We start from the raw sequence: 72089 nt of genomic DNA, 5'->3' as shown, positions 1-72089 counted from the left end.
ATGCCTATATGAGTTGGTTATGGTAAAAGTACTAAAGTATAGTAGAATCCCCCATTTAAAATTTTTCAGGGAACCAGGAAAAAAAATCCGGGAAAACAGGAATTTTTGGGAACATCATGACAAAATTTTTATCTAAAATGCAGGAAAACGTTACTTAAACTCAGGGAAATGCACCCATTGAAATGCATTATAAATTGGTGGGACCACAAATAAAAAATGTAATATGCGGGAAAACTTAAAATCAGGGTACTTAAAGTTAAATTAAATTACTGGTGTACACCCATATATTTGCATGTTTGTGATTATTCATACGCTCCAGGCCAGACCCCCACTTCCGATATTGGGGTTAAAAAAAATTGTTTTTTGTGGTGCCGTGCAGCGCATCTACGTATGCGCGCCGACTGCCACCATTTGCATTGCAGTAGGGGAGCGGGGGGAGGAGGAGCCCCCCCTATTGATTGTATTTGTCAAAATCCCTGGCTTGAGTGACCAATAACTTATGTATGTAAATACTCAATTTCTCTATTTGATGTTGCTTCAAATGGCATCTCCAGACCATTTGCAGAATGAGCTGCTTTTCAAACAGAATGTGTGGGAACAGGTAAGGACAGCCAATTCTAAACTAGGAGTCTCCAACCTTTTTGTTACCCCTGAGCAAAATTCAGATATAAAAGGAGTTGGGGAGCAACACAAGCATGAAAAATGTTTTTGGGTGCCAAATAAGTTCTGTGATTGGCTATTTGATAGCCCCTATTTGGACTGGAAGCCCACAGGCGGTTCAGTTTGGCAGTACATCTATGTTTTATACAGCCAAAACTTGCCTCCGAGCCAGGAATTCAAAATTAAGGACCTACTTTGGGGCCACTGCGAAAAACATCAAAGGGGTTTGGTGAGCAATGTTGCTTGTGAGACACTGGTTGTAGATCAAGGTTCTGAAACATGGGACTGGCATCATTAGGAGGTTCGAAAGCAGTGGATGGAGGTGAAGCCTGAATGTAATTAGGAGGAGATTTGGGAATTACATAGTCCCTTGGATACACTAGATATGCTGTCATATCATTTTCAAACCCTAACAAAAACTCGTTATGGCACTATAGCCCCCCCCCAATCAGTTGCCACTTCATAGCTCCCAGTAGGAGTGATGACTTAAATAACATCTTTGTGCTTTTATCTCAGGCGATTATTTTTTGTAGCAAAACAGGGTAACCACAAAAAATTCCAGTTATCCTCTATCACACTAGTTTGTTTAATGAATGCAGTACCCATCCCAGACAGATAATAACATCTAAATATTGACATAAAAGTACCAGAAGAAAAAACACACAGCGATTATTCAGAGCCCTAAAATATATATATAGAAATGGGAACCTGCTGTGCTCTTATCCACAATTCTTTAAAGTGTAAATTCCGGTCTCTACAAAGAAGGTTATCTCTGCACTGCAGATCGTGATTCCGTAGGGCTGTATCTCAAAGGGAACCGTATCAGGATGCAAATAGAAATTTCCTTATTTTGCTGGAGAAAATGAAGGCTTTGAAAACCCAGCGTAACCCACTTAACAGTGTTTTACAAGCATCATCCTACAGTGAGGCCTTGGGATTAGACTATAAACCGCATTCTTCATCTTTCTAATGAAGAATAAACTGCATACAGAGCATGAACAACTACAAAATGAGGCTCTCATTGCATAGACTAAAATAGTATACTATATGTGCACAGTATTAGCTGTTATATACTTCATTCTGCTCATACAGTGTATATAGGGAAAGTCAGTACCCTATAGTGTGCCATTCATGTATCCCAGTAGTTACACAGGCAATTAATGTGCACATTCAAATAAAAACATACAACACTCTGGGGAGAAATAATGTTATACTGAAGGGGAAAAGTTTAAAGGGATACTGTCATGGGAAAAAAATTTTTTTCAAAATGAATCAGTTAATAGTGCTGCTCCAGCAGAATTCTGCACTGAAATCCATTTCTCAAAAGACCAAACAGATTTTTTTATATTCAATTTTGAAATCTGACATGGGGCTAGACATATTGTCAATTTCCCAGCTGCCCCAAGTCATGTGACTTGTGCTCTGCTAAACTTCAATCAATCTTTACTGCTGTACTGCAAGTTGGAGTGATATCACCCCCCTCCCTTTTCCCCACTAGTAGCCTAACAACAGAAAAATGGGAAGGTAACGAGATAGCAACTCCCTAACACAAGATAACATCTGCCTGGTAGATCTAAGAACAGCACTCAATAGTAAAAACCCATGTCCCACTGAGACACATTCAGTTACATTGAGAAGGAAAAACAGCAGCCTGCCAGAAAGCATTTCTCTCCTAAAGTGCAGGCACAAGTCACATGACCAGGGGCAGCTGGGAAATTTACAAAATGTCTAGCCCCATGCCAGATTTCAAAATTGAATATAAAAAAATCAGTTTGCACTTTTGAGAAATGGATTTCAGTGCAGAATTCTGCTGGAGTAGCACTATTAACTGATGCGTTTTGAAAAAAACATGTTTTCCGATGACGGGATCCCTTTAATATAAAGTTTTATAGATAAGCAGTTTATCTCTTTTGCATAGTACATGGTTTTGCAATATGTTCATAATGATGCTCCCATGCTGAAGCGATTATAAATTTCTGTTACTGTATCTGTAGCACCAAACCACTTTTATCTAAAGTATCCGTACAATGCAGGAGTCCCTCAAATGTCCATATACTTTATTCCACTGTACCAGTAAAGACTTGCTACTTGTCAGATTACTCTTGTGTATTGAACTGGCAAGAGGTCACTGTTTTTAGTGTCAGAACTACTGCACTAAGCTTGTTGAAATCAGGCAAACAGACAAAAGGCTGTAGGCAGATCTACAACTAGAAGGTGGATGTTTGGACATACCTGTTCTCAGTATTTGACTCCTTATCTTGCCAGGATTTGTCCAGGTGCTCCCAGGTCTTCTTGGGACCTTTGTCCTTTCTGAATCACAGAGCATTAAACTCTTCTACCTTTTCCAGGTCCTACTTGTGTTTTAAGTTATTCCCAGAAGTGAGAAAGAAAAGAAGGGGTCGGGAAAAGGCAGATGCCACATTTATTGCTACAAATAAGCAGGAGAAACCAGGGAAACTATTATACAGGGCTGGCAGGGAGAGTTTCTCAGAAGTAATTTGCTCAGAGTACAGGCAATTGTGAGATAGTATAACTAATACAAGCAAATAACCAGGGCTGTAAGAAGCACAGGAAAAAGAGGTTCGGCCTGCACTGCTTGTGTTAGCCTCTGCAGTCTGTCTGTATCCACTGCATTGCTGTGTTCTCTCAAGTGGCATGTTACTAAAATTCTAGCAACAAACAAAATAAACAGCTGCCCACAAAGTATTATTCCTCCGTTTGTCTTTCTGAAAGCTGCCACATTGGTTGCTGTGATATCTATGTGAATAGAAGTTTTCCATAGACCAGGTCTGGACTGGGAGTCAAAATATGCTCTTGTATTCCAAGTACACAGAGGCCCAAACAACCCCCACCAGCCCATTAAATATTGACTTTCTATGGGAACTTACAGCAGCCTCTTTAGTGTTTGCCACAAACCTCAGATTGCCAGTGCAGGCCTGCCATAGACTTTACTGAACTGGGATCTATCAGGCAAATGGGTTTGAAAAACTGAGCCTCCTCAGCGATATTAAAGTGATTGTTCACCTTTAAATTTTAGTATGATGTAGACACAGATATTCTGAGACAATTTGCAATTGTTTTTCTTTCTTTTTTTTTATTATTTACGGTTCTTGAGGATTTGTGGTTTTTAAGCTTTTTATTCAGCAGCACTCCTGTTTGCAATTTCAGCAATCTGGTCGCTAGGGTCCCAATTTACCATAACAACCATGCATTGATTTAAATAAAATAATGGAATTTGAATAGGAGAGAACCTGAATAAAAAGATGAGTAAAACAAAGTAGCAATAACAATAAATCTGTAGCCTTATAAAGCATATTTTTTTTAGATGGGGTCAGTAACCCCCAATTGAAAGCTGGAAAGAGTCAGAAGAAGGAGGCAAATAATTAAAAAACTATAACCCAGGGGTGTCCAAATGTTTTGCAACGAGGGCCAGATTTGGTGAGGTGAAAATGTGTGGAGGCCGACCGTTCAGCCTGACATTTTTTGAACCATTAACATAATTTAAATAAGGAATCACGTAGCCGTAATAGTTGGGCACATTAGTTAAATGATCTGTCATTTGGTCTATTGACATCTTCAGCCCTAAAGAAGTATGCGAGATCGGTGCATCACTACGTGCCAGTATGTGTCTATTGGTAACACCTTCAGCACACAGGCAGCAGTATAGACCAAGTGGCAGATCATTTCACTAATGTGCCAAAATATTACTGCTACAGCTACGTGATTCCTGATCACACTATGCTGGCAGCTGTATTATTATTAGTTTTATGATGGAGGCTGAGGGCGGGTGTAAATTTGAAAATGGGCCTCAATTGGCCCCCGAGCCTGACTTTGGACATGCCTGCTATAAACTGAAGCCCAATTGAATAGTTGCTTAGAATTAGCCATGTTATAACATACTTAACAAAAAATTTAATGTGAACCACCCTTTTAATCAGTTACATTTGAACAACGAATCTTTCAAACTTGGGCATATCGTTGTTTCCCTGAAAAGGAAGAAATGTTTTAAGGTTCCAGCAAGTGGGCGCTTGTAATCCGGTTCTCTAATGGGCCCCCAGTTCCACACTACCGGTTCTACTAGCAGAGGGAATGCAAGTATATTCATAAAGCTTATACTTTCACCATTTATGTTACTGTAAAATAAATATGATGCTGACAAGCAAGCACTTCCTTTAAGCACATACTCATTCTTCCAATCACCTACCCCCTCATCATTTCAGTGGCAGAGCACAGCGCGGTAACTGGAAGCACATACTCTTAAATGGCAGTAAGCGTTTGCCTGGGATGGGAAAGTATGTTGTAGCACGAAGCAAATTCACAGGGAACCCTTTCGGCTCTGGTGCTAATGAACGGATAGCAGAAGCATGCAAAGCATACACAATGAGGCTGAAGGAATTGGTTAATTAAAAAGCTCTCATACTAGAGGTGTTTATTTTTATTTGTGGCATTTGAGGTTGATGATGAAAAATAATAAAACAGTTCTGCAAATCGCTAGATTTCCTACAACATAAAAATAAGCCACTGAAATGCATGAAGTACCGTAAGTAGCCGAAATGAAGCATTTAGATGCTTTTGAGTGTAACATTAGCCATAAAAGGGGTCACTATTGCTTGTCAACCCAGTCGGCAGTTTATTAGCTTGTGTATGGTGCCAAAAACATAGCCGTTCCACTAGATAGCTGGTTGGAGCCTGGACAGATAGTGATTGGGTTGGCAGGATAATCTCACTGGGCATAGGTTGTGGATGAGGTTCTTTTTGCTAGAGTTGCCATGAGGATAGTAAAGATTATGCTTGATGTCAATGTTATTAATAGGGAACAATTCTAAAAATCTATAGTAAGGCCAGTATTTTTCTGCACAGACCCCTAGGGCCACATAGGGTACTCCAGTCAGGGACCTGTTGAAAAAATGCAGTTTGCAGACAAAAAAGTTTGCCGGGAGTGGGTTGGGGGGTGTAACAGTGTATGGTTGGCATTTATTTCTAATCAGGACCCACAAGACTGGCTGGCTAATAAATGTTGGCACTTGGGGGGGGGGCATGCTTAGTAATGTGGGATCCCATGATTACTGATGGTGGCCCTGCAGATATGTGACGTAGTTAATGGTCCCGGGGCCAAATTACTGTATCACACCAATTTTAACTACAGAGGTGGCAAAATCATGCACATATTGTTGCTTGGTGAGTTCCCAAACTAGCAGACCACAGCAAGCATTTTTCCTGATGTGACCATGCAGGTAGCTGGCTCATTCAGACACTTGGTCCACAGGCCAACAGATAACATGAGAGGGGGGGGCTATAGAGGAACAGAAGGACAATCACTCAATGTGGTCATTGCTGAATGGGATTTTCCAAGCAATTGCCAATAAGCTGCTGGCTCAGGATTGGCCATGTAATGGAGGCATTATCAATCTATCTATGAACAGCTTTATGAAGTGATTTCTGTAAAGGAACACGGAAGGGAAAAATTACCAATCAGACATGCTATTAAGCAATTATCTGCTTTTAACCAGTTGGCCTTGAGCAGTGTTGAACTTTACTAGGAAAGTGTGGGGTATGAAGAATAAGTAAGTACATTACCTGAGCAACGATGACTTTTTACTAGGAAGATAGGGGTCTTGGCATGCACCACAGAGAACACATTAAATATAATATACATTAAATATATATCCATACACTGCCATATCCATATACATACATATCAGCTACATATAAATTCAGACCCAGTATTGGGGATGGCACTCGTGTCTGGGGCATGGCACGAGTGCTAACATTTGCTAAGTGCTAAAATTTCACAAGTGCTTAGAAATGACAGTTAAACAAGGCAGTTGGACAAAGCAAAAGGAACCGGATTCCCCTGCAATCAACAGTGAACCATCTGGGATAAGAAGAAAACAGATCTGCTTGTACCTGCTAGTTTGTAACTTCTTACTCCGAACATGCTTTATCCTGCATTTCTCCTCCTTTCACTCTCATGCTTCATAAAACATTTTTCACTACCTCCTCCATCAATTCCCAGTTCTATACAAATCTCAGCCTCTCTTCTCTCCTCTCCTTCCCTCTCCACACATGAAGTTTATAAAGTACTCTGTTCAGCTATTCCACAAAACTCCTCTTTTTCATACAAACCAAGGACTTATAAATCCCACTCTCACTTAGTCTTTCTTTCCTTTCTATTGCTGGCAGCTGGGGACATTTCCCCAAACCCTGGCCCTTACCCCATCCCAGTTATATCACGGCCACGAGCTCCTTCTCTCCGGAGCAAATTCAAACAGTACAGAACACTTACTCCTATACCCAAAAACCCAGTTAATCTTTCATGTGCTCTCTGGAATGCCAGATCTGTCTGCAACAAACTCACCGCTATACACGACCATTTCATTGCAAATTCCTTTAACCTACTTGCGCTTACTGAAACCTCGCTCTCTCCGACTGACACTGCCTCACCTGCTGCCCTGTCCTATGGGGGCCTACACCTTACTCATACTCCCAGACCTGGAGGTGGGGTGGGTTTGCTTCTCTCTCCCCGCTGTACTTTTAAAGTTCTTCCACCTGTTCCCTCTTTATCATTCTCCTCATTTGAGGCTCACTGCATTAGGCTCTTTTCTCCTGTTTCACTCTGCATTGCTGTTATATATCGACCACCAGCACAATTTCTGGACAACTTTGCTGCTTGGCTTCCTTACTTTCTTTCATCTAACATCCCATCCATCATATTAGGTGACTTTAATATACCCGTTAACAACATTAACAACTCTTCTGTCTCAACTTCTTTCACTAACCTCCTCCCTAGGCTTATCTTTGTGCTCAGGCTCCCCCTCTCACTCCAATGGTAATGCTCTGGATCTCATATTTACCAGACTCTGTTCAACCTCCAATTTTACTAACTCCCCATTTCCCCTCTCTGATCACAATATGCTCACATTTCAACTCTCACTAACTCCCTCCTCACCCCCTGCTATTCCCCAAACACGTACTTACCGTGACTTGCAAGCTGTAGACGTGTCACATCTCTCTTCTTCCTTTGACTCTCTTCACTCTAATATCTCAGCCATCTCATGTCCTAATGTGGCTACCTCTGTCTACTATAGTACTCTCACCACTGCCCTAAATGAGCTTGCTCCTATAAAAACTAAACGTTCTCGACCCAAACCACTTCAACCTTGGCATACTGCTCATACAAAAGCGCTCCAAAGACACTCACGTGCACTTGAGCGTCGCTGGCGCAAATCCCGTTCAGAATCAGACTTTTGGAGCTACAAATCTGCCCTGCGCTCCTTTAACATCAGCCTCTTCCAAGCCAAACAAACTTTACTTCACTCATTAACTCCCTTTCTAAAAAACCAGCACAACTTTTCTCCACCTTTAACACTCTCCTTTCCCCTTCTCCACCCCCTCCATGCACATCTGTCTCTGCTCAAGATATTGCTGAGCACTTCAAAAACAAAATTGACACTATCAGAAGGGACATTACACTACTCAACCCCCCTAGACTTCCACCACCCTCCCTCCACACTCCCCAGTCTCTCCTGTGCTCCTTCACCCCTGTCACTGATGAGGAAGTCTCAAAGCTTCTGGCCTCTTCTCACCTTACCACCTGCCCGCTTGATCCAATTCCCTCAAAACTTCTCCGCAATACCAATCCTTGTCTAATCAAAGCCTTAACTCACCTATTTAATCTTTCGCTCTCAACTGGACTGTTTCCTTCTCAACTAAAACATGCTCTTGTCATCCCCATTCGGAAAAAACCCTCTCTTCCGTTACCTTTCAGAATCAAATTCAAATTAATGACACTGACTTTCAAAGCACTTCACAACTCTGCTCCACCCTACATCTCTGAACTCATCTCTATATACTCACCCACTCGCTTACTACGCTCCTCTACTGACCTGCTACTCAACTCTTCTCTCATTACCTCCTCACATGCTCGCATTCAAGACTTTGCAAGGGCTGCACCCCTCCTCTGGAACGCTCTTCCACGGTCTGTCCGACTTTCTCCCAACCTTTCTGCTTTCAAAAAATCTCTGAAAACGCACTTCTTTCGAGAAGCCTACCCTCACTCTGCTTAACTACCAAACGCAACACCACATACAATACCACATTTCTCACCCACTTAATTCGATCTTGCCCACTCCCACACCTTGTGTATTACTCCCTTCCCTTTAGACTGTATGCCTATGCATAGGGCCTTCCTCACCTTTTTGTACCTGTATTGATTGTGATGTTTGTTACTCCATATATTCTATATATGTAATTCATGTGATGTAGTTGTATAATCACATTTACTTTACAGTGCTACGCAATATGTTGGCGCTATATAAATACATGTTAATAATAATAAAAATAATAATATCTTGGATATAGACATTTTTCCTTATTCATTGCAGTGAATTTTCATGCATTCTGCCACACATCAAAACTCATTTCTATCTGCTCCACTAATACAAATCCGCAGGGCAGTGAAATACTGTATTATTTAGTTATTAGTTGGAACTGCATGAAACTTCAGCAGTGAAATTATACAAAATAACCGTGCCTACAAAAAACATGATAAAGTAAAATTCTGCATTCCGCTGCTCAAACAAAACACATGGAATGGCAAAGACACTCTCACAACTTCTTTGATTTTATACAATGTATCCTATAATTATAAGAATAGTCATAGGACTTACATAAATATCAAATAAGATGCAGATTTAGTGCCGCACAGAAAATGTAGGCTAAAGAAAGATGTGTACAGAAAAGGTGCTAATAAAATAGATTGTGCTGACATCTTGTGATCATATCTAGGTACTGAAGGAAAGGTGTTGTTATAAGCAGAGATCCTTATTTTCTAAATTCCAATTTGTCTTATAGAAAAAAAAAAAACTATTAAGGCCAATTATTAAACCGGCTTCAAAGAATGTACACAGAGAGCACATATTTGCTCTTTAAAGAAGAAGGAAAGCTACTGAGGCAAATTATTGCCAATAGATTAACCACAATAATGCAAGCTACAACAGTTATTATGTAGAACGCTTTACCATACATGAGTAAACAGCTCTAGAAGCTCTCTCTGTTTGTTTAGGATAGCAGCTGCCATAATAGCTTGGTACAACATTGTTTCCTGTCTGAGTCTCTCCCTTGCTCATAGCTTTGGGCTCAGATTACAGCAGGGAGAGGAGGAGCAAACTGAGCATGCTCAAGCCGTGCCCTGGATGTTTAAGCTGAAAGAAGGAAGTGTAATACAGAAGCCCACATGTGCACAATAAAAGAAAAGCTGTGTTTCTTTTGACAGAGGACTCAGAGCAGCATTACAAACTGAGGGTTTATTGGTGTATTTATGTAGACCTTTCTGATAAAGCTTACTTAATTTTAAACTTTCCTTCTCCTTTAATAAAAAGCATCAGTTGATGCTAAAAAAAAGTTGTAATTTAGAAAAAAAAAAATCTGTATATGTTGATATTTAATATAGAATATTGCAAGAAAAATGACCCCAATCTACTTTATAGATTAACAGGATTATGTAACTATCCCTACTGTGCATTTTAAACAGAATAGCCAAATATAAGATGCAAAAGTAGTCATACATTTAGGGGCACATTTACTTAGCTCGAGTGAAGGAATAGAATAAAAAATACTTTGAATTTCGAAGTATTTTTTAGGCTACGTCTACCATCGAATTGGCTATTTCGACCTTCGACTACGACTTTGACATCAAACGATTCAAACTAAAAATCGTTCGAATATTCGACCATTCGATAGTCTAAGTACTGTCTCTTTTAAAAAAACTTCGACCACCTACTTCGCCACCTAAAACCTACCGAGCATCAATGTAAGCCTATGGGGAAGGTCCCCATAGGCTTTCCTTCCTTTTTTTGATCGAAGGAAAATCATTCGATTGATGGATTAAAATCTTTCGAATCGTACGATTTTTCCTTCGATCGTACAAACAAAGGAAATGTGGTAAATCCTTAGACTTCGAAGGATTTTACTTCGACGGCCGAATATCGAGGGTTAATTATCCCTCGATATTCGACCCATAGTAAATGTGCCCCATAGAATCAGATAAAAGCATGCTATTTGATGCCTTCCACCCCACAGAACAGTATATGGTCTATCAACCACCTGATCACAAAATGTTCTTAGGATAAGGGCACATGCTAAGATTCGGGGAGATTTAGTCGCCCAGCGACAAATCACCTCTTGTTCGGGCCACTAATCTCCCCAAAAAGCCTTCCCGCCGGCTAGAATCTAAATCGGCGGCGGGATGGCACTCGGAGCACTTTGTTTTCCAAAAAGTCTCCCAAAGTTGGCACACAAGGAAACTTTGGGCGACTAAATTTCCCCAAATCTTAGCGTGTGCCCGTACCGTTACATGTGGAGGCTAAACATTTAAAGGGGTGGTTTACCTTTTATTTAACTTTTAGTATGATGTAGAGAGTGATAACTGGAGACAGTTTGCAATTGGTTTTCATTTATTTATTATATGGGGTTTTTGAGTAATTTAGCTTTTTATTCAGCAGCTTCTCCAGCAATTTTATTAATTTGGTTGCTAGGGTCCAAATTATCTTAGCAACCATGACTGATTAGAATAAGAGACTGGAATAAGAAAAGGAAAGGTCCAGAAAAGAAAGAGGAGTAATACAAAGTAGCAATAACAATACATTTGTAGCCTTACAGATCATTTGTTTTTAGATGGGGTCAGTGACACCCATTTGAAAGCTGGAAAGAGTCAGAAGAAGAAGGCAAATCATCCAGAAACTATAAAAAAAAAAAAAAAAAAGAGAGAACATGAAGACAAATTGAAAAGTTGCTTAGAATTAGCCATTCTATAACATACTAAAAGTTAAATGAAAGGTGAACCACCACTCTTAATATGGAGGGTAATTTTTATACTGGCGACGCCAGGGTGTGTGAAGGTATAGAAGCATAAATGCAGGTTGAAAGGGTTATACTCCCTATAAATGAATTCCAGTAGAAAGCAAAAAGAGAGAAATATATGTTGACCATCAAAAAAACTTATGTAGGAGCACAATTACCTTCTGAAGGAAGTATAAAGTGATTATTGTTCAGAAATTTGTTACAGTTTCCAGGTGAATAGTGTGTTGCCGCCAGGAATCATTGTGCCATTACTCTAATGGACAGAAAACCCTCTGGAATGTGTTTTAAATAATCTGTATATGCAACGCGTCCCTCCTACTTTATGCAGCAGCTCTAATTTCACACAATGAAATACTACCCTTGCAGGTCTCCATAATTATAAACTTTCTATTTTGATAAAGTTACCATTCACACCAAAATAGTCTTACCATGAACCTATTTTATAAAACTGGATGTGATAATAAGAGCATAAGGACTACTTCCAATGCTACATCCAAAATGTTGTCACAGATCTATTTTTTTATTAAAGGATTGCCATGCAAATCAGGCATGTGCTCAGACCTGAAAACAAAAAGAAACACCAAGAGCCCCAATAGTGTAATATGTTTTTACAAGGAGTAATAGTAGAGTAAACAAGTTAATACTCACAAACCAGGGTTACCGATAGGCAACCACTGTATAGGCAGGTGGGGAGATTATCCTGACCCCACTCAGGAATAAGACGTCGCTCTCTGTAGAAGAAGAAAAAGGGGATGATACCCCTCCACTCGAGGTGGACTCGATATAGTAGTAAGACAAAACAGAGGCGCCAAAAGGATAAAAATAGCTAAAAGCACTTAAAAACCCAATGGGTAATTCAGAGGAGGTAGTAGTAGACTTACCTCCTCCAAGCAGACACCAACGAAAGTGGTAATTTTCAGTAATAGTTTATTCACAAAACAGTATTGCAACGCGTTTCGCAGGCATTTCCTGCTTCATCAGGCAATGTGGAACGGGAGCAAAAACAACAGTGTCTTTGTATAAACACGCCAGGCGCCTCTGAATAAACTATTACTGAAAATTACCACTTTCGTTGGTGTCTGCTTGGAGGAGGTAAGTCTACTACTACCTCCTCTGAATTACCCATTGGGTTTTTAAGTGTTTTTAGCTAATTTTATCCTTTTGGCGCCTCTGTTTTGTCTTACTACTATGTGCTCAGACCTGGCTCCTATTAGGCACAAACTTTGCCTACAGAAATGGCAAGCAGGAGGCTTCCATATGCAATGATTGTGCTAAGCAGAAGATGGCTTCTTCCAGCAGGATATGCACAGAGCTTGCTCTGGCTGTCTATGCAAATGGAAAGAAATGTCACCATTAATCAAAAATGATGGTGTTTTATGGTTAGTTAGTCTTAATTCTACACAGAATTTCCTGCTCTTAACAGGGCAAAAACCATTGAGAACCCTTTATTATAAGGAAATCCATCTTTCTCCCCCTTATGTTATAGAAGGGGTAGAACATTATAAAGGGACTTCTATACTGCCCCATTAATACCACTAGATATACAGTGCACTCTACAGAAAAGTGATGGACAGCCCTTTATAAATTAAATTTATAGTAGCATCCGAGCAACAGTTACTCTTCACACGATGAGTATGCTTCCCATTAACTAAAAATGGAAGCAATTTAAGACCATTCTTGACAATTTGTATGGATGGAAAAAAAAACAAAGCTACAAAATACTACAAGTGTATCACTGCCCTAAACATTGGTAAGCTAAGTAGTATCAACAGAGGGGTATGATAAAATAATTCCTATAAATTAGGAATAATTCTATAATTAAAAAATAAGCAATGTGAATTTTTAGAACTGTCACATATACCAGACTGATCTTGAATAACACAAGAACAGTTGCAAGGAAAAACAATATGGTCTCCAAAGTAGGGTTTTCTAGGTAGGAAACATCAAGTGACATCTGTGCGAAGGAAAGGTAACAACTTCCAAAAACGATGTGTTGCGTACCTGGAGTCATTCGACTCTTTTCCCAATATATCACTTCTTTGGCTTTTGAGGTGGATCCTTTTATTTGTTTTTGGTCTAGTGACTTACCCGGAAGATTCCCAGGATTACAGCTGCTACCTCATTCCAGCACATTTACTTTAATTCAAATGGGATGTTTAATTACAATATATACTGTATCAGCAAAGGTGCTCGTTACATTTAAGACAGAAAAGTGAACTGTAATAAGAAGCTAAAATCACACAAGCAGTTTCTGCAGCTCAATTAAACATAAAAATGTCCTTTTTAATGTGTGTATACCACCCCATACACAATATGTAGTTACTAGTTCACACATCTACATTTTGCAACAAACTTACAACAATAATGGGAGAGGTGAGTTTCTCTTAAGGAACAGAAAACAATGAAGAAAAACATACAGTGCTGCCTGAAAATAGCAGAATTTTTAAATACAAACACAACCTATGCTTAGACTAAGAAAACATGAAAATACTGAAAAAACATTTCAGATTGCAAGTTACAAGTAGAAGAAATTTTTGAGAATACCGATTTACTAGACAGTTCTTGCTTGAGGGTGTGTGTAATGCTTAAGCAAAATCTGCTGGGGTATTTTCACCTAACTCATCAGAGGTTGTAGAACACAAAATAGAGGCTTCTTGAAAATATTCATGGGCCTTGACTTCTTCTGCACGAAGGCGATCTCCACAACAAAGAAGACCAGACAACAGACTTTTCACTTTAGGATCCTGGGCAGAAAGTAAATTGTTACAGCATATACATACAGCATATCTCATACAGGCCAAACACACTCCAAAGAGTCCAAGAAATACCCATATGGTCAGTATGCATGAAAGCCTCAGGCTACTCTACCATTTCATATGTAGTGTTTCCCTAAACAATGTTTTTTGGAAATAAATCAATTACATTTAGAGAATGTTGGTCAACCTTTATGCTCTCATAGTGCAAGGGTAATTAAGTGGTTAAAGGGGTCCTCCTCCCAAAAACAGATTTTGCATAATGAAAAAATTGAATTCCAAGCAACTTTCCAATATACATTAATTAAAATATTGAGTTTTTCGAAGTTATTTGTAAATGCTATTGCTACTGCTCTTAATGTAACAGGAGCCAATTCTTTAAATCAGCTGGCTTGCAACATTGTTTCAGTGGTCAGAACCAGGAGTGCAGATAATGTGAAACAGGCAGACACTGCTTTCAATAGCAATTACATTTACAATCAATGTATATTGGTAAGTTGCTTTAAATTACCTTTCCGTTAACTATGATATTAAAAAAAGTGGAGGACATCTTTAGCTCTGATACATATGTTATGAATTCCTTGCCTAAAAGATGTATTCAATGTAACTGTAATAAAAAAAAAACTCACCCAGAACCCTGCATGAATATAGAGGGGGACAGTAAATATAAGCCTGGTTATTTTTAGGAATGCATTGAATCCACGAATCCTTGGTGAAAGTTTCAGCCAAATACTGCAAATTAGGGGCAGGAAAGGAAAAAGTGGAAAAAAAATTCTTCTTTTGTGCCGAAAAGTCCAGTGATTTCCCTATCAGCCCCTAATTTACATATGCAAATTCCAATCTGAATCCAGCTGAAAAGGCCGAATCCTGAACCGAAACCTGGATTCTGTGCATCCCTAGTTATTTTAGAAATGGCTCGGATTTTTAATTAATTATATTTAGAAAGTTTCTTTCCATGAATTGAAGCTTACATTTTATTTTTGTGACAGTTCCCCATTACGATGCAATTTTTTTTTGTGAAGTTGCGGAATACTTTTGTACTGTAAAAACATTTACTTTTCTTTCAAAGCATACATATAAACAAACACACACACATATAAAATGTATAATTAAACCATAGAATTCTTAATGAATCAGATGAAAATTAAGCGTAGGACTGGCCAGATATAGGATGACTTTGACGTAGTTGGCCAGCTTAAATATATTGCAATATATGGACAAACAATCTGTTTTGTTTAAAGGGTAAGGCATTTTTCAGTAGCAGTATGCACAAAATGTCTTTGTCTTAAATATATTGATAATGGGTTGAGTGCAGAGGAATCTTGTATTTGTCTATATGTGTGTGTGTGTGTGTGTGTGTGTGTGTGTGTGTGTGTGTGTGTGTGTGTGTGTGTGTGTGTGTGTGTGTGTGTGTATATACAGTATACATACATACATACACACACAATATATATATGAAAAGGACATACTATTTACAAAGATACATACTTACTAAGGTAAGCTGACTTAAATCTGGTGTTCCATCTTGTTTCCTTGTAATTTTAGCATCTCCTAAACTAAGCTAAAAACATTAATTACTATTTCAGCAAAGACATAAACAAGACTGAGAAAGGAAAAACAAAAAAAATATATCTTTCTTACTGTGTCAGCCAGTAAATAAGAAGAAACACTAGTTCTTTTTCGATATAGAAATATTAAGCAAGCTTTCAGGACTTTCTTTTCCCAAATGTCAGTCTGAAGAGGTGGGCCACAGAATCCTCTAAGCTTGCTGTGTGTTTCTATATAGTCAATTACATGTAGATTTATACCAAATTTCAGAGTGAAGAATTAAAGGGGTAGTTTGTTCACGAGGATGCTGACCTTACTTTATGCCACATGTATATGCTTACTGCACATGTATACGCTTACAGCAAGACCACAGAAAGGGTTAAAGTTTCACTTCACAGGTAGGAGCATATCAGAGGAATGTCTAACTGAAATAAAGAAAAACATACCCACAATAAAAGGCACCCATAGGCATACATATCTGAGGATTCTGTAGCAGTGTGTCCGAGTTTTAATTCAGGGGCAGTAACGTGAGGGAACCCAACCATGGTTATGGAACTACGCTGATTCTAGAGCAGACAAATAAAAAAAACACAGTCACAACTACTAGAAATAAAACCATTTTTTTAATAAAAAGAACACCATAACAATAACTAAGCATATTGTAGACAAAGCTGTAATTTAAGCATTTTTTTCTAATCTGTGCATGCTTTTCTATTCTATCTTTCCAACTAGTGCATATTGCTGGGGTATGTGATCCAAGAAAACAGAAATTTGAAACTCAAGACAAGATTTGTATCATTTTTATTTTATTGTGACAATATTCAAATTTGCTTGCTTTGGTGACGTGTGGTGGTACTGGAAAACTGCAGATGAAAGGACCAATAACTGCCTATGACCCAAGAAGGCTTTACAGGCTGCATTAGGAATTAAAGATAAACTATACCAAAATTATTTCAAATTGCTTCAGCTGAATTTGAGCAAATCAGACAACGTGTCTAAATTCAAAGATCCCAAATTTGCTGGACACAGTGTGGATGATTCTTAGCCGAAAAGTCACTTGACAATAGGTTAGAAAGCTGACACCCAATACACACTGCCTGTGTTGTAATGTTTTAAGATTGGGGGTTATCTAAAGAAAAGGAACGTTATGTATAAATACATAAATATGCTAGAATAGAAAGACTCAGACTGTTGTTCTAGAGCAGTGATCCCCAAGCAGTGGCTCAAGAGTGTTGCTCTTGGGGACCCCAAAGCACGTGTTTTATTTATTTTTTTTAATCTCAGGCTTGGAGGCAAGTTTTAATTGCAACAAAACTAGGGGGCACATTTACTAAGGGTCGAATATTGAGGGTTAATAAACCCTCAAATTCGACCCTCAAAGTAAAATCCTACGAATTCAAATATCGAATTCGAAAGGATTTACCGCAAATCCTACGATCGATCGATCGAAGGAAAAATCGAACGATTCAAAGGATTTTAATCGATCAAAGGGTTTTTCTTCAATCAAAAAAACCTCAATAAACTGATGGGGAAGGTCCCCATAGGCTAACATTGTACCTCGGTAGGTTTAAACTGGCGAAGTATGTAGTCAAAGTATTTTTTAAAGAGACAGTACTTCGACTATCGAATGTTCGAATAAAGATTTTTAGTTCGAATCAAAGTCGTAGTCGAAGGTCGTAGTAGCCTATTCGATGGTCGAAGTACCCAAAAAATACTTTGAAATTCAAAGTTTTTTTACTTCAAATCCTTCACTCGAGCTTAGTAAATGTGCCCCTAGGTGTACTGTCAAATAGAGCCTCCTGTAGGCTGCCAGTCCACATAGGGGCTACCAAATAGCCAAGCACAGCCCTTATTTGGTATTCCTCTGGACTTTCGCCATGCTGGTGTTGCACCCCAGCTTTTTTTACATTTGAATGTGGCTCGTGGGTAAAAAAGGTTGAGGAACACTGTTTTATTGGAAAAATGCAGCCCTCTTGCTTGATCCCACTAGATTTGTCTCATACTTTAAATTACTTGTGGAATAAACAACTATTGTAGAGACTACTGTAGAGATTATTCTGACAATGGGTTTGATACTGTTGCTTTAAGGCTCATAAGTCAAACAATGGGGGTGCGTTTTGGGTGGAATGCTGCTTTTGTGTGTCTTAGATTACCTTGGAATGAATACAGGTGGTAACAATAATGACAGTAGTTTGATATATTTGAAACCTTATTATGCGCTAAGGTGAGTCTGATCAAATCTTAGACCACAAATGTTAAACCCAAGTGTATCAAAACATTTTCTTTATATGGTTTGATTTTTTCCACCTCAGATCTACCTTAAGCAAAGCTTAATTGATTGCCACTCCAGTAAACATTGACTATTTGGCAAAATAGAACCTTATATTGTTTCGGGAGTTATCCCTTAGTCATAGGTTAACTAAGGGATAACTCCCGAAACGCGTTAGGTTCTTCCAACAGGAACTCCAATAAACCCTATTTTCAGAAGTGCCGTCTGCTTTTCGAGTCTTTGTCGTGTTTACAGTGGGGACACTGTCTGACTGAGCACCTGACCTGAGGGGAGAGCGGTGAGCTTGTGAGGTCCTTTTTTCGCTTCTTTACTTATATTATTATATTAGCATGACCTCTAAATACATTTACAAGACAGAGCTGTAAAGACACATTACCGACCCAATGCTCATCTGTGCTGTATTTCCCTAACCTGGCTCTGTCAACCCCTAGAGCAGTTACCAGGTTACTCTGCATATTTGACCTAAACCTCCAGCCATGGAACAGACAATAAGTACAGCACACAACAGAGTGAAGACCGGGGATCTGTTTTTGTAGTATTTTAATTTCTAGGCTTTTTTAGGAGTGCCTACAAGCTTGAACTATTTGCAGTGATTACCTACCACATTCATGCCACAGCCTTAATCAGAGACATTCTTTGGGTGAACCGCAAAAAAAAAAAAAAAAAGGGCTACAAAAATAAAAGCTACATTAAATATAGTCATCATCTCCATGCCCTACATGTCATCGACCTATGAGATTTGCCTATTTTAATGCACCTTTAAGATTTTTTACTTTTGTTGTTGTGCCCCTTGGGGAATGCTTAAGTGCCTGAATGTCCATTTTTGCTGCTGTTCATGGATTACCGCTCCCTTTGCTGAGGGTCTGGGGCTTGATTTGCTATCTTGCTGACAACTTGGTATCCTGCTCCCCCTTTTCTATGGTTTTATGAAGTGTCCATTTTTTGGGGTAGACAAGTGTCCACTTTAAGTTTGGAAGACAAATAAGACACACATATTTATATGGAAAAGATCCAACAGACCAGCCACTGGGGACCCCAGGTAACCCAGTGCAACACTGATTTACTTTCCATGAATGATCAGTTTTAAAACTCTGGGTACATCCAATATTTTCTCATTTGAGATTCATGCAGCTCAAAAATCAAATAAGAATGGCATTTAAGTATTACTTATTGCTGTAACAGATTAGACTTTATACTTACTGCATCCCTGGTAAAGTCAAAGTCGCCAATTATTCCTTTCTCCCGATTAACAGCAAACACGTTATTCTCATGCAGGGCCCCAACTATGATACCAGCAGCATGCAAAATCTGCAATCCGTGTGCAACTCCGCTCATCACTTTCAGTGTTTCCTAAAAAGCATAGAGAATTAGGTGATGGCATGTTAAAGCTATTGATCAAATCAACGTAGCTTGATTTTTTTTTTAAAGATCGATTACTTTTATGCCACACTATACTGCAGTGTATTCCCTAAAAAGATCCTGTACATAAGAAAAGTACAGCTACTATACAAAACAGGGTAACCTGTTTTTTCAAAAAGGGATTAAACAAGTATTTTTAAGCATGCATTTTTTTACAGAATTTTTAAGCATTCTGGATAAGGGGCATTCTCTCAATTTCAGCAAGTTATGATACAATCTTATTTAGAGGGGTACAGGTGTGAGATTGATTATCTGAAAACATGTTATCCAGAATAATCCAAATTACGGGAAGGCCATCTCCCATAGACTCTATTATAATAAAATAATTTTGAAACATATTTCCCTTTCTCTGTAATAATAAAGCACTAGCTTGTACTTGATCGCAACAAAAATAGATTTTTCTCTTGTCTAAATTGGGGGACATAGGCACCATGGGGACGTCCCAAAGCTACCCATGAGGGTGGGACTTCTAACCCCTAGTGTTCAGGTAATAACTGCCTGTAACACTTTCCGCCCAAAGCTTGCTTCAGCTGAGGTGAGTGTATACACCTTGTAAAATTTGGAAAATGTGTGCATAGGATGACCACACTGCAGCGCTACAGATCTGTTCCGCTGAAGCTTGGTGGCGAATCGCCCATGAAGTACTAATCGTTCAAGTAGAATGAGCCGAACTCTGAAGGGTGAGGGTTTACCTCGTACTTTGTAGGCCTTCAGGATAGCTGATCTAATCCCATCTTGTGATAGTGGCTTTTGATGCCCGGAGACCCTTTCTTGGTCCCTCTGGTACGACACAGAAACTGTCCACCTTCCTGATGCTCTTAGTAGCCTTTGTATAAGTGTGAAGAGAATGGCCACATCCAGAGTGTGTCATTTCTTCTCCAGTTGTGTCTTTGGTTCTGGACAAAAGGAAGGGACTACTAGGGTCCTGGTTAATGTGGAACTCTGACACCACCTCCGGGTTGGTCTCAGCACTACACAACCATGTCTTTGTGGAATATCAGGTATGGGGTATGACAGGATAAGTCTGCCAATTCTGAGACTCATCTGGCCAACGTAATAGCAAGGAGGAAGATCACCTTGACTGTCAGTATAGGTAATGGAATTGCTTCCAAGGGCTCAAAGGATCGGTCCTGCATTACTGAAAGTAATAAATTTAGATCCCATGGAGGGATTGGGTGACGATAAGGTGGTGCCAATCGTAATGCACCCTTGTTGGAAGGCTTGAAATGAAGAACCTTCTCGGGGGAAGATATGCAAACTCTATGAGATAGCCATGAGATATTATTTGTAGAACCCAAGGATCCTGAACTTTCTGTCTCCACACCGAAAGCTTCTTAAGCGTCCGCCTAAGAGAATGCCCTCAAGGGTGGGCACCTCTTCATGCGGAGGCAGTCTTGTCCTGTGGGGGCTTGGTTGTACCCTTGTTCCCGGACCAGGAGGTGTTCTATCTGAGCGGCCGGTCTGCGAGGTTATGTATATAGGTGCTCTAGGACCTGGTCTATGGTCTCTGGTATTCTGGCTAGGTTCTGCAGACCTGCTAGTGACAGAAATAATGCGCGCACCAAATTAGAATCCAAGCTTGATTGGATAGCCTACCAGCTATCCAGCTGTCGCAGAGCTGGCAGATAGGCCTGCATTGGATCGATAATGTGGAATGGCTATTGTAGGTCTACAGGGGCCACGTATCAACTCAGCTGAAGGGCTAGTAAATTTAAGCTTGCAAGAAGCGCATAGAAAATATGAAATTGCTGGAGTGGTACGTGCAGTTGCCTGCTTGGAAAGGGACTGCTCCTCTGTCCTGCCTGTCATGGTAGGGTTTTGTGTAAAGACCCTCCCAGAGAAAATCACACCCCTTAAGACTGGCTTCAAGGAGTAGATTGAGGAGAGCCCAGAGGAATGGAGGGGGAAACACCTCTCCCTTTTGTGATGGGTAGTATGATCTGTGGAGACACAACACAATGGTTGTAAGTATATGCAGGTAGTGATGTAACCCTACCTGGTAGACTGATAGGATATAACCCAAGGGTGGCAAGTGTATTGAGGCATTATTTGCCTTGTTCCCTGCCTATAACTTCTGTGGCTTAAAGAGTAGAGGGAGAGAGAACTGTACCGTTTACCCGATAAGTCAGGTATGCCAGGAGCGATAACGGATGGCTGGACACGCTCTTTGTCTGATGATGGCCATCAAAATGGCCATCGGAAAAGGTAGCTCGTTCCTGGGCATTCTGTAAGGAAGTTACCCCACCAAGATGGTGCCCACAAGTGCGCATCTTTTGACGCGGTGACGCAGATGCGTCCCAGGAGGCACGAAGACATTACCAAGATGTCGCCCATTAGCGCATGTAATTTTTTTTGCCGCAAATGGAGCCAAGGACCGCGCCGGGCTGCTAATGTGAGAAGATTCCCCCCATGTGCTCCCCTGTGAGGAAGGGGAACAGAGGGAGAGAGAGTGTACTGCTAAATATTCTGTATGTGGGGAGGGAGGAGGGAAAACAACTTACCTCCTCAGCCAGCTGTGTATGCTCTCATGTAGGTACCCTTTTCTGGCTGCTGGTGCAGCCTCCAGGGAGGGGAAACCAGTTGCTCAGGGTAGTGGGGGGGGGGAGTCTGCAGCCTTCGTAGAGTGGAAAGGCTATAGAGCATGTCCTGGGAAAAACAGTGGAATGGTACTTGAATAAATCTGTACCACCGCTCCCAGCCACATAGTGTCCATCCTCCTTCTTCTGAGGACACTAAAAGAAGTTGAGGAACTAGGCAGAGGATGAAGCCCAGAGCAGGAGGAGGGGCCACTTTTAACCTTTTAGTGTCCTTTCTCCAAGCAACAGGATCTTCATCCCCATGGTGCTTGTGTCCCCCAATTTATGCAAGAGAAACAATCCTATTGGGCTTAATTATGGTTTAAATCATTTTATAGCAATAAAGGGATCCAAATTATGGAAGGACACCTTATTTGGAAAACCCCAGGTTGACATGAACTATATAATTTATGTTATTTGCATTGCTAGTTTATTTTAGATTGATACTAGTCAGTTATGGCATGCTGCACTTATACAACATAAACACATGTACTATAACACAATGCATACATGAGACGTCAAAGTATTTTTTGCTTGTACAGCACCCAGAGACTCTTCAGGATAAAATGGAACAATCAGGTACACAAGTGGGTCGGCCTGTGTTGAAAAAAAACCAAAACATCATAACAGTATATGATAGTCTTTCATAATAAACATATTTTACTACTACACAGAAACAGAACTGCTTTACATTTACTCTTCATTAAAGTCTCATGTCATCACTGGCTTTCTATAACTGGTCTGACGATCATAACCACTGGCTTGGTTTCAAAACTGAGCAGAAGATTTTCTATTATTCATTTACAAAAAAGTTTAGTATCCTTTTAATAAATCTATGAATAGCTCTCAAATACTGAAACCTCAAACAATTTGCTACACCTCAATTACAATTTTATAAATTAAGATAGTGTTCTAATGAATATACAGTGCCCTCCATAATGTTTGGAACAAAGTCTATTTTTTCTTTGATTTAGCCCCTGCTCATCAGGGTAAAGTTTAAATCAAACAATTCAGACGTGATTAAAGTGCACATTCCAGACTTTAATTTAATGTTATTTGCATACATTTCAGTTTCACCATGTAGAGATTTACAACACTTTGTATACAAAGCCCCCCTCATTTCAGGGCACCATAATGTTTGGGACAATTGGCTTCACATTGTTTGTGATTACTCATGTGTGTTGCATTGCTTTTTAGTGCATGAATATGATACCTAGGCTTGCTTCTACCATTTGGAGTGTGTACTGTCATTGTTCAACATAAAGAGAAAAGCTGTGCCAATAAAAAGTCAAGGAAGCTACTGTATTATGAGACTGAAAAACAAGAATAAAACCAGGAGACACCAGGCAAACGTAAGGATTACTAAAATCATCTGTCTGGAATACCATTAAAGGAGAAGGAAAGGTTAAAACTAAGTAAGCCTTATCAGAAAGGTCCATCTAAATATACCAGTAAACCCCCAAAGTAGTGCTGCTCTGAGTCCCCTGTCAAAAGAAATACAGCATTTCTTTCCTTCTATTGTGTACACATGGGCTTCTGTATCAGACTTCCTGCCTTCAGCTTAAACCTCATTGCCCTGGGCAAGAGCATGCTCAGTTTGCTCCTCTTCCCCTCCCCCTCCCCTTTCTACTGTAATCTGAGCCCAGAGCAGGGAGAGACTCAGGCAGGAAGTGATGTCACACCATGTTAATACTGCAGCTCCTATTCTAAACAAATAGAGAGTTTCTAGAGCTTTTTACTCAGGTATGGCATGTGGAAGGAAAAGTCTTGCAGGCCCTAGATGGCCCCTCGCATTCATAAGCCCCCCTCCAAGGTAGACTGAGCAGTTTCAAAGTGCCCATGGGGCCCTTCTATGAACTGTTTCAAGACTACCCAGGAGACAGTGTGCCATCTGAGAAGGTCCTTATCAGTAGTATGTTATGTTATCCTTTTGCTTCTAGCAGGTGCCCTGGCCTTGAAGCTCTCCCACTATGTTACTCCCTTCTCGTTAACATAGCTAGCTAACACTAGATAATTGTACACTGAGACACTATGATAGATACTTGGCGATACTCCCTTTTCTCCCTAGAGAGGCCTTTTCCCATTGAAGTTCCTCTCCTGAAGGGTATATAATGTGTGGTCAATCTTTTGTTTCTCAGTTCTGACCTACTTGTGTATCAGAACCCACGGAGCTCGTGTATGTTTATTATATAAATAATAAACTTGGATTATTCCTTTTACCTCGGTGATCTCCGGTCTTTGGATTATTCCCTAACAAAATGGTGGAGATAATGCGGGCAGGCTCAAGACGCTGACTTCACCCATCCACAGTGAGGACCCGGAGAACTAACGGGACAGGAGTGGCCACACAGGGTAAGCATACCTTGTTCTGTCTCCTTTCTTCTCCGGTTCCAAACGGACAGGGTGTTGCTGTGCAAGCAGCCTGACCCAAGGTGATCACTCGAGGTATCTATGTTTGTCTTAACCATGTGTCATGTATGAATGTGCATGTGATTGGGGACTAATTGCAAAGTGAATAAGTTCTAACTTTTCTATACTCTTGCTGCTTATAAGAATTGTACTAACTTACCTGGTCAGACCCCAGTATACCCCAAGATAGTCTGCGTACTTGAGGGAAGAGGGCATTTTTTTAGTTGAGATGAAATAGGCTCACTAAGGCATTTGGCCAGAATGAGTGTAAGACTCCGTTAGGAGCATCTCGCCCTAGCGGGAAGGATTGTGAACAGAGGCTGATCACCTCTGCGCGTTCACCAAGGAGAGTGAGCGCAAGACAGTCGCTAGGCAGAGTGACTGTAGAGCATTCACCAGGTAGTGTGATTGCTGTTGAATATGGCAAAGATGTAGTGGCTTACTTGCCTAAGTGGAGTACACTTACAGAGAGTAAGTCATTTGCCATTCCTCCCAACGATACATGGGATCACCAGACAAGAGTACAAGCATTTAAGTACATACACAGCACAGCAGTGATATATCAGAAGCTTTAGCCCCACAGACTTGAGTGGTTGTAACTCATAAGGCATACATAGAGCCGTCAGCCTCCCCACTCTATGATGGGTTGTTTTCCCGTAATAGCTAAGAGCAAGAGAGAGGCAGCAAAAGAGGTAAATGGTCAAGTATGTGCCCTAGAAAGTCAGGAAAGTGCCTCAGAATCAAAGGAAGCTAGAAAGCAAAGAGAGGAACAAGAAAAGTTGATAGCAGAAGGGTTAAGTTAGATAATAGAGAACAGTGAAAAAAAAAATTGACACCAAAAAGACAAACAGCTCAGAGATAAGTTCTCTGAAAGTTATAGCTCAGATACAGACAAGCAGGCTGTCCCCAGCCCCACAGCTAAGCTCTACCCCGCCCGTACAATACAAAGTAGAGAAAAAGGGGGGCGACGGGGGACGCTGCAGAAGTGCGTCTAACTAAAAACACACAGATCTTAGAAGGATTTTTCAAGATGTTCCACAGCCCCATACTAATCCACACAAATTTGCACAGGAACTCGTGTGTCAATGGTGCTCATAAGCCTAATTAGACCAATATATTATTTGTACTCAAAGTGTGTGGTCCAGGGGATTACCAAATGTTAGACAAAATGTATTGAGATACTAACCCTGTTGACCCAGCCCAAGTCGGAGTCTGTTTACATGCTCTGAAAAGTACAGTAAGCACCAATTTTTTTCTTTCAGAAGCTTCTTGGGAAATAGTTTTCAAATTTAACCAAGATGCCAAAGAGTCTGCTGTCCAGTATGCTATTACCTTTGTGGTAGGACTACTAAATGATCCTCAAAGTAACCTCAGCATACATAGTCTTGCCTGGAAGCATAAGAAGTTAGAAAAGATAATTGCCGTTGCCACAAGTTGAGAACTCCTGTCTTAAGCCCCAGCAGGTGTTACTCGTTCAGCAACAGTCTAACAACTTCCAGGATAATTCCTAAAACTCCAGAAACAATAACTAACAGACAGCAGAACAGGTCAGATAACCGTGACAAAAAGACAGTTGTTTGTGTTAATTGTAATAATCAAGGGCATTATGCATATAAGTGCATATCCCCAAAGAAAGCCCTTTCCCTGCAGGAGATGCAGCCCCTTCACATTCCAATGCATCCCTCATAAATCCTGCTTGAAGGTGCGACGCAGCCCCGGTACCAGTATTTCCAAACACTTCTAATCACCATCCAGACCTCCTAATTGAAGTGTTTATTAATTAAAAGACCCTAACTTTGTTTACTGAATACTGGTGCTGTCCGCTCAGTTTTACTCAAACTCACTCACTCAAACCTGCCATTATCTGGTAATGTAGTCACGGCAGTGTGAGTTGGAGGAAATCCTCTCCCTATGGCAGAAACTAGCCCATCGCAAGTATCCATTGGTCCTGTATCCACAAAAGCTGCCTTTCTTTTAAGTGCCTCCATCCCTGACAGTTTCATAGGTAGGGACATCCTTTCTAAACCAGTGTGCACCATATACTGTAATCCGGATGCAGTATTTGTGCCTGTCCTGCCTCCATAAGTGTCTGAGATGATCAATGCACTAGATACTGCTAATCTTCTGTCACTAAAGGAAATTTCTGAGGAGGAAGATTCTGTACCTCCTAAATTACAATGTGTTTCAAGTGATTTGTGGGCTTTATCACCAACAGATGTTGGGTTCATGTCACCCATCCCACCAGTGTCCATACAAGTAGACCCAAAGGGCCCCCCCCCGCCCAAAATCTCACAGTACTCACTGTCCAGGGCAAAGGTATAGGGGATTTGCCCCGTAATTCAAGGGTTACTTGATAAGGGAGTGTTAAACCATAGGATTGGCCCTGTAAATATGCCCATCTTGCCAATTAAAAAAAGCCCGGCAAGAATGAGTGGCGGTTTGTTCAGGATCTCAGAGCAGTTAACGAAGTTGTTATTGCAGCCCATCCGGTAGTGCCAAATCCGACTAACAAAACAGGTTGCAGTCATTAAGTACTAAGCCCACACTGGGTCCTCTGACCCTGTAGCACAAGATAATGCCTATGCTGATGTAGCCGCAAAGCAAGCAGCATTGTGTTATAAAATGTTTAAAGTGGACCCGTCACCCAGACATAAAAATCTGTATAATAAAAGTCCTTCTTAAATTAAATATGAAATCCAATTTCTTTTTTTTATTAAAGCATTCATAGCTGTTTTAAACTTGTTTAAAAATATCAGCTGTCAATCAAATATTGTCTGCCCCTCCTCTATGCCTAGGCATAGAGGTGGGGCAAGCAATTACTTTCACTTTCCATTCAGCACTTCCTAGATGTCACTGCTCTCCCTACATTCCCCCAGTTCTCTTAACGATTTAAATGTGTAACCAGGGCATGGAGATGGACATTGGGTCCCTGTCCCCTGGTACACAAACAAGATTCTGAGATGATACAAGGCTTGCCTTAATAACACTGTCCACAAAATGGCTCCTGCCTGGTTGCTATAATTATGAGTTCCCAGACTGATGGAAACAATATTCAAATAATTTATACAGTGTAATTAAAGTTCATTTTGCTTGACTAACATGATAAAATAGGATTTGGATCATTTTGTTTGGGTGACGGGTCCCCTTTAAAGCATGTGTTGTAAAAGAACCAACTCTACCTGTTCCCTCTAGTGCTGTTTTTATCAGCCCTTCAGGACCAAATGGAACCTGAGGAGAAGGAACATTGGCTTAAAGCCAGATGTACACATACTCCGAATGTTGATGTTTTTTTTTGTTTGGCATTTAGGTGATTGCCCTGTTGCACCCCGTGCTCTGTTACCATATTTGGTTGCTGCCTCACATGATCTCACCCACACTTTTTATGGGGGGATATGTGATGTAGTGTCAGGAATGTGGTTTGCCCCCGGGTTCTCGTCTATTGCAGCCAAATATGTATAATTATGTTTTATTTGTTTGCAATATAATCTAGGTAAGACTATTCCAACTCCTATCAAACACTGACCTAAACCAATGTAACAATTTCAGATATTGCAGATAGATTTCCTACAGTTACCTAAATGTTGTACCTATGAATATGTAATTGTTTGTGTTGACCAATTCCCTGGGTCCATTGTAAAAGCTTCAGATGAAGCTATAGCTAATGAGTTAATTGCAGAGATTGTCTACAGTTATGGACTGCCTGAGGTATTATCCTCTGATCAAGGTACACGTTTCATGGGACAGGTTATGTAATTAATCTGCACAAAGACATTGGGATTCATCAAATGTTACACACCATATCATCCCCAAGCTAGTGGGAAAGTCTAAAGGGTGTTCTTAAAAGCAGGCTAAGTAAAGTATGTGCAGAGACTAAACTTGTGTGGCCAGATGCCCTTGATATAGTGCTTATGTCTGTCATGCACACTCCCCAAAGGCTAAGTAAACTCTCCCCATATGAAATATTGTTTGGGAGACAAGCACGCATGGCTCCGTACTTTCCTTCTACTCATCTTCTTTGCATGAACTATGGCAGAATGACTGCATATGTTTCTCAGTTACATAAGGAACTGACCAAATTGTGTTCTCGAGTTTATTCTTCATTACCAGATCCAGCGGATGTTCTGGAACCACATGCTCTCATTCCAGGAGATTGGATCCTCATAAGGAGACACAGTGCCAAAGATCTTCAACCTCGCTGAAAATGACCATTCCAGGTACTCCTAGTCACAGAAACAGCTGTAAAGGTTGAAGGGAAACCGAAATCTCAACTTCCACCTGCGGTGTAAGTGGGGGGGAATTGTAGGACATAATAACGCCTCTTTCCCTCCACCACCTAAGTCCCAGGGACCTTAACGTGCAGTGCAAAAGACGTAGGTCCCCATCGGGTGAAGATCCTCAGCAGCACCATCATGTCTCTGTGTGCCAGATGCTTTGGCCCAAAGCCAGATAAAAGACTTATCATCTGTGTCTCCGTACTGCACATCATTATCTTCGTTGCTGTGCTGACGATAGCACTCATAAAGCCTGCAGGCAACGACAACTCACAAGTAAAAGCCTCACAAACTTCGGAGGCTAATGTGTCGTCAACCGATCAGGTTAAGGTTGTCAAAAGAGACTTATATGCATAACTGTTTGAGCCTAATGATAATGTTTTTGTTAAAATGTATGTTATAGCAGCATCCACACTATTACTGATTGATGGATATGTACACATTATCCTTTGTCAGCTCGCAGTATGACATACGTAGCAGAATCTCTATCCTGTCAGGATATAGTTAACAGGCCTTGAGGTAATTTGACACTTCTCCAGTTTCATAAAACGGTGTCGCCCAAGGATATTGGTAAATTGGTACACTTATGTTCTGATGGCCTTTGTATCAACAGTTCCGCTAATCATCTATACCTCCTTACACTTTACCTTCACCTTATTACTTTGTTTGTGGTAAATGTGCCTATCCGTGGCTACCAAAAGGCTCCCATGGTGTATGTATGATTGCTAAATTGCTTCATCCCACCTGGTATATGGAAGCTAAAGATATTACGATAGCTCAGATTCCAGCACACTTCCAAATGAAGCGTGCATCTTTAAAGGTAAGGCAAGAGCTCTCTTTAACTTCCCCTGAGGTAAATAGATGTTGCATTAAGAAAGCCTTTAGCCTTATGTCTAGTATGTTGTTGCTTGATAACATTACTAATGAATATGACAACAGTTTGAAGATAGTAAGTCATGAACTCCAACAATTGAAGAAGGAAGTTCTGCCGCATTGTTTAGTGTTAGATTATCTTCCAGCTAGTCAAGGAGGGTTAGGTACAGTTGTAATTACATTGATGACAAGCACCTGGTAAAGGTTTAGCAGAGGAAGGACACCTTTTTAACCAATCACAAGGAACAATCCATCTTCCCCTGGTTGGACCCATCCACATGGTTCCAAGATATCAGTGCTAAGATTTCCCATACCATTCTGTATGTCCTCGTTTGTGTTGGTGTCATCCTTCTAGTCATCTATTGTCTACCTAACATCATTTGTTGCTGTTGTTCTTGCTGTACCTCCTTATTGTCTTACTCTTTTCTAAAGGCAAGTTCTTCTAAACCTGTTCTGTTCTATACTAAGAACACTAAAAGTCTAAAAATTGACTTCAATGAACCACCACAGTGTATGAACATTATATACCAGATGTATTCTCATATAGGTTGTATGCATTGCATTTATAAGGTATGCTATATTTACTCTTGTGTGTTTTGTATTATGGTTGTCAGAAGAACTGACAAAACGGGGGATTGTGGAAGGAAAAGTCTTGCAGGCCCTAGATGGCCCCTCGCATTCCTAAGCCCCCCTCCAAGGTAGACTGAGCAGTTTCAAAGTGCCCATGGGGCCCTTCTATGAACTGTTTCAAGACTACCCAGGAGACAGTGTGCCATCTGAGAAGGTCCTTATCAGTAGTATGTTATGTTATCCTTTTGCTTCTAGCAGGTGCCCTGGCCTTGAAGCTCTCCCACTATGTTACTCCCTTCTCGTTAACATAGCTAGCTAACACTAGATAATTGTACACTGAGACACTATGATAGATACTTGGCAATACTCCCTTTTCTCCCTAGAGAGGCCTTTTCCCATTGAAGTTCCTCTCCTGAAGGGTATATAATGTGTGGTCAATCTTTTGTTTCTCAGTTCTGACCTACTTGTGTATCAGAACCCACGGAGCTCGTGTATGTTTATTATATAAATAATAAACTTGGATTATTCCTTTTACCTCGGTGATCTCCGGTCTTTGGATTATTCCCTAACAGGTAAAAGATTCTACAGAATAAATATAGCATTCTAGCTTGCACTATTGCAGCTAATCTATTGGCAATAAAATGCCTCCATAGCTTTCCTTCTCCTTTAAGAAAAGAGAATGCACTGTTGAGCACTGTAATGGCAAAGGGACTTGTAGACCAAGGAAGACCTCCACTGCTGATGATAGAAGAATCCTCACTATGGTAAAGAAAAATCCTCAAACGCCTGCCAAACAGATCAGAAACTCTCTTCAGGAGGCAGGTTTGTGTCTTTGTCAGAGACTACTATCTACAGAAAACTTCATGAACAGAGGCAATGCTGCATGATGCAAAACAGGATTTTTATACTCACCGTTAAATCTGTTTCTCTGTAGTCGATAAGGGGGACACAGGTACAGATGGGGTGAAGCTACACCCTCTAGGAGGCAGGACACTTAGAATTTATAAAAAGGGGGTGTGCCAGTACTATGGCTTAACCCAACCAAGAACTAAACCATTCAGTTTGTACCAAAGAGACTGCTAAAACAAAAACTGCAGAACTGGTAAACAGGAAAAAACTTTTCACTTGCGGACCAATAGATCCAACTCGCTGAAGGGCGGGAAGCCCTGTGTCCCCCTTATCGACTACAGAGAAACAGATTTAACGGCGAGTATAAAAATCCTGTTTTCTGTTACGACTCAAGGGGGACACAGGGAAAGATGAGGACTTAACAAAGCAGCCCCAACAAAAGCAGGGTGGCAGCGAGATAATAACACATTATTGCACCACTTAACACCTTACAGCCAAAGGAGGCTTCGGCTGAAGAAAACGTGTCGAGACAATAGAATTTTGTGAATGTATGCACAGAGGACCAGGTAGCTGCTCTGCAGATCTGATTCAAAGAGGCCGCATTACGCCATGCCCAGGAGGCTCCCACTGATCTCATAGATTGAGCTCGGATACCTTCTGGCGGTGATTTTCCTTTGGATAAACAGGCTTTCTTGATGGTCTCTTTCAGCCATCGTGCAACGGAAGTCTTAGAAGCTGCCATGCCTCTCCGAGTCCCTGTAGGCAAGACGAATAGGGACTGTGAGCGCCGGAAAGACTTGGATCTTTACAGGTACCAACGAAGTGCTCTTACCACATCCAGGCCATGAAGTCTTCGTTCCTTATCATTCTTGGGATCCGGACACAAGAATGGTACTACGATCTCTTGATTGATATGAAAGGACGTTACCACCGTTGGAAGGAATGATGGCAAAGTGCATAGCACTGCCTTGTCCTTGAGGAAGACAAGGAATGCCGCATCGCAGGATAAGGCACTGTTCTCCGAAACTCTTCTGGCCCAAAGGGATAGCCACGAGAAACACCACCTTCCGAGTAAGCCATTCATCCGAGATAGTCCCTAGGGGCTCAAATGGAGGATCCAAAAGGGCACCCAGGACGATGTTGATATCCCAACCTGGAGTCGTGGAGAGGAATGGAGGGGTGACATGAGCTACTCCTTGTATAAATGTACAGACTGATTCATCCATGGCTAGACGTGACTGCAACAAAACTGAAAGTGCTGACACCTGTACCTTCAAGAAACTACGTTTGAGGCCAACTGCAAACCCCTTTGGAGGAAGGATAATACTCGTGGAATATCACAGCCCATGAAGGAAGATTCTGCTGAGGCTATCTCCCTGCACCAGTTCCAATAGCTACACCAAACTCTGTGATAAGCCTTGGAAGAAGTAGATTTGCGTGACTTTAACATAGTGGCAATAACATCCTCCAATATCCTCTTTCGTCTCCAGATGGCTGCCTCAACAACAAAAGCGAAAAGACCCGGATAGTGATGGACTATGGGACCTTGACACAGCAAGTCGCTCTGTAGAGTTAGTGGCAGGGGTTGTGCTATGGACATCTCTTGAAGATCCGAGAACCACGTTCTCCGGGGCCAAAAGGGAGTTATCACGATGATCGTGATGTGAGATTGTCTGATCTTTTTCAGCACACGAGGAAGCATGGGAAGAGGAGGAAAGATGTAGACGAGGTCAAACTGCCAGGACTGGGTCATGGCATCTATTCCCACTACAAGTGGATCGCGTGAGCAGGCAAAGAAGGCTGACACCTTGCAATTGGTTCTGGAAGCCATCAAGTCAATCTCGGGAAGACCCCAATGACTGACCAGCTCGGCAAATGTTTCCGGGTGAAGTTCCCATTCTCCTGGATCTAGTAGGTTTCAGCTGAGGAAGTCTGCCCTGGTATTGTCCACTCCCGGAATGTGAATGGCGGATAGTCTTACTGAACTGGCTTCCACCCAATTTAGTATCTGTTGAACCTCTGCCATTGCTGCCTTGCTGCGAGTTCCGCCTTGTCTGTTGAAGTATGCAACGGCGGTGGAATTGTCGCTCTGCACCCTTACTGCCTTTGATTGGAGGTGGTGCGACCAGTGTCTGAGAGAGAGTTTTACTGCTCGTAGATCCAGAATGTTGATTTAGAGTTTGGACTCCCCGGGAGACCAAAGTCCTTGCGTGGACTGGCTGTTCCATGTTGCGCCCCAGCCCCGAAGGCTGGCGTCTGTCGTTATCACTAGCCATTCTTGGGTCGCCCAGGATTGTCCCTCAGATAGGTTGTTTGGTCTGAGCCACCAATGGAGAGACCCCCTTGTCGAGGAGAAAAGGGAGATTCTCTGCGATTAGGATCCCCCTTTCCATGTGGCTAGGATGTTGGGTTGAAGCAGACGTAGGTGCAATTGTGCGAAGGGAACCGCCTCGATCGAGGAGACCATCAGTCCCAGAACCTTCATCAATAGGTGTATGGTGGGTCTGGAGCAATAGCTGCACCTGCTTTCTTATCTTCTCCTGCTTCTCCGAAGGCAGGCTCACTCGATGTGTAAGGGTGTCGAACTCGAGACCAAGAAATGTCATCTGGTGACAGGGGATCAAGTTGGACTTGTTCCAATTGATGGTCCAGCCGAATTCTTGTAGTAAGGAAACGGCATTCTGAAGATCCTGTTTGCTCTTGTCTTTTGTCCTGGCATTCAGGAGCAGATCGTCCAGGTAAGGAGTCACCGAAATGCTCTGGAATCGTAGGGTTGCAGCGGTTACCGCCATCAGCTTGGTGAAGACCCTGGGGGCTGACGAGAGACCAAAGGGGAGCGCCACAAATTGGTAGTGACGATTCTTGAAGGCAAACCTAAGAAACTGATGATGAGGTGGCCAAATTGGCACGTGGAGGTAAGCATCCTTGATGTCCAGGGACATCATCCACTGATCTGGTTCCATCCCCCGTATTACTAAACGAAGAGTTTCCATTTTAAATTTGACCGACCTGTATTTGTTGAAGAAGTTCAGGTCCAACACCGGTCTGAAGGAGCCGTCTCGCTTGGGGACCAGGAACAGATTGGAATAGAACCCGAGAATTTCTCTGAAGGAGGTACTGGGATGATCACTCCACTTTGTTCCATCTCGTTGACACAGTCTAGAAAGGCTAGGGCCTTGGTCGACTGGTAGGCAGTCTGGACATGAGGAATTTTCGAGGAGGGGGAGAAGAAAAGTCCAGGTGATAGCCTTCTGAAATTATCTTGTTTACCCAGGCATCTGATGAGTGCCGGTTCCAGACCTCCCGGAATTGCAACAGTCTGCCCCCTATGGACTGCAGCGATCCCGGAGGGGATGCCCGTCAGCCTGAGGCAGGCTTATCAGCTGAAGTCTTGCTGTGGAATTTGTTGGTCTTCCATGAAGGATGTTCCTTGTCGGCTTGCTTACAGCGAAAGTTGGAGCGTCTAGTAGGACTGTATCTTCTAGAAAATCGACTAGACTGGCCTCGAAAAAATCTTCCTCGCCTGGGCTGTGTTGAAAACTTGTTCTTTGACTGGGGAAGAAAGGTGCTTTTTCCCCCTGTGGCCTGAGAGATAATTATCTCGAGCTACTCACCAAACAGTCATTGTCCCTTAAAGGGGAGCGATGTTAAGGACTTCTTAGAGCTAGTGTTGGCTGCCCAATTCTTAAGCCACAGTGTTTGACGAGCCGCTACTGCTAGGGCTGAGGTTTGTGCCGTATCAAGGGTGGCTTTGCAGAGATATGCCAGAGATTGCTCCGTCTGCTATGGAATGTACTGATTCTATAAGATCAGATCGGGGAACAATTTGATGAATATCAGAGAAAAGAGATTCGGCCCATGCCTGGATGGCTCTGGCCACCCTGGAGGGAAAACAGACTGAAGATTTGTGTTGTCTCTTACAGGCTGTCTGTCTGAGACTGTTGCTCCGTAGATGTGGTGACCTTAAGTATCTCAGTGTCCCCCTTAATGATATGGTCGATGTCATGCTGCACATCGCGGCCCTTGGTCTTCTCATTTTCCTCTTCTGCCTCCGAAGAGCCCTCGGAAGGGGGCAGTTTACCCTCGGAATGTGATGACTCCCCTCCCGATGAGGAATCCTCAGACGGAATCTGGGAGCTAGTTTGCCTTTTCTGATCTTTTGCGTTTGCCGCTGGGATTGTGGTCCAGTTTAGCTAGAGCTTTGCCTAAGGTATCTGCAATGGAGAAAAGATTCTGTAAGGAAGCTAAAGAAAGTTGAATTGCCCAAAGAGGAGCTGGAGGTTCTATGGAGGGCCCAGAAGAGGAATCTTGGGGTATAACCTCTGAGGTGGGGGACCCAGAAGGAGCAGCCGTGGGATTAATGTCACTAAGAACGGGGTTGCCAACCTGAAGCAGAGGAGGAAGACAGCCCCTTTGTGCAAGACCTGCAGAGGGGCTCACCCTGACCCCCTTGAATTTTTGCTTGGCATTTTTTGCAGGCCAAATAAGTAATTTGTGCTGCTGCTTTTGCTGGTGCTCTCTCCCCTCGCCCTCGGGAAAAGTCCCCCTGAGGAGCACAAAACAAAATCGGGCTAGAATGCATGGTGCGTCTGCACTGAACGCGCCGGTTTTAGAACCGAGAGGGCGCGGAAAACAGTTGCGCATTCCAGGGTCTGCGTCAAGTAGTGAGGAGCTGTGCTGCACTGGGAGCAGAGAGCGGGGGGACGACTCTTTAAGAAGTGTCAGTGAGGGTAGAGGGAAGCCAGCAATAGCCTGTGCCAGAATGATAAGGGGGGAGAGCAACCAGAGTGTAAGCCGAATAAGAGGTCATACTCACATTCTTGCCACACCGGTCAGGCCCACTGCTCTCCCATCGCAGAATGCAGGTATGCCTGTTAAGGCTAGGGAATGACTCCAGTGGGTATCCCGCGGGGGAGGTATACCGCAATGGATACAGGTAGCCCTGTTCCAGGTAAACACCTCATCTGTCAGTATTCTGACAAGATAAATTTTGAGTTGAAATTTGTCCATCTTTCTTGGAAGCAGGACACTTAAAAACTGAATGGTTTAGTTTATGGTTAGTTGGTTGGGTTAAGCCATGGTACTGGCACGCCCACTTTTTCTTTATTCTAAGTGTCCTGCCTCCTAGAGGGTGGAGCTTAAACCAATCTGCCCCTGTGTCCCCCTTGAGACGCAAGAGAAACCATATTATAAGAACCTGCAGAATTCTGGAAAAGGTGTTATGGACAGAGGAGACCAAGATTAACCTGTGAGAGTGATGGCAAGAAGATACGGGTGGATATGAAAAGGAACTGCCCAAGATCCAAAGCACACCAGCTCATCGGATAAACATGATGGTGGGGGTTTTATGACTTTTGCACCTATGGCTACCATAGGTACTGCCACACTTATCTCCATTGATGATGTAACTGCTGATGGCAGTTGCACAATTAATTCTGAGGTGCATAGAAACTTCTTATCTACTCAAGTTCCAATAAATGCCTCCAAACTCATTGGACGGCGCTTCATCCTGCAACAAGATGATCCAACACGGGAGTTTCTCAAAGCCAAAAAATGGAAAATTATTAAATGACCAAACCAGTTACCTGATTGTTACCTGCTTTAATATACCTACCATTACTTTGTCCCAAACATTATGGTGCCCTGAAATGAGGGGGACTTTGTATAAAAAGTGTTATAATATCTACGTTTTTAAACTAGAAATGTATGCAAATAACTTTAAATTAAATATGCACTTAAATCACGTCTGAATTGTTTTGCTTTAATATTTTACACTGAGGAGCAGAGCGGTAAATCAAAGAAAAATGAGTTTGTCCAAAACATTATGGAAGGCACTGTATATAATTTAATATCAGTTGAAACAAAAGCAAAATTCTCAAATAGAGGGCTCCTCTAGGTGATTCCCACCACAATGAATTGGAAGGAAACCACAGTGATTCCAGACCGTTTACTCTGTTATGCAGACCACAGCCTACTATGACCAGATGACACGGACCTCATACCCCCCCCCATATGAAAGCAGAGCAGCAATTTCTTTCATAGCTATGAAAGTATACTGCCAAAGAGAAAAAAATATTAGTAATTAACCTTGCAGAAAAAGAGACATATCAGTTCCATCAATCCAGAATCATCTTTCAGGCTAGACCAAACTTGTTTATATTTTGCAGCTCTTTCAACCACATTTTCTTCTGTGTCCACACCAACAGAATAACCCTTATAAGAAAAGATGTTTTGAATTAAAGCGTAATAGCTCAAACGTTTCTTGCTCTAGTCTGAACAGCTAAAACTTTAAAAACTAAGGGAAGACGGTATCTGTAATCAAGGCTTACTATAACTTGCAAGAGATGTCTGTCTACTTACATATACTCTGTACACCTGCAAAACATCCCCTATGCTGGTCATACACAGATAGTATTTGTTTGGTGAAATCCCCAAATAAGCAGATCTTGGCCTGATCTGGCCACCAGGTGAGGTCAAATTGAGCTAACCCAATAGTATGGGCATCCAACACATATATCACAATAAGGGCCTATGCAGGCAGGTGGGGACCACATCAACAACCTTATGTTGTCCTCATCCAAACAGATTGCAAACAGGTCAGACATCTGGCTGGTCCTCAGTAGTATATTGGTTGGGAAAGCCATTGTTTTGGCCCCTTACATTGGTCAAAAGACCGGCAACTTCAGCTGGAGCTGCCAGTTTCCACCTTTGTAAGGCTAAAGTAACAGTTTTAGGCAACATTGCCTTAATGTTGCTAAAACATTTAAAAACAAAAAAGGCTGGTCTGAACTGGACTAGCATATTAGAGAAAGTGAGACTGAAATCCTCTCGGCATCTTCTAAAGCACCTGCATATAATACTTGGTCTACTGAATTTGATACTCCTTGTGACTTAAAATTTGCGAAGCGCAAAATTATTTTGACGGGCGACAATTTTTACACAAGCGACAATATTGACATGCACAAATTTTTTGTCCAAATGCATTAGTCAATGGGCGTCAAAATTATTTTGATGCGTGACAATTTTTACACATGTGACTTATTTGCATCGAATTTTTTCAAAAGAGAATTTTTTCAGCAGCTTCACAAACAATTCGCAGGTGGCGAAATGTGGAAATTTGCTGCAAATCCATGCCTGACAAATAAATTCAGCCATCACTAGTTGCGAACCTTAAAATTATACTAAAACTTAAAGGTGAATGTCGCTTTTAAGACAGCAACCCAAAATGCGCAGATGGGTCTGAGGTTCAGTAAGGGTTAAACTACATTAGAGACTTGGTCAGGCACAGCAATGGTTAAGGTAAATATTTAACTCAAATAGTTAAATCTTGCTTCTGGAATACAATTATACAGTATATGGCACAACAGTGTTCTTTGACAGGGAGTTTCTATTTTCTATCGCAGGTATACTGCTATAGATAAAAATGTATAATTATAAAAATGTTACAGTAAATTAGAGTAGATTACCTTCAACAAGACCATTCTATTTTCAATTTCTGCACGTACAAGTGGACGCTTGCTACTAAGTTCCTTCATTGGTTCTGCATCAAAAAGATCCCGCTCTACAGAACCAGACAAAAGACCTCCAGAATTCTATGTACAAAGACAGACAAACACTGTGAATAAATGTTAAAATAAATATTTGTTTACCAAAATTATAATATCAAAGACCAAGACATAATATCAAAGGCTATTGTGATACTAAGCTCTATAGTTAGTATAGGTATGGGTATATAGAATTTAATTAAAAGTAGGGAAGGGTGTGTGTATGGATGCTGGGTTTTCATTTGGAGGGGTTGAACTTGATGGACTTTGTCTTTTTTCAACCCAATTTAACTATGTAACTACTATGTAAAATTGTTTTACCTGTGGAGAAGCAGCATGGAATGTAGAATTTTAGCAACCAATCAATATCAGCTCAATTATCAACTCAGGGAGTATTACTGAGCAGGGTCAAAGAACAGTTGGTGACCCCCACCCACCCTTATGCAGGGATTAGACACTGCAATACTGGAACATACAGTAGAACTTATGTAGACATGGGCTTGCATCGTGCTGATTACTTTGTGTTTGGATCAAATACTATAATAGCTATTAAGCCATTTGTTCCTATGAAAATCTAATGTTAAGTATACCAAAATGGGTTTGCAAATATGCTACATAGCTTGGGTGGTTATTTAAATTAATCATTCCCCATCCTCATGGTGAAGAATGAGTATAAAGAAAAAACATTTAAGAACAATACCTTTGTGTGGGTGAGGGGATGATTCTGTGTACTTTAGTGGAAGACTGAAGGAAGGTAATTATTATAGGAAAACGCAACATGTGTTATTTCCTTGTGCACTCTCCCGGTAATACAATCCAAGATATACAGACAAAAACATAATTGAACCTGTATGGGCTACATTACCACTTGTGATACTTTTCAGCCAAATGCCACCTCACTTGTAACTTCTGTAACGCTTTCAGAAAGATTGTTTGCTCTGTCACAACCATTGTGATTGGATGTCTGTGACTTTACTACCCTCAAGGGTTTAAATGCCAGGGAATTCTCTACCACTTCAGTTGAATTGCAGAATGAGTGGTGAAATGTTTTCAAGAAAAACTCTAAATGTCCAGTTGCCTTTGACTAAATTCTACCAGATACTGTACTTCATCATACTGAAATAAGACTTTTTCTAAATATAATCAATTACAAATTCTAAATTGTCTCTCAAGTAATCAAGTTGCTCTTCACTGTCTTTCCCTCTGTCTGTTTTCATTCTCTCTTAATGCAGGAGTTGGGAGTCTGATTTTGAATAACAGTTAAATCCAATATATCTTTTAGGGAGGGTCCTTTTGCCTAGAAGATGTATTAAACTTGATTATTGCAGAAACGATACAGAATGTTGAACTTATTGTATTTAGAAAGTTTTTTATTTCAGTATGATGAAGCTTATCTTAAATTTTCATTTTCACAATAGTTCCCCTTTAAGTAGACAACAAACAAGGCATTTTATCATTGCTCAGAACTATAAACAACATCCTTTGTTAATTCTAAACCAAAATCAAAGTTAAACTACATAAACCAAAAATTGGAAAACCTAAAATAACATAAATATTAATTGAACCTGGTATATAGCTGTAGAATAGCTATTAACTACAATCTGAATTTAACTTAAGTATTTATTATTTTTATAATACACAAAAGCCATGAATATCTTGTAAATTATATCCTTATAAACGGTGAGTAGTGATGTCATCAGTTATAAACGGTGAGTAGTGATGTAATTTCTGTCACATGACTCACTAAAATTTGTGTATTATAATTAATAAAGTACCCCCAGTTGTAAAATATGAGGATATTATAAGTTACCTCGGAGTTCCATGACCTGTATAAAAACACTCGGCCTTCGGCCTCGTGTTTTTATATGGTCATGAAACTACTCGGTAACTTATAATATCCTTATATTTTACAAGAGGGGGTACTTTATTCACTATATTATTTATTTTAAATTTTATTATTTAATTGCTTCTATCATATCCTCCTTCTTAGATTCTATATCACTATTTTTAGTGCTTGTATTTAAAGTTATCAGGAGTCGACTCCAGATACCCTAAATTGCTTCCCCAGCTCTGTCTGGCACTTAACAATATACTGCCAATTTCAGTAATAAACAGATTATCCAACACTATTACAATCTCATCCCAGCTTTTTCTTACCATATAGTTTAATATTCCTGCTTCTGGATGAATTAGAGGCAGTTCAGGAAACCACTTCTGGACCAAACTGCTAAGAGTCCTCTAAGACATTAAAATAAAAAGTTGGAAAGCATTAGAAGTTAGAAGAGCTGGCTGTGTGTGTGTGTGTGTGTGTATATATACAAAACTTAATTTGCTCAATTTTCTTGTTGTCTTCTAAGTAATTGCATGCAAAAATACAAAACCTTTAACATTTCCAGTGCCCGTAAAAATAGTATGATATGGGACCCGTTATCTGGAAACCAGTTATCCAGAAACCTCCGAATTACAGAAACGACTGTCTCCTATAGACTCCATTTTATTCAAATAATCCAGATTTTTAAAACATGATTTTCTTTTTGTCTGTAATAATTAAAACAGTAACTTGTACCTGACCCCAACTAAGATATAATTTGATCCTTATTGGAAGCAAAACCTGCCTATTGGGTTTATTTAATGTTTACATGATTTTCTAGTAGACTTAAAGGGGACCCGTCACCCAAAAAATTATTCCAAATCATATTTTATTGCATTTGTCAAGCAAAATTAACTTTAATTAAACTATATAAATTATTTGAATCTTGTTTCCTTCGGTCTGAGAGCTCATAATTATAGCAAGCAGGCAGGTGCCATTTTGTGGACACTGCTATTATGGCAAGCCTTGCATCATCTCAAAATCTTGTTTATGCACCAGAATGGGGGGGCATGATGTCTATCCCCATGTTCTGGTTACACAGTTGAATAGTAAAGCGGGGGAATGTGTGGAGAGCAGTGACATCTAGGAAGTGCTGAATGGAAAGTGAAAGTAATTGCTTGCCCCACTTCTATGCCTAAGGCTCTGCCTGCCATTGTCACATCCGTTTTAGATATTCTGTATAAAATGTAAGCATTGTGAATAGCTGGTTACCAGGATGCAGCAGCACAGGATACTACATTACACTAGTATTTATTTGCACTGTACCGCAAAAGCATACTGTATGTGGGAAATGTTCAATTCTGGAAAAAACACATACTTTTGCTAATACCGACACTTGAACTGGAGTTATTTCACCTTGGAGTGCCCGCCAACACTGCTATATTAGAACAATATGCCAGTAACGGACATCAATTCAAAATTGTAAATGGTTTTGAAGTTATTAGTACATGTAATTGTTATTTAAAGCAGTAACCGTCTGAGCCTTTCTATTCTTTGCTCTGCTGTATCTGAAAATGTAGCAGAAACAAATGAAATGGAGAACTGACTTCTGAGTGGACAGAACAGAAAAGGATAAACAGAAACTGCATTCAATTGCAATTACAGTAAATAACTTTAGAAGCTCTGACAAATTTTAGATAATACATACAGTCTTAGAATTAAGCTTACTTTCATTATGCAATAAAAATGTAGTGGAAATACTTTAAACACTACAGCATATAATGCAGAAACATTATTTGTGCTTCCCCACCTTTTTTGGCAACAGGCTGGGTAAAGCCCTTTCCAGTTTCAGCATGATAATGCAAATCATACAAAATTATATTGCCGAATGGAACCTGCTTGTATGCATATATTAAAACTTTATCTGTACATTATCTGTCTGTATCATGGGATTATTAACTGGATACCTACTGTATTGTCAGTCTATGGCTGCCTCAAGGGTGGGCTTGAACTTTAAGCAGCAGAAAAACCAATGACTACAGCACAGACATATCCATGCTGAATATTTTTTTATTAAGATTTACAATGAAACATTATTATACTCCCTTATGTGGGTACTGTGTGCAAGTCATTCGCTGCCCCATTGCACTTTTCAATCAATAAAAAATACAATCTAATAGATAAACTTACATATTCTTCTTGTTCTCTGAATATTTCAGAGAAAATTGTGTTTCTCAGCATTCTGATTTCCTCCTTTAGTTCTGCTAGAATTGTTTCATTGCTTTCCTCAGACTGCAAGACAGAATAGTATCTGGAATAACTCAATTTAACAAAGTTTTTCATTTTAAATACCGTATATACTCGAGTATAAGCCGATCCGAGTATAAGCCGAGGTACCTAATTTTACCTACGAAAACTGGGAAAACTTATTGACTCTAGTATAAGCCTAGACACAACTACAGCCCTGTCTCCCAGCAGCGCACCTTCCGCCAAAGAGACTCCCCCAGCGATCGACCGGACTTCTTTGCAAAGTTGATGGTGACAGAGAATTGTGCAGAGAGTGCTGTGTGTCATAAAACCATCACTGATCTTTCGTATAACCAACAGATGGCGCTGTGTGATATTGCCATCACTGTTAATCCTTTATTCAAGCAACAGATGGCGCTGTGTGATATTGCAGTTACTGTTATTCTTTGATATAACCAACAGATGGCGCTGTGTGATATTGCAGTCACTGTTATTCTTTGATACAACCAACAGATGGTGCTGTGTGATATTGCAGTTACTGTTATTCTTTGATATAACCAACAGATGGCGCTGTGTGATATTGCAGTCACTGTTATTCTTTGATACAACCAACAGATGGCGCTGTGTGATATTGCAGTCACTGTTATTCTTTGATATAACCAACAGAGGGCGCACTGTTATTCTTTCATAAAACCAACAGAGGGCATTGTGGGATATTGCAGTCTCTCCCCAAGTGAACTGTTGGTATAGGAATGATTAAAAGTGACTGCAATCTCGGTTACTGCCCGCTGACCCGAGTATAAGCCGAGGTAGACTTTTTCAGCACATTTTGGATGCTGAAAAACTCGGCTTATACTCGAGTATATACGGTACTCATGACAATTTACAAACAATTCAAATTAAAATTAGATTGAAAAACTACAGCTATTCATCATGTAAGACTTCTATACATATGTGTAATTATGATGCATATTAGGTCAGTTTAATTAAGGGCAACAGTAATATTAGATATATGGGTGTTATTTAAAGAAGAACTAAACCCCCTGTACCAAAAACCCCCCTTAACTATGTGCCATTGCCCCCCTCACCGCTCTCCGCACTGTGCATTAGTCAAAAACAACTTCTTATAAAAATCTGAGCCTAAAATGCAGAGCAGGAAGAACTAAAAACTTTTTCTGCTACTCTGTTTTGCGGCCCAGAAGACCAATGGAAACAGTTACAGCACAATGTATCTCTGTATTCCCATTAGCAATTACATTAGCACCAAGGATGCAATTTTTTGCATGTTCTCATGGCTCTTCGCACAGAGTACTCTGAATGAATTGTGATTTTGTCCACCTTCTTGTAGGGCTATGTCCCATGAAGGAGCCATTCTTTATTCTCTTCCAGTGTACTAAGGTCCCACTAAGAACATTACTCTCTATTGTATGGTGAATTGGAAACTTTCTCCATGCTGTCTTCTATGCCTACAGAAAGGTCTGCATCTACCAAATATCATTTCTATCCTTGCTGCTTCTGTTCTTCTTCCTAATCCTACAGGTTTACTTAGCTATGATGTATTCTACAAGACGTACACAGATATGACTGCCCATAATAATCACTGCTATTACCCTACAGAAACACTTCCCTCTAGTTGTACTTATCCAGACTGCAACCAAAAATACGTTTTGGGAACCAAACCATGACATCTGTTTTTGTTAGATTCAACTTTTGCATATACTGTAGGGTCAGACTTATAAATAAATAAACTGTTAACCCAAAAATTATTTTGGGCAATATACATCCATTACATAATTTATAATGGTTTTAAAGGTATTTATAATTTAATTTACATTTAAATTGGTTCTTTTCTTGTTTTTTTCTCCGCCCAGTTTGTTCTGAATAAGGGCACAATATAGTTGAATCTAGCTGATTAACAGACCCGTATAGAAGCATAGAACATATGTATATTTATTACACAGCATTTGAGATGATATTTTTCCAGACACCCATTAGCAAATATTATTGAATTGTTCGATTAACAACTCACACTACCACTCCACTATCTCAGTCTGAGTAACAGCTTTCTCAGTTTTTGTTGTAGCACAAAACATTGTCGACATTTCTAAACAATTCACATACATCTTCCATACTGCTTCTTTCAACTAACTTCCACCGGAGCTGAGATTTTAATCCTTTGATGGTCTTCTTAACGGACATCAGTTGATTGATGTTCGGACTGCGATGAATCCATTCAACAATGCTTTTTTTGAACTAAAACAAAATATATAACCAATTAAATGACATACCAGTTAAATAATTTTTAAAGCTTTTTTTTTTTTTTTCAAAATTAGTTAGGAAAAAAGTCCTATACATCTCATAATAATTCCTAGGATATTTACTGTGAATTTCTTCACTAATGGCTTCATAAAAAGCACACATTTATCTTTACAAATTTATATGCACATGTTCCAAAGACAACCAAGTCAATGGTCAAAACTTAAAATCTGATTAATTCTCTGGCAAACACAATGTCTTATACCTTTCTTTACCATATCCAAAAAAATCATATTTGTTAGAAGTTGAAGGGCTAAACTTTGGCTCCTTTAATCCTATCTCAACCTAAACAGTATGGTCACATCCCCTCAAAAGTAATTTTTAACATCTTGCATTGATGCGATAGAAACAGGTTGAACGGGCTAAACTAAGCCAAAGAGCCCTGCTCAGAAGATTCCTCATGCTATACACATAGCACTTGCTTAAAGGGGTTGTTTACCTTTGAATTCAACTTTTAGTATGATGTGAAGAGTGATATTCTGAGACAATTTGCAATTGGTTTTCATTTTTTATAATTTGTGTTTTTGAGTTATTTAGCTTTTTATTCAGCAGCTCTCCAGGTCTCAGTTCTAGCAATCTATTTGCTTGTGTCCAAATTACACTAGCAACCATGCATTCATTTGAATATGAGGCTGGAATATGAATAGGTCTGAAAGAGGAGTAATAAAAAGTAGCAATAACAATAAATTTGTAGCCTTTCAAAAAGCATTTGTTTTTTAAATGGGTCAGTGACCCCCATTTGAAAGCTGGAAAGAGTTAAAAGAAGGCAAATAATTAAAAAACTATAAAATAGAAAAAAAATTTAAGACCAATTGAAAAGTTGCTTAAAATTAGCCTCTCTCTCACAGTTGGTGTTCGAAATGTTGGATTATTTCAATAAATCTTGATTTTTTTCACAAGTATTCCCGTTGAGTGCGGTACTATTTTACTTTATAAATATATATCATATTTTGTTCAGCAGATTTCCAGTTTGGAATTTCAACAGTTATCTTGTTACTAAGGTCCAATTTACCCCAGCAACCAGGCAGTGGTTTAAATGAGACACTGGAAGGTAAATAGAAGAGGGCCTTGAATAGAAACATAAGTAATAAAAACAATACAATTGTTGCCTCACAGACCAAAAATAGATTTCTGGTTGCGGGGGGTCAGTGACGCCCATTAAAAAGCTGTAAAGAAATTGAGATGAAAGCAGATAATTAAACAACTGTAACAAATAAAAACGAAGAGCAGTTGAAATACAGATATGTAAAGTTCATTGAAGCATGAAGTACCCTTTTTGAGATCTATGTATAGTATAACTAGTAACAGTATAACTTACTTCAGTACTAGTTGAATACTTAGATGCCAGAAGAGAGATTAGATGAAGTTCCTCATGAATACACTGTACAACCCTGTTGTAGGCATGTATTATAATTTGCCTGTCTGCTTTGTCGTGTTCCTGAAAATGAAAAACCTGTATCTTAGGGAGACATTCTAAAGGTTTAGTGTTATACAGTATATTGTGTTCAACAGCTGCTAAAACTCCACTCAAGATCCTCTGTGTGTCTTCCTAAACTGCCATTATCTCTCTTATATTCTTTGACCTATGACTTGTTGCCCCCCCTATTTTGTTTGTCTTCTCTTCCTAATAGACTGTAAGATCTTCAGGGCAGGGACCGCATCCCAACTGTATATTGAAGCACCTAGCACTGTTTATTTTATAATAACTATAGCCCTCTTTGTGTTTATGCCTGGTAAAGCACTACTTACATTTGTGATGCTACATAAATATATACTTTTCTCATACAGCACAAGCAGCAGGAGGTAGTCCTCCTACTGTCAGTTATTGAGAGCAATAACTACTGCTTGTTTTAAGGGTGCAGACAGTTGTAAGACAGCATGAGGGCACCCCCTGCTATAAGGAGGAAGCAAAAAAAAAATTTTGAGCAACAATACCTATATAACCAGAGGGTGTTTGTATCTCGCACAAGGATCAATATAAAGAACAATGAAGAGAAAATATCAACAACTTATACTAACTGAAAAATGAATGTTGTAAATGCTCATATCTCTTATTGAGGGTTAAATATTGAATGAAAATGAATTAGCGTGTTATTTATTTATACTTATTTTCCATAAGTATCCTAGCACAAGCGAGGAATTGAGGCAAGGAGTGAGCCAAACTTGCATGGGAGCAAAGTATAAAAGGAAGGTAAATGTCCCCTTTAATTAGTTTTTTAGAGAAAGCAATCCATTACTATTATGAAAGTTGATACCAATTCATCTGCCAAATCCATAACACTTCTGAAATACAAATTAGCTGGTTAAAAACTGGAAAGGACCACATCCATAACCCTTTCCCCACTGGATTCTTAAACCTTCTCAATATATATTTGCATTTAGACGTAAGGAAGATATACCATGTTGTTCCCATACACAGTACAATAATCTGCCAGCACAGTCTAGAGTGGCCAATATTATCCCATGTACGGTTAGATTAATCCACCTGTTTTACTCTTCTCATTTATTTAGATTCTAATAAAATCTGTGCTTGAAATTATCTATATTAACATACCACCAAAGAGACATCCAGTTCCTTGGATACATGGGACTCTATTTGGTCCAATGTTTCGTCAATGTTTCCTACGACTTCAGAAGATTCTAATGAGGTCTCCAATGACAAGTCAAAAAACTGTGGAGACAAAGTGAATGCAGATAGAAGATGAAAGATATCACAAATAGATATTTTACTACAGGTATGGAATATGTTATCCAGAAAGCTCTGAATTATGGGAAGGACATCTCCCATAGACCCCATTTTAATCAAATGATTAAGATTTTTTAAATGATTTCCTTTTCTTTGTAATAATAAACAGTACATTATACTCAATCCTAACTAAGATATAATTCATTTGTATTGTGTGCAAAACAATCCTGTTCGGTTTAATTGTTTAAATCACTTTTTAAGTAGACTTAAGGTATGGAGATCCAAACAACAGAAAGATCCCTTATCCAGAAAACCCCAGACTTCAAGCATTCAGGATAACAGGTCCCATACCTGCAAAGTAAAAAAAGAAATAATGAGGTTGATTTGAGTTATTTACAGTATTCATGTGTAGGACTAATATGCTTATAGTTGGTGAGAAAACCTTGAAATGGTATAGAACAAGAATTTCATCTGATCCTTTAAAGATTAACAAAGCTGCTCAAGGGTTTCCTCATTAGAAAAAAACATATATCGCAAATGCAACATTTTTAAATAGCCCAAATTATTGACAAATGTATAATTATTTCCAGATGCACGTGTATAACTTCATGTGACTGTATAGTTTTTTTGTGGGCTTGCTTTTATGTGTATTGCTCATATATAAATTACTGCTGTGTCCCCCTATTATAATGCCACCACAACATGAAAGTGTTTTAAAGGAATGAAAAAATCATGTACTGTTGCCCTGCACTGGTAAAACGGATGTGTTTGTTTATATGAACTATAGTAGTGTTTCTGAAGCAAACTGCTGAGTAGCAATGGCGGAAATTGAAAAAAGGCTATATGGCACAGGTTAATTAGTGGATAACAGATAACACAATTATGTTCTACAGAGCTTATCTGCTGTGTAACTTGAGCCTATTGTCCTTTGAATGGCTGCCCCCATTGCTACACAGCAGCTTATTTATATAAACTATAGTAGTGTTTCTGAAGCAAACAGCAGTTTTACCAGTGCAGGGCAACACTGCATTGGATTTTTGTTACTCTAAAACAATTAAATTTTTTGATGTTACTGTTCCTTAACGAAATAAAACGATTGTATTCTCAATAGCTTATTTGCCATGCAAACTAAGCCCTAAACTATCTGCATGGCAGCAACCACTGCAAGAAATAAATTTGTCATAATGCTGATAGAATAATGAGTTATATGAACTGCGTTATTTTAAAGAGTAATAGTCTATTTTTGATAAATATTTAATTTACTGAAGTATAAATTGGAAACAAATTCATGGAAAGTAAGGATATCATATTGTAAGGTTTGTGGGGCATCACAATTTTTGTTTGTTGATCTGTGTGAAAATTATGCCAATAAATACATGTTGAAAAACATGAAATGTGTATTTTTTTGAAATAAGGAATCCATTTAACCATGACACATGAGTCCTTGATATGGGTCTGGGCACTGCACCTGGACCACCAAAGTGGTGAGGTACATGACATATTTGTTTGCACTGTTCAATTGATGTTGTGGAGAGAGGATTTCTCATATGTGAAAGGTCTGGGGCTAAACACCCAGGTGCACTATGTGGTGAGTAGAATTGATAGGGAAAACTCTGTAATAATGTATTCTTAAGACTGCTAATACGACTGGTTACCGTTTTCTCTGCAGCGGCTCAGAGCATTTATTTTTGGTACACAATGTGCAGATTAAGAGCTACAAATTTTACATAGATGTCAATTTAAAAATAATTAAGATTAGAGGAACCGTAACACCAGAAAATGAAAGTGCATTAAAGTAATGGAAATAGAAGGACTGTGCTGCACTGGTACAACTGGTGAGTTTTCTTCGGAAACACTACAATAGTTTATATAAACAAGCTGCTGCGTAGCCATGTAGGCAGCCATTCAAAGCTGAAAAAGGAGAAAAGGCACCAGATATACAATGGATAACAGATAAGCTCTGTAGTATACAATGGGATCCTCCAGAAAGTATCTGTTATCTACTGTGTATCATGTGCTTGAATGGCTGCCCCCATTGCTACACAGCAGCTTGTTTATATAAACTATAGTAGTGTTTCTATAGCAAACAACACCAGTTTTAACAGTGCAGGGCAACAGTTCATTATCCCGTCATTCCTTTAAAACACTTTTTGGTGTTTTCAGTGGGCATACATGCCATGCAGCAATTGCACAAAGGGGAAGCAAAAACAGGTTTCACCAAATGTACAGAATTTTCCATTCCACTTCCATTCCATACTCAAGTCTTATAAAACTACATGCAGTGTTGTACACATACCATGTTTTGTGGCCTCCAAATACATGTATGTTGCATATAGCTTTTTGGTCAAATAATCTCTTTATTTTCGAATGGCTTACTCTATAAATGATCATATAACCACTGACGTCATACTCTAGGCAGAAACTCTTTTGTTTACATAACTCTACCAATCTGTAAAGACCAATATGTATATCATAACTGCAAAACTTTTCAAACAAGAAAGTCAACCTCCAACTGAGCCTGTGCAGGCCAGAACAATGTCAAGACTGAATACTGTATTGGTATTAGGATTTTGTATTTTAGTACCCTTATTAATTACTAGTACCCCAAAGTTACGTTGTTTTGGCAAGCTAAAATTATCCTTTAGGAGAAATAAAAATTGGGTAGATACTGTATCTATTGGGTAGGTTTGAAAATCGTTATCAGTAGAGGAACACGTTGGTGTGTTCGTGCACTCCTCTTCTGATAGGTCTCTGGCAGGCCTATTGAATGGGTGGATGGCCAAATCAGGCAGAGATCCCCTCATTTGGTAACTTCAGTAAACGAGCGGGTCTCAACATGTATTGCCAGCTTAAGTCACTTCCTAATTCTAAATAAGTCTTCCTATAACTTTTTCCCCCTTGTACATATTTTAAAAGCCACAACACATGCAGTAGACATATAGCATAACTGCCTGAACAAAGTTACTGTTGCCTTTTTAAAAAAAATAAAAAACAGCGGTACCTCTTTAATGCTACAAAACCAAGATGACAGAGTTCCAAGAGAATTGTCGGTGTCATTTCTGACACATGTGAATTGCTCCATTTTGGCCTGTTTCCATTTATGAAAGTCATCAAACACTGCATCGGTTTCTTTGCGGTCACAGGGTGCTCCATAAACAGATTCAAGTGCTAACAGCAAGGCCTATGCACAGAACATACACAGAAACAGTGAGGCTGTGAGGGTTTCTCAAGGTTTTATTTTTTCTTTATTAACCACTCATATCTCATATGGAAGAATAGGATACTTCTGAGTCCCCCAAATACAGTTAGTTTATCTACATACCTGTTTAATATAAGTTGTTAAACCTATACAGAGACATGAGCTGCAATGGGTTTTTACAATTCTGACATTGCCATTTATCTAAGTCCCAATTTATCTCATTATTTTCTGGAAAAAAAATACTCAGACCAAATCCGCACAGGTTTTTCCCCTTATTTATCAATAAATTTTCCTGAAAATTTTGTGCGAGAGAAAACCTGAAAAATGCTTGAAAAAAACTAATTGTATAGATTTTTCGGATTTTCCACCTGAAAACCACAAAATCTTTGGATTATTGCACAAAACCCAGTGCAGATCAAGATATCTTCGACACTTCTAACATTTACTTATATGCAACTGTGCATTGATGCCTTCTCTCTCACATTAGGATTGGAACTTCACATTGATCAAGAGGAAATTATACTTTCTATTTTTTTGGAGGCAACTGCTTAAAGCCAGATAAGAGATTATTTTAAACTTTGGCCTCCTATATCCACCTCAAATTAAATACCTTATGATAATACTGTTGTTACACACTGCATGGTATTATTTGGAGAACCTATGTGGGAAAATCTCACTTTGGAAAAATACATTCAAAGAGAAATGAGAACGCCTTGCAAAAAATTAAACATTAAACAGAGAACTGGCACATTTCCGAAAAGTAACTCCAATTAAAACTGGTGAAAGCTAGATTTGTTTTGTTTAAAGGACTGTTCACCGTCCAAACACTTACAGTATTTGGTAATAACTGATTTGGGAAACATGGGACTTTACAAATCAGCTGTATTTTCATGTTTCTGATATAGGTCTGTTTATCAAGGAAAATGTCCTTTTTTTAAAAAAAAAAATTTTAATACATGAAAATACAACTGAATCCCATGTCTCCCAAACAAGGCAATACCAAATATGTATTTAGACCCCTGTTCATTATAAATTAATGTCAAGCTCTGCATAACTTGCTAACACTATATATTGTAAATAAATGATGGAGGATTCCTGGGAAGCTAGGGAAAGATGGCAGCGGCCTGTCCTGCAGAAAACTATCCCAGGCAGATGTGTTTTTTAATGATGAGGAAAAGATGTTAAAGGAGAAGGAAGGTAATTTTATATTTGAGGGTGTCAAGTTAGTCACCCCCAAGTGATTGTATTCACTTACCTGACACTCCGGGCTGGTGCTCCTATCAGCAGAAAATGCACCGACCCGGTAGTTCTTCCAGCAATTACCACAAAGCAATCCTCTTCCTGGTTCTTCGCTCTTCAAATTTCCCAGGGCAGACACATGCGCAGTAGATTGAAATAGCCAGCATTTTCATTACGTTCGGCTTTACACTCTACCTTGCATGCGTAGCCGTGAGCTGAAAGAAGAAGCAGGAATAGGATTGCTCCGTGGTGCTCATTGGAAGAACTCCCAGGCCGGTTTTCTGCTGATAGGAGCACTGGCCCAGAGTGTCAGGTAAGTAAACACAATCACTTGGGAGTGCCTAACTTTTGGTGCACAATATATTTCCGATGTTGCGTGCACTTCCACAGAACAGCAGACGACGGTGATTAAAAATAAACTTTATTTCCCTTACACTCCAAGAAGACGAGGAGTTTGAGCATATCCAATCCATTTGTTCTAACTTTTGGTACCCCAAAGTATAAAACGACTTTCCTTCTCCTTCAAGGATTACAATCACTGTGGGATGACTAACAAAATATAAATAAAAATCCAACAGTTATGCAAAACACTGTACTACAGGGATGTTCCATTTTTACGTCTTCTCTGGGTGGCACTGGTCTTTCGCAAAACTTTTTTTCGTATGACCTTTTTTGTATACCTCTAAATCTGTAGCACGAGCATCAAGTGGTAATTCATCCACTTCAAGAATAAAGCAGTCTACAGCTGAAAGTAATTCTTGTTGTACATTGTCCCTTCCATTAATAAGCAAACTGAGCTTCGTCTGTGGAAGAAGTGACAGGTTAACAAAAACTCTGTTCAGATATATGCCAAGGTCTATGGAAATAATGTGCAAGAATCATGAAAGCGCTCACTAGGATTCAAAATGCTTTTCACTGGAACTCTAGGGCATATTTTCAGGTCACAGGTACTAATACAGGGTGACTCATGACGTTTCCAATTAACTGGCCCCTAATGCAGCTGTTTAGAGGTACTACAAGGATATGCAATGTAATATTGGGTAATGTAAAGTGTGATGGTTTTCTGAATATTTGTTTTTGCAATTTGCCATTGTTGCATGTTTCTGTGCTTGGGCGTCATTAAATAACACATCCGTAAGCACAGTAACTAAGATAACCATATATCTACAAAAGTTAAACGTCCAATATTTATGTGGTTATTTACTAAGTAACATTGATTCAAGAAGAATATTTTGTGATATACAGTAATTTGTTAAACAGTATTATAATACAGTGTATTTCTAAGAAATGTTATTGTCAATTTAACAATATTAAATATTTTTACATTCGTTGTAGTAAAACTTTGTCAATATTACTATCAATAAAAACCAAACCCTACAAATATTTGTGAGCTTGGTATCTTACTACATCTGAGCAATATTTGATTGTTTCCTGTGCCAGATTGTATTTTGCCCATGTTTCATCTAGATTACTTAGCGATGATGGAGATACAAGTTTATCTTCTGTCACAACTATGACGGCCTGCAAAAGATCATCTTCACTGTGCACATTTGCATTTTCACGTCTGTTGGTGAAAAGATTTCTATTAAAACCTGGCAATAACTGAAATCTGTCACTTAAAGGAGATCTAAACCCCCTTGCTATTAAAAATCGCTACCCCTACCCTACATAGTTCCCCTCTATACTCCCCCCAGTCTAGGTGTTACCTCCTGTAATTGGTAACTGAGCGGCATAATGTTTCATGCACAGTTGGAGAAGTTTTCCAGGTCGTGACAACTGCGCATGAGCCGTAACTAATGGAAATTGCCAAAGGGAAGGAAGAAGACCTGAAGAAGAACGAAGAGCCAGAAGATGGTGCCGACTCTGCAAGGAGAGTTACGTAAAGAATTAGGGGCAATTACAGGAGGTAACACCTAGGTTGGGAGGGAGCAGAGAGGGGGGCTATGTAGGGTAGGGGGAAGCAATTTTTAATAGCAAGGGGGTTTAGTTCTCCTTTAAACAAGCATTTACACAAACATTGCAAAAACAAATTAGTGGCAGATCTGTTTGAGGTGGGGATTAATATTGAATCCACCTGTCCTTAAACATGTCTGAATTAAGAATATATACATGAACTCTCTTTACCTTTACAACTCTCCAAACAATGTGGTTTTTGCTACAAGCAATGCATTGTTCATGGGTTCAAACAGAAGCAGCAACTTATGGCAGATGCAAAATTTTTCTTCATATATATACAAAGGCAAATATTGTTTTTCAATAGCTAATTGGAAAGAATTAAACCATGGCACCTCAAATTCCAGTATTTATGCTATTAGAAACAGTAATAATGTTTACTTATGTGTCAATGCCAGAGAAAGTGACATATTTTCAGCAAATGTACTGTATATCTGTAATATTGCATTTGGTCTCGCCTTACACCACTGATGTCCACTGAAAATCCATTGAGGTGTATAAAAAAAATAGCAATGCTTAAACAACTTAAAAACCTACTGACAACCCCAAGTTAATTTCACAGGCCCCCATCTACCTCCCAAAATCCAACAATGGGGTTTGTGGCCTATCTTAGTACCTAGCACAAAAATGGGGTTGGCACGCACCATCTCACTTCACTTTGGGTCCTCTTTTTTGCAAGTTCACCACAGAAGCTTCGACTGTGCATGCTCCATGTAGGCAATCTCAAAAAAGACCCGACACAAGATAGTTCCAGGCAAACCAGCTGCGCTAATCTGCATTTTTTTTGCCAGGCACGAAGATAGTTGCTGTTCTGAAAGTCCCCAGTGATACAGTTCGGGAGGCCTGGGGTTGTCAGTAAGCTTTGACCATCACCAAAATTCCTTTGTTCCCTCTATTTATTATCTATCTTTATAATTCACCTAAAGCATGTATTTCTTTATACCTGTGGGTAGCAGCCCTGAACACATTTAGAGATTCTTCTCTTGAACTGCTAGAAATAACCAAAAATATATATCCAGACATAAGCTGTAGCATGCAAGCACAGCAACAAATAATGTTTGCGAATAAGAAATAGAATTTTGCTATGCTGCCAACTGTACAGTATATATTAAGACCAGATGTATCTCACCTTACAGATCTGAGTATTTCAATTTTAGATGCTAAACTTTTTAATTTGTTTCCTACTGCAGACTGCAGATTTCCTTCTAGGTCATGAATAGTTTCTTCAGATACCTCCTTTTCTTTCTGTGGTTAAACAAAAAGTAGAGGGCAAAAAAGTGAACAACCAGGATATTTACAGTTTTAAAGGGGTTGTTCCCCTTTGAGATAACTTTAAGTAGATTGTAGAGATTGACATTTTGAGACAATTTACAATTGGTTTTCATTTTTTATTATTTGTGTTTTTTGAGTTGTTCAGCTTTTTATTAGGGATGCACCGAATCTAGAATATGGTTCGGGATTAGACGTTTATCGGTTTGGCCGAATCCTTCTGCCCGGCCAAACCGAATCCGAATTTACATATGCAAATTAGGGGCGGGAAGGGAAATAATGGATCTTTTCGCCACAAAAAATGTTTTCCCACCCCTAATTTGCACATGCAAATTAGCATTCGGGCAAATCGTTTGTGAAGGATTAGGGGGTTTCAGCCGAATCCAAAATAGTGGATTTGGTGCATCGCTACTTTTTATTCAGCAGCTCTTCAATTTGCATTTTGGTCCAAATTACCCTAGCAACCATGCATTGAATTGAACAAGAGTCTGGAATATGAATAGGAGAGGCCTGAATAGAAAGTTAAATAATAAAAATTAACATTTACTATACATTTGTAGCCTTACAGAGCATTTGTTTTTTAGAAGGGTTTTTTTAAGAAGAGTCAGAAGAAAAAGGCAAATAACTATAAAAAAAAAATAATAATGAAAACCAATTAAAAAAGGGGTTTCGAATTGTTCATTCTATAACATACTAAATGTTACTTTAAAGGTGAACCACCCATTTAAGGCAGGTAAAAAAAAGCATTATTACTAAGCAATGAACACATTAGACATGAAAACAAAAATGTAAATCAGGGGGCCTAGAATATGTTAGGGAAACACGAGTTTAGTGGTAGAACTAATTAAACTGCTTATGTTTTTATTACTTTTGTTTACTGCTGTAAGAAAATAGACTATATTGTGATATCCTCTTGACAAAAATCTTGACAAACATTAAATAGTAATGGAACCCATTTTAGTTCCTGCTGTATGGTGTATCCCATGACCTTCAATGGCCTGATTCACAAGTAAACTAGGCCAGATAGATATATATATATATATATATATATATATATATATATATATATATATATATATATATATATATATATATATATATATATATATATATATATAGTTGAAATGCCCTAGTACATTGTTTCTTTTCTGGATATTTGGTGAGGTCTGAGTAAACTACTTGTTCCATGTACATATAGTAACCTCAAAAAGTACACACAAAATGACAAAATCTTCTGTAAATGTAATGAACAAAATAATCACAGTAAGGGGGTTATTTATTAAAGGTTGAGTTGTGTTTTCCACAAAAAAAATCGAGTTTTTGAGGGTATTTTTAAGTCAAAATTGATTTTTCATTAAAAAAAAAAAACCTCGAATTTTTCCAGATTTATTATACCCTGACCCTGGAAATAGCATAAATCTGAAAATACGCCATCTAAAACCTGTCAAGGTCTTGCAGAGAGTCAATGGCAGAGGTCCCTTGAACCATCTGAAGATATTAATAGCCTTCATGATGTTCGAGCTTTGAATTTGAGCAATTCAGGGGGTTTTTCTGCTGAAAACTCGATTAATTTGAGTTTTCAGGTTGTTAACCCCGAACTGATTCAAGTTTTTTTTCCAAGCAAGTTAATTCTTAAATTAGAAACCATTCAAGTTGTGAGTTCAATCAAGTTCACTCGAGGTCTAAAAAAGCTCACATAGCTCTAAAATTCGACCTTTGATAAATAACTCCCTAAATGTTGAAGACCCCCACTAACCCGAATTATCTTCATAGTGATTAGACCCCCACTAACCAGAATTCAGGTTCAATATCTTATCTGAAGATATTAATAGCCTTCATGATGTTCGAGCTTTGAATTTGAGCAATTCAGGGTTTTTTCTGCTGAAAACTCGATTAATTTGAGTTTTCAGATTGTTAACCCCGAACTTGCTGATTCAAGTTTTTTTCCATTCAAGTTATTTCTTAAATTAGAAACCATTCAAGTTGTGAGTTCAATCAAGTTCACTCGAGGTCTAAAAAAGCTCACATAGCTCTAAAATTCAACCTTTGATAAATAACTCCCTAAATGTTGAAGACCCCCACTAACCAGAATTATCTTCATAGTGATTGTTTAAACGGTTAAACCTGCCTGTTGCCTTTGGCAATCATGAGGATTGGGTGAAAAAAACCTTAGAACCACCAAGACCATATAGTTTAAAGAGGAACTACTACCAACATTTATAGATGCCCTGTACACCTAAATTGTATGAGGACATAGCTTACTATGATTACACAATAACCATTCTTTACATATGGATATAATCTGCCACCCTGCTACTTTTGCATAAGTATTTTTCATACAGAAAAATTGAACAGAGCTACAATGGTCATAATGAGTGTGCGGTGTTGCTAAGAATGCATTAGTACAAAATGCAAGCGAAGTTCATATTCTGATTAATCAGTACCAATGATTCTGCTCCTTTTTCTATATGCATGAGCATTAAGAGGATTGTGGTATAAAATGCTCAAGTAAGTTGCATCATTCAGTCTTTGCTACGAATAAGCCCTTCAAAAGTTTTTTTCGTATGATTGCTGTCAGGGGCAGAACATCGGCTGATCTGTTCATTTGTACTTTATTTGATTGGAATGGTTGGTGGCCGGTCGGGAGATGGGAAAGTCCGATCACTTGGGGACTTAACACAGAAAAGAGAGGTTGTGGGAGTGGGCAGGTGGCTACCTACAACCAACCTCTGGGGGCAGTTCATTAATGTCAATATTCACAAATAAAGAGCAGAACAGGCCGCATCTAGATTATCTTTACTGGAGGAGAAAATTTAACATGCACGCATCAGCGATTAACTCTTTTTAGCCTCTTGTCAGTAAAACATTTGATTGGCATGAGTTACTGCCCAGGTGCAAAATTGCCCACTGTTAATAAATGAGCCACACTTAAAGGCACTGACTAGGGCTGACCTCCTCTTTGGTCTTGCCAATACCATATAACTCAGCTAGGATAGGACCTGGAGGCCAATGTCAAGAAAATCTAGTTCCAGAAGCAAAGCTAACTTTAATTGATGAATAGCCTGAAAATGCCTTAATATAATACAAATCACAGTCATGTGGAAATCAATGTTATAAGGGTTGTTTTAATCCAATCTACTTTCATAAATTCAAGAGGGAAAGTAATTTCTATTTTACTGTCTTTTTATACTTATACTCCTTCTTTGTACATGTAAGTCATGAATATTTATGCTTTTCAATCATTTTAGTTTATTGACACATTACACATTTCATGTTCTCTATGTACCTGCAAATCAATTTGTAGCTTGTTGATCTGAGACTCAAGCCTACTTGATTTTCCTATTAAAGAATCTCTCTCATTTTTCAACAGTTTAATCTCTTCTAATAATCTGGAGTCTTGTTTTGTATTTCCAAAATTTACATCAGGAGACCGTACCCTAAGCACAAAGAAAAAAACACTAAGAAGAATTTGCAATCAGACTTTTTATAGGTTACATTGGATATATACCAATCCCAATAACAATATTTCATTGCTAACAGTGCACTTATCAGAACTTTTGCATTCTACATTATTTTCCCTATTCCTTTTCTTAATATTAGTTGATTTACATGGGAAATATAATGTATAAGGAACAGGAGTGCCCTGTGTTTGGACTGAGGTGCTGAAAAAAAAAGCAGTTAGAGCACTTTTCTGCTCAGTTCTTTCACTCCCTTTCCACTACTTGTGTAAAACTGTGTATACCATAAAAACTAAAAGGAAATAATAAATGCAAATGGCAAAAGTACTTAGAAGTGCACTGTGAGCAATTTTACATTAGATTTGCACATGTCCCTTTTTAAATACAGGATTCTCCTACAGAGAATCGGCATACATAATGCATTAAGGAAGGTTATACCAGCCCTTTTACATTAAGAAAAAATTATAAATGTGGATCACTTGCTACAACATAACAATAAGCACCACAAATAGCCCTACACCCAGTGAATGTATCATTAAAAATGAGCACAAGGGCATTTTTTTGGGATAATAAATCCCCCGATTCTCTGCCACTCACTGTGCTTCTCATTGCCACCATTAAAAATGGATGTAGTTCTAAATGCCTTGTGTACCTCAAACCCAAATAGAAGCAGAACTATACTGTAGCTATTGCTGAAAACATAGAAACCCATAGTGTAGCCAAATCAGATTTAAAAAAATGTCACAAAATCTAGGTTTGGGATTAAATATATTTGATTAATTTATATATTAGATTCCAGACCACATAAATAACAATGCAGTAGATGTCAACTTTGAATTACCTTGCTCCAGTGAAACCGTTGCGGCAGTTAACTTCCATCCAGGTGTTTGATTCTTTATGATTAATGGTATTTTGGTTTAATACCGGTAAGGTTTTTGGCTCACGCATGGGAGGTTTTTCAAGTTTTCTGGAAGCCCATGGAGAAGGTGTTTTTAAAGCACATACAGAAGGGTCTTTTTTCACTTCTGGACTGCTCACATGTTTGCATTTTTCTGCAAATCCTTTATTTGCAACCTCTTCCCCAACATCAATGTTTTCATGCCAAACTTGGCCAGTTATAGTGCCATCTTTATTTGTCACTTTCTGCTGCACAGAAACTTTCTTGTCAGCAATTAGTTGGTTTAGAAATTTCAGGCCCTAGGGGTAACCAAATCGACGTGAAACTTTACCAAGTTGACTATCATTCATCTAAAAATTTACTTAAAAAGAACACATTAATATACAGAATGTTGCAAGAATTCCCATCAAAACTACAATATAGATATGTCTACAACATTTTCTTTATAATTAAGAGTTCAAATTTCTGCCATAGCCATGCAGTGGACAAAATAAATGGCATATGAAAAGAACTTACTCTCTCTGCAGATTCATTCTCCCTCAGTCTTGAAAGCAGCACAGAACAGATTAGGACCAATTAGAAAAATATGCCCTATAGAACCCCAGTCTCTTAGCAATGGAAACATCACACATTTCAGCAGATTTTTTTTAAATATACATATGAATGAAAATAAGAACAGAAAAGGTGATCATAATTCATCCTGCTGAGGATCCCACACCTTGTGTCTCAACCCTTCTCATTTTACACTGTAAAGCTTTTGGACAGGGCCCTCCTGCCTCTTGTATCAGTTATCGGTTGCTTTGTAAATTTGTATGTTCAATGTACACACCAATTTACTGTACACAGTCCACAATATGTGTATGCTTTAGAAATGTGTTAATATTTTCTATATGAGAGTCTGGGACAACCCACCCAGGGTAGATGATGCTGCTGTGCAAATAATGAAGACTTGTTTCACAATAGAGTAGAAATGTCAATCCTCTAAAGCAGATGTCCCCAACCTTTTTTTACTCGTGAGCTACTTTTAAATGTAAAAAAGAGTTAGAGAGCTGTTGGCTGTTTGGTAGCCCCTATAAGGACTGGCAGCATACAAGAGACCCTGTTTGGTAGTACACCTGGTTTTTATACAACCAAAACTTGCCTCCAAGCCTGGAATTCAAAAATAAGCACCTGCTTTGATGCCACTGGGAGCAACATCCAAGGATTGGTGAGCAACATGTTGCTCGCGAGCTACTTGTTGGGGATCACTGATCTAAAGAAAAGCCCCTCTTGCTTTCTCCTCAGAAAGAAGCCAATAAGATTAGTCAAGCTCAAAGTTATAGACTGGGAGTATGGCCTTAAATGGAAAGACTAAAAAAAGAACAGTGTTCCCCCCAGGCGATTTTAACCGAGCACGTCACCTGGCTCTGCTCCCCGTCGTGTTCAGAAGGAGGGAAAAAAACATGATTATTCATCAGAACCTCTAATAGTCCAGATTTATTTATAAGGAATTCTGTCTTAGGAAAACATGATTTTTACAAAATGCATCAGTTATTAGCACCCCTCCAGCAGAATCCTGCATTGACATTTTTTTCAAAAGAGCAAACTGATTATTTTACAGGTATGGGATCTGTTATCTGTAAAACCGTAATCCAGAAAGCTCCCAATTATGGAAAGGCTATCTCCCATGGACTAACTTTTATCCAAATTTTTATAAATGTTTCCTTTATTCTCTGTAATAATAAAACTGTACCTTATACTTGATCCAAACTAAAATATAATGGATACGTATTGGAATCAAAATCAGCCTATTGGGTTTATTTAGTGTTTACATGATTTTCTAGTAGACTTAAGGTACAAGATCCAAATTATGGAAAGATCCATTATCCAGAAAACACCAGGTCCAGAGCATTCTGGATATTTAATTCTGAAATCTGACATGGGGCTAGATATGTTGTTAGTTTCCCTGGTTCCCCTGGCCATGTGACTTGTGCTCTTATAAACTTCAGTCACTCTTTACTGCACGTTCAAGTGTTTTCACCCCTCTCCCTTTCCACCCAGCAGCCTATCAACAGAAAAATGGTATGGTTATCTAGAGATTAGCTCCCAGACACCTGCATTTCTAAAAATACTTCCATGCCCGATGTAGTGGTAGATATGAGAATAGCATTCAAAAGTAAAACAACCAAGCCCAACCAGACCCTTCAGATACATAATGTGAAGTACTGGCTCTTTCTGAAGTTCAGGACCAGGCAAAATGACCTGAGATGACTCGGGTCTCCACACCAATATTTTAAATAAAAAATGCATTTATTGGTTCAAGAATAACATTTTAAATGGTATAACAAATTATTTGCAATCGCCACAGTGTCATTTAGAAATAAAAACTACTCCAGAAAAATTATGACAGAACAAAATGAGAAAAGTCACCAGAAAAAAGCCAGGCAAGTAAAATCTGTTGTGTTTCTATAGAAGTCAATGGGAAATATTTCAAGCAACTTTATTTTATATATTTTTTCTTAGTTCATTAAAACATAGATTTTCAGCCTTATTGAAAATGAATGGAAATATGTGATGCTTACATGTTAGCAAGTGTTTTCCCTGTTGAAAAAAATGGACTGCAAATATTCTGCCCCAGTTTTTTCTTAAATAAGCTAGTGCTCAAGAAAAATAAGTTAGCGTGTTTTGTTACAGGTTATTTTTTTTTTTTCAACTGTTTTCGTTTGTTCCCCCACCTCAAAAATTGATAAATGTCTCATTGTATATGTTACACTTAAAAACTAAGCATGCCTTCCAAGTCAAGCTAAAATAGTTTTACCTGTTCTATCTTGCTACATTCCTGTAGCTGAAGTCCCCAGAGTCGATACTTCTGACCGATAGCTGGAAATTGTAAATCATCAGGGAGCTCAACAATGCTAGACCGATTTAAAACTTCTGAATTTCCATAGTCAATATATGTTGCCAGATACTAGGGGGATATGAAAATATACAATCTTCAAATAAACAGTACACTATTCTATTTGTCCACAAGATGTTTTAGGCTTCTGTTATGGATGTTAATGCAAGGGAAAAACAAAAAATGGATTCCTATATACATGTACACACTGGGACTCCGATTGGCAGAGAGAAGTCCTTTTACGGATTTTCTAGCATTTGGAGAATGTATTTTACCAGGAAGCCCCAGTGACAACACAATGAAAAAGGGAGTTGGATTTCGTTTTTAAAAGACTGGGCTGAGCAAGTAAGGGGTTTGCAAAATGCTTGCATACTGATAAATGTTTGAGCTTTTTTTAAAAAAAAAAAAAAAAAAAAAAAAAAAGAATCTATTATAACAATACTGTATTACATATATTGTCAGTTTTTTTTCTTAAAATTGACGGTGGCCATACATGGGCAGATTTCATCATGTGAAACTATCGTTTTTAGCACGACCTGATAAAATCATCAACTTATTGTTACTTTGATGTGCAAACTAACTTATCATTCCAACAAAATCATCCCAATAGTCGATTGGTTTAACATTTTCGTTTTGAAACGCTAAAATCATCCAGTGGATGGTACAGTTAGAGAATATCCTTAAACGATGGTTGACTTCACTGCCTTTTGGGAAAGTAAACAAATGGACAGACAGCTATTGGTTAATATGTGAGATCTTGCAGCCTACATGCCAAAGTAATGTCCAAAGTCTCCTCACATATCGTTTACGGTGGATGGGTGAAAAGTTTGTTCAATTAAATGCAAGACGTCAGGATCGTGTAGACTATATCTGCCTGTGTATGGCCAGCACATTGCAACTAGGTCAATGTCATTTTAAGTAATGGCTTATTTTGTGCCAGTCTCCCAGTAAGTCAGTGGTTCAGAAGTTTATCAAAATACAAAGAAATCAGATATATAAATCCCTCACAAAGAACACTGTAAAATATTTATGAATCCAGTTACTTTTTCCCCTGGCAGCTGTAATCCTCATTGTGCAGTATGTGCAGAACCACATCCTACAGGATTGTATATGCATGCAGCAAGTGGGCTGAAACTGGCTACAACAATGGCACTGAAACATTGCTGAATTTCTTAAGATCTCTCTATAACAGGGGTGTCCAAAAGGGAGATCAGGATCAAGCAGTAGACCTTTAGCTGATCTCAAGACACTCAACAAACAGCTTATCTAAATCACCCTACTGTTTCATGGATATATTTATTACATTATGGTTACATAAGAAATAGTTGTTTGTTAAATATAACAATATAAATTCGCTCATAAATCAATATAATATTTAAGTAATATTTTCCATGGAACAGAATGCTAATAATTTTTTATGGATGTACATCACAGTGGAATATCATCACTAAAAGTAGACCTCGCTTTAGTAAAGTATAGGCACTCCTGCTCTGCAGTATTTTGCCATTAATATACTCGCTAATGGCAAAATACTGTTTGCAAGATTGCCTTTTTTATAATCAGCATTATGTTTTTGTTTTTTTTCAATTTCTCCTAAAATCCACAAGACATGAGAAAATACGCTTACAAAGAACAACTGCATGCAAACCAATTTTCCATATAATCTTACCTGATCATCATTTAGCATTTTCTGCAACTTACATCTATACCAACACTTGTCAGCTGTAAACATTCCACCATATATCTGAAATGGGAACAGAAACAGATCTGAAATGGCTCCCAAAGCATTACAATTCAGCCTTTAATCATGATCAAAGCCACAACTTGTGATCGTTATATCTACAGCTAGTTAGTATAGCTATTGTTAGCTATAGTTTATATATGTATAGATAGGTCTTTAGAAGTATGTGTATAAATGTGCACAAGGGTTCATTTGGGGGGGGGGGGCTGAACTTGAGGGACTTCGGTCTTTTTTTAAACATGGTAAAAGGTGAGAGGGCAGTTGCTAAAACCAGTTAAGCCAAATGAAAATCTGCCAACATGAAAAAGGCCAACAATGGTTGGGGAAAACATTTTTGTAGCTTTTTTCATAACATATCTTTGCTGCCTTTGTTAAATACCTATGGGTTAGAGCAGGTGTGGACTGGGATTCAAAATAGGCCCCGGCATTCCAATAACACAGAGGCACAAACAGCCCCCAGCAGCCCACTAAAACTGACTTTCTATGGCACCTTACAGCAGCCCCTCTGGCATTTGCCAGAACCCACAGTTTGCCAGTCCGGGCCTTGGTTAGATTAGGTTACACCTTCATTGAACTTCCAATTTATAATTCAAACATGGTTAGTATTAAGCAAACTTTTAGTTTTGCATCTTTTTTACATAAGCAGCAACTAAATTCCCCCTATTTCAGACTTTGGCCAGGTGGTTCCCTCTAGTGACCACTTAACAGGCCGGCCATTAGGTAGTCTAAAATAGTAAAGCAAGATGATGTTACAATTAGTCCTGATATATATGGCAGTTGACCAACTTAAACATATTGCAATATACAAAAAAATACACATTTTCTTTAAGGGTGGTTATTTTAGTACAAAATGTCTTAATGCCCTTTCAAATGTTTTTAGTCATTTTTTAATGTCACTCATTACATTACCTGTATTAAATACCTAGGGTACCTAATTTATTTCTGTATGTGGTAATTTCAAAGTAATAGTTTAGGGACCAATTTATTTAGGCTCGGACCAATTTATTTAGGATGTCTGCACCCAAGCTGAAGCAATGTATTCTACGGGTACAGGCACAAAGAGCATCAGGGCAGTGGATAAATAGATTCTCTGCAACGTCTGGCCCAAGCCTTAAGCATTTATTTACCACATCTGATATCCATGTGTAGCTTTAGTGTAAATGTCATGCTGTTCATTTTCTCTCCTGGTGTATATACATCAGTGGAAAAAAAAGCCAATATGCTGCCTTCCACGCCTCATATGTGATCATGTGCTTGTCGATGAACACACATGCAAGGTGTAGAAGGCTGGGATCAGCTTTTCTATGCTGGCAAATGTACGAAAATAACAATTGCTGTCCAAATAGTTCCATGTAGTGGCCCAGTAACCGGACACCCATTTAATAACATTATGACAATGTAATATAAAGACACGGATTCTTTGAGCAGGCTGGGGTCCATGAAGGGTTAATCGTCCTCCAGATGGACAGTCTTGCTCCACAGCTGTCTATAAACCCAGACCAATAATAACAATCATAATTGCTAATAAAACAGAACTTGCACTTGATGGTAAATAAGCTGCATTAATCCATATTGGTGGCAAAACTATCAAGAGTATACTAATTTGCTAGCTCAAATATACTATAGTCATTTCCCCACTTGTTTCCTTTTCCTTCCATACAGAAATGGACAGCACTGGTTGCAGTTGTTACATACTCAATTGCAATTGCTGCGCAGCTTTGATTCTAAATGTGGTAGATCTTAAACCACTAGCAGAGCTCTACACTTCATAAGAGTAACAAAATACATTAGTTAAAAGATTTACCTTATCAGGGTCTGGAGTTGCAAAAACAGGGTTCATTGTAGGGCAAGTCCTGTCCAATTTATCAGACAGTTCTGAAATATCATGTATTCTGCTTATCGCCTGTAGAGAAACAATGCACGTGCTTAAAGATATATTAACATTTTCTTTTGCAAAAAGCAATCGTACACTAAAACATACAGAATCTCAGAATGTCTTCCTTACCACGTTGTGAGTTGAGAGGGCCTAATTAATATAAAAACTTGATAAAAAAAATTATATATATAAAATACATACTATAACACTTGAAATAACAATATGCATATGAATTTCTGCATACTACAAATAGCTGTGTTTGTCATGTGCCCCTTTGCAACCAATATATTTATTGTATGCAACAGAAATCTGCCTCCAAGACTTAGCCCTAGTGCACATTCCTCCAAACATTTGGTACTTGTAGTATTTTTCAGGCAGGAAAGATGTACTTTAAATTGTCCACACAGGTGTAAGGCTGAATTACGGTTTAATTTTCACTGCAAACATAACTCATAAGGTAATATCAAGATGGGTCTGGGGTATCACACATTACTCTCAAGCCCTTAGACCAACTAGCTTCCCCGCTTCTAACCAAGTATCTAAAGATTATTTAATGGGCATTTCAACCCAGTAACATAAGACCTCTGCACATCACTATGTGTAAGGGCAAAGATGTTACAGGGAGGTCTTATGGACCTATACACTACATTGGCATTACTAATATTTATTTGAGTCTGCAATTCTTTTAAGAATGATGCTAGACCTATACACGTTATTATCCATATGATCTTGGATTTGTCTTATACTATTTAGCCACTAGATGGCAGCAATACATTTTTTCCCTATTTTTTTTACCTGTTTTAGGAGGACATATAATATATCAATGTACATAATCATTACAAATTTCAACATCTGCTACTGCTCTTATCTAAATTTAACAAAATAACCACCCATTAACTTTGCACAGAGATATCAAAGATTTATAAATATGTTTGCAGTATAATTTCCAAATGAAATTAATAAGGCAGAGACACTTAGGGGCAAATCTAATTTAAATTCTAATTTCGACTGGTCGAATTTCAAATTTATAGGAATTTAGGGGAGTTTTTTAAAAAAAATCACATGAATTCGAAAATCAACCTTTGATAAATGTGTCTCTTAAACAGAGGGATGTTCAACATTTTAGATGAACCTTTTGCCATAAAGAAATTATTCACATATATATGAATGTATCTAATTCGCCGCTAAGGACTATTGTATATATATTTTTTTTACAGTTGTACATGATTCCTCAATTTGAGAGAAAACTACAATAATTTTCACTTGACTGGCAGGGACAATTCGACATCTCCCCCTCCCCTTAGAATGGCAGTCATTCATGTTGAAGAGAGGGATTTGGGAACTTTCTTTGCTTTCCACAGAATTTGTTCGCTGCCCCAACCATGTCTCCTTTAGCTTACTTTCCTCAATGCAGGTTTGGGCCATGAGTCCTGCCTTTTCCTGCCCCTTCCCCATAGAGAGTAATGTAGAAAGTGACCCAACCCATGGGCCAAGCCATCTGCTGAAATGATCATTCCTTCTGCTTGCTGTAATCAGGAGATAACCTGGTGGGTGGTGTACAGATTCTGTGGAAAGCAGAGGGAAGCAGAAGTCCCAGAATTCATTACTTCAACATCAAACAAGGAGATAAGGGTTGCATTACTCGATCAGCCTATAATTATATATATTTCGGAGTTAATTGTTTATGCACTTTTGTTTTTAATAAGCTGAAAAGGTCCTGTAAAATGGGGGGGGGGGGTGTACCATTTAAGTAAAATACTCCACTGCAGTTCATGCTTTATGACACTTCTTGTACTATCAGTATAAATCAGCTTAAACATTTATACTGCAACGTCACATTAAAGTATCTTCAGATCATCAAAAATACCTGTAGGGAAATGGCACAGAAATTGTAGGTATACTACCTCTACATGGATAAAAAGGAACTCCGTCAATCCGTACTACATAATACTACATAATAAAAGGAATTTTCATTAAATAGAAAAAATCTGGATTCAGTGAAGGAAATACCTGTCCCCAAAATGTCACAGCATCTTCCACATAAGAGACGTACACACTTTCCACTAAGGGGGGAAAAAAAGAGAATTTTGTTTACTCAAAGCTTTAAGTAACTAAATGTGACTGCTTAGATGTTATCCAGCCCCACCTAACATTTTGCTAGCTTCAAAACAAGTGAAAATGTCACAGCTGCAATTCTGTGTATTTTGTAAGTAGCTTCACTTACAAGGAATAAAAGAGAGTATCACATGTAAGAGAGACAGCAAGAGAGAACTCCATACTACCCATACATGGCAAAGGATTTACATATACATGTCAAAATCTCTTGTTCTGTACTAAAATGGGTCCTAAAAGTTTGTGTACTATAGTGTGGTTAAGTCTAAAAGATTCTCTTTAGGGTTAGTTCACACGAGGAGATTCGGGGAGATTTTTTCGCCTGGCGACTAATCGCCTCGTCTTGTGAGCAACAATCTCCCCGAACTGCCTCAGCGTTTCTTCCCATAGGCTATAATGAAAAGTCGCCTGCGCTAAAGCACACGCGGCAATGCGTTTTCCAAAGTCGCCCGAAGTTTCCTCCGTGAGGCAACTTCGGGCAACTACGGAAAACCCATCGCCGCATTTCAGAAGCTATCTGATTGCTAGAAAGACTGACAGGTGCCTAGGAGAAAGACTGGATAAATAAATCAACATCAGATTTAAGTGACCCCAACCTGAAAGCCAAAACGAGGTAAAAAAAGAAAATAATTCTAAATAAGGAAAAATTAAGACTATTTGATAGGGATGCACCAAATCCAGGATTCGGTTCGGGATTCGGCCTTTTTCAGCAGGATTCGGCTGAATCGAACCAAATCCTAATCTGCATATGTAAATTTCCCCCTTCCCACCCCTAATTTGCATATGCAAATTATGGGTGGGGAGGGAAACCGCGTGACTTTTTGTCACAAAACAAGGAAGTAAAAAATGTTTTCCCCTTCCCACCTCTAATTTGCATATGCAAATTAGGGGTGGGAAGGGGGACATTTTACATATGCAAATTAGGGTTCGGATTCGGTATTCGGCCGAATCTTTCGCTAATTATTCAGGGGTTCGCCGAATCCAAAATAGTGGATTCGGTGCATCCCTACTATTTGAACAGTTGTTTTTTTCCTTCTCTCAGGGTTCCAAGTAAAAAGCAACTCGATGGACTTTGCATGGGTATTTGTGGGCCGCCCACAGGGTTAAGAACCGCCTAAAACTTTGTGAGATAGAAACCTATGAACTGCAAAGACTCATTGCATGTGGCATGATGTACAAATACAATGTTTCATTCCAGACAACATACATAATATAAACAATATGTTTCCTGCAGAGTTAAAATAGGCCCTGTCATTCCAAGTACAACGAGAACCAAACAGACCCAGCGCCCGGATAATGACTGCCTGGGGCACCTTATTGCCACAACTCACACATTGGGGCATTTCCATCAGGCCACTGAGAACGCGTGTTATTAGATTAAACCACCTGACTGGAAAGTTGTCACTATAGAGAGAGTGATCTGTCTGTGGAATTAGTGACAGCTCTGATTGATTATCATGCCCCCAATATGGAATACTCCAGTGCCCAATAACGCCTACTCACTTATGATCGCTTTTCTGATGCCCAGTCGAAAGCAAAGGCAATAGCAAGAGCTCCTCACAGAGAACAACCACGCCCTCTGTAGAATTGCTCTTTCCGCAGTGCTCGCAGTTACTCGACTGGAAAGGCGCTTCCGTTCTGACGTGTTTGGCCCCTCCCCCGCGCGAATGCCGCCGGCTTCCGCTTTGCTGAATTTCCTCCGATCTTGGAAATAAATGTCCCGACGCGTTATGTATTGGCGTAACTAACGAGGAGAGAATAACGCCTTCGCTTTTACATGGATCGTAAAGTGTACGCGCCCAACCAGTATGACGACTGTGTCCTATGTAGAAATGTGCAGACACTTAGAGTAGTTAGAGGGGTTATTCATCTTTAAACTAACTTTTAGTATAATGTAGTGAGTGATATTCTGAAACAGTTTGTAATCGGTTTTCATTTTTTATTATTTGGGGTTTTTGAGTTATTTAGATTTTTATTCAGCAGCTTTCCGGTTTGCTATTTCTGCAGTCTGGTTGCTATGGTCCAAATTACCCTAGCAACCATGCACAGATTTGAATAAAAGACTGGAATATAAATAGAATAGCAGGCCTGGATTTGTGGCAAGGCCACAAAGGCCCGGGTCTAGGGCGGCAGATAGGGTTGCCACCTGGCCGGCATTTTACCGGCCTAGCCGGGAAAACACCTGCCAAGGCCGTGGCCGGTATTACAAATTTACTAGCAATGTTGCTGCTGGTAATTTGTAATACCCTTAAGAAAAAGCCCTTGGCCTGCCCCCAATTCGCTCAGTACTTACCGTTTTTTTTCAGGTTTCTGTCCATTGCGCGTGTTGCTCCACCCCCTTTTGCGGCACTGTGCGCGACTCTGCCCTTTTTGCATCACAGTCCACCCCTTTTTGTTCCCATCCCCCAACCTGCCGTTAAAATCTTTTATAAAAGGTGGCAACCCTAGCGGCAGAAGATTAGAGGCGGCATGCCGCCCAGCATAGCTTCCCAGCGCTGCGGTGCAGGCACACGTGCGCACCAGAGGGCGGTAAGCGGCCCGGGCCTCAGGACCGCACAGCATTGGGTGCCTGCTCACTGAATCCGGCGCTGTAGGAGAGGTCTGAAAACAAATATGAATAATAAAAAGTAGCAATAACAATACATTTTAAGCTTTTTGGAGCATTTGTTTTTAGATGGGGTCACCGACCCCCACCGGAAAGCTACAAAGAGTCAGAAGAAGAAGGCAAATAATTAAAAATATATATAAAAAAATAAATAATGAAGACCAATTAAAAAATTGCTTAACATTAGCCATTCTAAAACATACTAAAAGTGAATTTGAAGGTGAACCACCCCTTTAATAAGTAATAGGGGGTGGGGCTGCTGTACACGCCGCAGTATAAGGAGACATGAGTTGTATTCTGACAGTACAATTCTATACAGACTTTACTTTATTAACAAGGACCTTGCATTGAACAGGGCATGGTGAAAAGGACATTTTATCTGAAGCCCCACCATCAGAAGGGTTAGGAACTTGGATACAAAAGAATTTAATGCTATTTATACATCAGGGATATTCATCTTGCAACTACCAATCAGCTGTCTGTGGAATTCTCTAAGTTTGATTCCATCATAGGTGTATGCAGAAGAAGCTGTGGCCAAGGTCGTAGTTAGCTATGGGAGGCCCTGCAATGCAAAATGAGGACTAGCCATGGGGTCAGGGCTGAAGTGGATTGGGAGTGGAACTGGGGTACAGTACAGTGCCAAATGGACCCACCTCTGGGGCTCTTTCTTCCAGCAGTTCACATAATAAACAGGAAGCCTCATGAGAGTATTTAGCATTTTCCAGAATTGCTTTTTCTTAGAGTCCTGACCAAAAAAAGGCACTGCAATTACTTGATCTGTTAAACCTCTTTGGTGGAAGCATGCCAGCACTTTAAGAGTAGAATGCCTACGAGTGTTTTTAGTCGGATTGATTCCCTGCAACAATAATTGGACTGAATGAAAAGTCGTAGCTAACAACTACATGGTCTGACTGTTGGATGAACAGATGTTGCTTTCTGTGTCTACATCCAATACGACTGTGGACGCAGAAAAGCAGCAGTTGAACAGTGTCGTTTTTACCTGCAACTTTGCATTCAGCCCAATTAGAATCTTGACGCCTGTGTCTCCATCCATATGCTCCCTGTGTGCTATACTCTGTCTACCCTATGCTCCCTGTGTGTGCCATACTATGCCTGCCCTATGCTCCCTGTGTTTGCCATACTCTGGCTGCTCTATGCTCCCTATTCTGCCTGCCTTACTCTG

At 39.3% G+C, this 72089-nt stretch overlaps 1 protein-coding gene across 6 annotated transcripts; it reads right to left on the bottom strand.

Moving 5' to 3' along the window:
* Positions 1 to 13778: 13778 nt before the first annotated feature.
* stk31.L (serine/threonine kinase 31 L homeolog) lies at positions 13779 to 69974 on the bottom strand. 6 transcript variants are annotated; one of them, XM_018242149.2, is made up of 24 exons: positions 69805 to 69974; positions 68200 to 68252; positions 66118 to 66216; positions 64242 to 64316; positions 62495 to 62644; positions 59641 to 59996; positions 58628 to 58778; positions 55202 to 55317; positions 55016 to 55063; positions 53524 to 53683; positions 52800 to 52922; positions 50683 to 50862; positions 47550 to 47666; positions 46314 to 46433; positions 44801 to 44932; positions 42623 to 42724; positions 40780 to 40860; positions 38545 to 38670; positions 37166 to 37291; positions 22617 to 22703; positions 19312 to 19461; positions 16268 to 16387; positions 15766 to 15834; positions 13779 to 14264 (listed from the first exon to the last, which is right to left on the bottom strand). In XM_018242149.2, coding segments are annotated over exons 1-24 (2901 nt in total). In that variant the 5' UTR covers positions 69806 to 69974; the 3' UTR covers positions 13779 to 14105. The 6 variants fall into 6 exon arrangements, with proteins under 6 accessions (XP_018097638.1, XP_041421905.1, XP_041421909.1 ...); XM_041565971.1 differs by lacking the exon at positions 69805 to 69974 and adding an exon at positions 69633 to 69740; XM_041565976.1 differs by lacking the exon at positions 69805 to 69974 and adding an exon at positions 69633 to 69741 and having other exon boundaries at positions 14125 to 14264; positions 15766 to 15829.
* Between the last annotated feature and the right edge of the window lie 2115 nt (positions 69975 to 72089).

Source organism: Xenopus laevis, chromosome 6L (genome assembly GCF_017654675.1).
Source record: "Xenopus laevis strain J_2021 chromosome 6L, Xenopus_laevis_v10.1, whole genome shotgun sequence".
Lineage (NCBI taxonomy): Eukaryota > Metazoa > Chordata > Amphibia > Anura > Pipidae > Xenopus > Xenopus laevis.
Note: the sequence above shows the minus strand (reverse complement) of the source record. Positions and strands in the feature narration are given on the sequence as shown.

Bases quoted from the DNA above. Each gene is read 5' to 3' on its own strand.
- stk31.L (XM_041565971.1), bottom strand. The intron at 40,861-42,622 runs GTAAGTTTATCT...TTAATGTCTTAG, and splicing joins TCAGAGAACAAGAAGAATAT to AGGACTCTTAGCAGTTTGGT. The intron at 15,835-16,267 runs GTATGTTTTTCT...TAATGTTTTTAG, and splicing joins ATGGGTGCCTTTTATTGTGG to CTTAGTTTAGGAGATGCTAA.